Source organism: Spermophilus citellus (assembly GCF_964194105.1).
Source record: "Spermophilus citellus genome assembly, chromosome: 1".
NCBI classification, from domain to species: domain Eukaryota; kingdom Metazoa; phylum Chordata; class Mammalia; order Rodentia; family Sciuridae; genus Spermophilus; species Spermophilus citellus.
In genome coordinates, this window is record NC_138182.1 from 150,681,422 (window position 1) to 150,753,510 (window position 72,089).

At 37.6% G+C, this 72,089-nt stretch overlaps 2 protein-coding genes and 1 pseudogene across 3 annotated transcripts; 2 read left to right on the plus strand and 1 right to left on the minus strand.

The window, feature by feature from the left end:
- Positions 1 to 15,344: 15,344 nt before the first annotated feature.
- On the plus strand, positions 15,345 to 16,283 carry LOC308641053 (olfactory receptor 2Y1B-like; the record flags this gene model as incomplete). Its single annotated transcript, XM_081279244.1, has 1 exon — positions 15,345 to 16,283. One exon carries the CDS (start codon positions 15,345 to 15,347, stop codon positions 16,281 to 16,283), a length of 939 nt encoding a protein of 312 aa, XP_081135370.1.
- Positions 16,284 to 21,599: 5,316 nt separating this feature from the next.
- LOC308641057 (olfactory receptor 2Y1B-like) lies at positions 21,600 to 22,529 on the plus strand (annotated as a pseudogene). Its single transcript has one exon. The product of its transcript is annotated as an olfactory receptor 2Y1B-like (transcript).
- Positions 22,530 to 34,594: 12,065 nt separating this feature from the next.
- On the minus strand, positions 34,595 to 35,527 carry LOC308641064 (olfactory receptor 2Y1B-like; the record flags this gene model as incomplete). Its single annotated transcript, XM_081279260.1, has 1 exon — positions 34,595 to 35,527. One exon carries the CDS (start codon positions 35,525 to 35,527, stop codon positions 34,595 to 34,597), a length of 933 nt encoding a protein of 310 aa, XP_081135386.1.
- Between the last annotated feature and the right edge of the window lie 36,562 nt (positions 35,528 to 72,089).

Below are 72,089 nucleotides of genomic sequence, written 5' to 3' on the forward strand. Positions count from 1 at the left end.
CTCTCTCCTCTCTCTCTCTCTCTCTCTCTCTCTCTCTCTCTCTCTCTCTCTCTCTCTCTCTCTCCTCTCTCTCTCCTTTCAGATTATCCTGTGAGCCACCTCCTTCTGCCATACTTTTCTGCCATGATGGAGCTGGCTGTGTATGGATTAAGACATCTGAAATCACAAGCTCTTAAGTAAATTTTTACCCCTCCTCAGTTGTGTTGGTATGGGCATTTAGTCACAGCAGCAAAAAAGCTCACTAAAACAATCTCATAGGACACAGGGGCAAGGATACCCTGGGAATGGAGCCAACTGCGTCTTCCACAGCTCCCCACAAATATTCTCTGAGACGTGAAACTGAGAAATAAAAGACAATTTGGCACAGAGGCAAGCACATACACTCATTGCCTATACCTATACATTGCTTTTCTTTTTGTTTTTGTTTTGGAATGTGTCCTGATTGATATATAATCGACATTTATACACATACATGATTGATTCTGGTTTCTCATTTCAAGTCTTTCTTGAAGGTAGTTACTTTTCCTTACTCTGTATTTGGAGGGTTAGGGTTTTTTATTGGTATATTTTCGATTGATTTTCTATTGTCTGTTTCACAGCTCTGTTTCCCTTCATTATTTCTCTCTTTTCTCTTGCTAACAGCCAAACTCTATTGTTCTCTCTTTCATCTTCCTTCAGTTCTTTTACTTCTATTTTTCTCCTCATCCCTCATAAACAACACATCCTATACCACCTTTACTTTTGCCCTACTTACCTCCTGAATCTACAAACCCTATTTTACACCCATCTCTTCTTCTTTCCCAAAGGAAAAAAAATTCAGTAAAGAGCAACACCAATAGTATAGACCACTTGCAAGATAGATTTTCAGGCAACAAATATGAAGTGCATGATCTTGAAAATTGTTGAGAGCCACAGCTGAAGGGGCCCCAGCAAACTTCCAGCTGCCAGCAAACTTCCAGCTGCCGGCTGATGATTGGCTCACAGTGGCCCCAGCAACATCTAGCTGATTGGCTCCTCTGTGGTGATGCTCATTGGAGATGCTAATTGAGCTGTTTCCCTGCCCTTTCAGACTGCCAGCTGATGATTAGCTCACAGCAGCCCTAGCAACATCTAGCTGATTGGCTCCTCTGCGGTGATGCTCAGTGGGCTGTTTCCCTGCCCTTTCAGATCACGGAGCTGCTCATTGGGGGACTTTTTTGGCTCCGCCCATGCGACCCAGCCAATCGGCCTCAAGAGCAGGAGGATTGTGGGAGGTGGGGAGGCTTGTGTTTTTGTGAGAGGCTTGTGGGAAGCCGGTGGTAGCAGTTGGGCTCTGAGGGTTTTTCCTGAGGAGCTGTTTTCTTTGGCCTGTGTGGTTTTAAAAATAAAGTTCATTTCTTTTGACAAGTGGCTCCTGAATTGTACCCAGCCAGACTGTGGCATTTGGTGGCCCGTATGGGCCCGTATGAGGGTAAGTGATAAGGTAAACTGCTCGCCCCGAGGGCAGGGAGAGAGGATGGGTAGCCATTTTAAGATTCCTCTTTTGTTTTGCTTCACTTTTGTTTTAAGTTGCCTGTCCCTGGAGATGAGTGAGACGGAAGAAAAACTGCTCACATCTGAGGAAAAACTATTTACATCTGAGGAACAGATAGGGAGAAAGGACGGATGCACATGTCAGGAGGATAGAAAGTCTATAATGATTTTGTGTTGTTCCATTTTTATTTCATTCTGTCTCGGTTTTGTTTGGTGTTATCTTGTTGGGTTGTATTATAGTAGAAATATGGGATCAGAAATTAGTAAAAAACAAACCAAGAGAGTGTTAAGTAAATTGTTAGAGGAAGGAGGCATCCCAGTAAAATCAAGAGCAGTCAGGGCATACGTTGATACAATACAAAAATGTAGCCCATGGCTTTTTGAGGAGGAGTTGTTGAATATATCACAATGGAACCATCATGGTGAAGATTTAAAAAGAATAGAAAAGAACAGCCCAGGGACTCTGCCAGTTGGCACATTGCCATTGTGGACATTCATATCTGGTTTGCTTAGTCCAAAGCCTTCAGTTCAGACAAAGATAGAGGAACAAAGCTTAGAGCAGAAAAAGCCATCAGGGGGAAAGTTACAAAAGGAGACTGCTACGAACAACTTTCTATCACCAGAGGGTGTAAGTGTCCAACCAACAGTGCCACCTCTACAGGAGACTGTTACTAACACCTTTTTATCACCAGAGGACGTAAATGTCCAACTAACAAGGCCACCTCCATATGCTGGGGCCCCTTGGTCAGACTGCAGCAGAAAATAAAGTTAATCATGGAGAAAAGTGTTAAGAGACCATGAACAGAATTTTCAAGAAATATGGAATATCATTAAAAGGCCAAACTCAAGATTCATAGGGGTAGATGAAGCCTTGGAGATACAAACCAAAGGAATGCACAATCTTTTCAATGAAATAGTAACAGAAAATTTCCCAAATCTTAAGATACAAATGGAAAATCATATGCAGGAGGCATACAGGAATTCAAGTACACAAAATTACAACAATCCCACTTCTAGACACATTATTATGAAAATACAGTATAAGGGTAGAATTATAGAAATGTCTGGAGAACAGCAACTGGTCACATTTGGAGGTAAAAACAATCTAGACCTAAGCTTATTTTTCAACCCAAACCCTAATAGCTAGGAAGCCTTCAAATAATGTTTTCTAAGCTCTAAAAGAAAATGGATGCCAACCAAGTGCTTGCAAATACTTTTTCAGCAAAAATAAGCTTCAGATCTGAAGATGAGGTGAAAATGATGAACAAAAGTTATAAGAATTCACCACTAGAGAGCTAGCACTATAAAGTATACACAATAAAATGTTTCATGAAGAAAAAATGGAGAATACAAATGTAAACTGGCAGAACACACTAAACTAGAAGAATAGTATATCAAAGGAGAATTAATTTCCACTTAAAAACTAGAAGTAAATCAAAATGACAGGGAATAAAAATCATCTCTCAATAATAACAGTGAATGTTAATGGACTCAGCTCATCAATCAAAAGACATAAAGACATAGGCTAGCAGATTGGATTAAAAACAAGACCCAACAATATGTTATCTCCAAGAGACCCACCTTATAGGCAAAGATATCTACAAATTGAAAATGAAAGGGCACTAAAAAAACCTTATCATTGACATGGATCTTGTAAATAAGCAAGTCTTTCTAATCTCATATCTGATAAAGTGAACTTTAAGCCACAGCTAATCAGAAGAGATAAAGAAGGTCATTTCTTACTGCTTAAAGACGTCATACACCAGCAAGGAATAACAGTCGCAAATATCTGTGCCCCAAATATCTGATATATGGAGCATCTACACACCCTTCTCAATATGAAGAATCAAATAGACCACAACAAAATAATACTTTAGATTAGGTAGAGGGGAGTGAAGGGAAGGGAGTGCACCTGAACGTAGGAAGGACAATAGAATGAATCAAGCATTTTTGTCCTGTGTGCATACATGGCCTCATGACCAGTGTGATGCTGCATCCTGTACAACCAGAAGAATGAGAAATTGTACTCTATTTATGGAACTACATAACCAAAGGAAATACAATTAATAATCTAGATTGAATAGACATCTATAGAATATTTTATCCAGAATGACTGAATACAACTTTTTATCAGCAGCAACTGGAATATTTTCTAAAACATCAACATTTTAGGACACAAAGCAAATCTTAGCAAACACAAAAAACATATATAGGCCTGGGGATATAGTTCATTTGGTAGAGTGCTTGCCTTGCATGCAAGAGGCCCTGTGTTCAATCCCCACATAAATATAAAATATCCTATATTATATCAGATCCTAATGGAACAAAATTAGAAGTCAATTACAACACAAAATGCAAAAACTACTCTACATCTAGAGACTAAAAAATGCACTCTTGCAGGATGAAAGGAGAGCAAAAGAAATCAGGGATGAAATTAAACAATAACCTAGAAGTAAATGAGAATAGTGATGCAACATTCCAAAATCCCTCTCAGAAGACAGTTCTGAGAGGAAAGTTCTTAGCATTCATTAAAAGAATAAAATGTCACCAAATAAATAATCTAACATTACATCTCAAGGAAATAGAGAAAGAAGAGCAAGTCAACACCAAAATCAATGGAAGACATGGAATAATTAAAATCAGAGTCAAACTCACTGAAATTGAGGAATTTAAAAACTCAAAAAATTAAGGAATCAAAAGGTTGATTCCTCAACTCAAAGTGGATCAAAGACTTAGACACTAGAAGAGATACCTGCACCTACTAGAAGAAAATGTAGGCCCAAATATTCACCATGTTGGCTTAGGCCATGACTTCCTTAATATGACGGCTAAAGCGCAAGAGGTAAAATTAAGAATCAATGAATGGGATGGTATCAAACTAAAATGACTCTTCTCAGCAAGGCAAACAACCAAAACATAAAGAGAGAGCCTACAGTTGGCTATATGGGAGGATATACAAAGAACTCAAAAAATTTAACACCAACAAAACAAATAACCTAATCAATAAATGGACTAAGAAATTTAACAGACACTTCACAGAAGAAGAAATACAATTGATCAGTAAACATATAAAGGAAGTTTTTCATCTCTATCAATTAGAGAAATGCAAATCAAAATGACTCTAAGATTTCATCTCATGCAGTCAGAATGGCAATCATCAAGAATGCAAGAAATAAGCGTTGGCGAGGATGTGGGGGAAGAGGTATACTTATCCATTGCTGTTGGGACTACATATTGGTGCAACCACTAGGAAAGTTATATGAAGATACCTCAAAAACTTGACATGGAACCACCATTTGACCCAGCTATCCCACTTCTTGTTTTATACCCAAAGGACTTAAAATCAACATATTACAGTGATGAACACACATTAATGTTTACAGCACGTCAATTCACAATAACTAAAATATGGAACCAACCTAGAGGCCCTTCAACTAAAAAGTTTCCTCACAGCCGAGGAAACAACCAAGAACATTAAAAGAGAGCCTACAAAATGAGAAAAAAATCTTTACCACCTTCACATCAGGTAAAACATTAATTTCCAGGATATACAAAGAGCTTAAAAAACTTAACACCAAAGAAAACCCATATTACCCAATCAAATGGGCACAGGAACTAGGCAAACCCTTCTCAAAAGAAGAAATATAAATGGTCAACAAAAACATCAAAAAGAATTCTACATTTCTAACAATTAGAGAAATGCAAATTAAAACTGCACTGAGATTTCATCTCACTCCTGTCAAAGTGGCCCCTAAGAAAATTAGCAGTAAAAGGAGATTGTTGCATAGATGTGGGGGAAAAGGTACACTCCTACATTGTTTGTGAGACTACAAATTGGTGCAACCCCTCCAGAAGGCAGTATGGAGATTGCAAAAAAAAAAAAAAAAAAAACTAAGAAGAGAATCACAATTTACCCAGTGATCCCACTCCTCAGCATAACTCTAAAGGATTTAAAATCAGCATTCTACAGTGACACAACTATATCAATATTTATAGCAGCATAATTCACAATAGCTAAGCTATGGAGACCACCTAGCTGCACTTTGACAGATAAAGGGATAAAGAAATTGTGGTGAATATATATACAATGGAATATTACTCAGCCATAAAGAAGAAGGACTTTATGATATTTGCAAGAAAATAGATGGATCTGGAGAATATCATGTTATGTGAAATAAGCCCATTCCCCCAAAACAAAGGTCAAATGTTTTTGTTGACATGTTGAAGATAAACCACAATAAATGGGGAGGGGGAAAAGAGAAGTTCTGTAGATTCGACAAGGGAAATTAAATAAAGGGAGGGAGAATAGAAATAGGAAAGATAGTGGAATGATCTCACATATTTTCCTATGTACATATATGAAAATACCTAAGTTAATCCCACCATTATATACACCCACAACAAAGGAATCCTAATTAGAATAAGATATAATCTGTGTATGCATAATTTTATCAAAATAGATTCTACTGCCATGTATACCTAAAAAGAACCAAAAAAGCATGCCTCTTGTATTTGGATTTCCATGTCATTCCTAAGATTTGAATATTTTCCTCATATTTTTCATTGAAAACATTTTGCATTCCCTTAGGTGACTTCCTCTACAACAACAATTCTTAGATTTGATCTCTCAAAGTTATTTCAGACTTCTTGAATTTTCTGATCATGGTCTCTTAACATCTTTTCTATTTTTTTTGGCTTTATTTTAAATATTATATATTTTTTGAGGGAGGTTAATCTGTTTTCTATGTGGTCTAATCTATTAGCAATGCTTTCAACTGGATTTTTAATTTGTTTTATTGAGTCTTACATTCAGGATTTCTGTTTGGTTCTTTTTTCAGAATCTCTATGTCTTTATTGAAATGACATTTCACTTCTTGTGTTTTCTGTCTCAGATAATGTCTTATATCTTCTTTCAGTTAATTGAGTATTTGAACTGTCAACTATCTTTATGTTTTATATATTGTTTTCTCCACTGTGGTGTCAGTGGGATTAGCTATGGCATTTGGGGCTATTTAGTGTGGTTCTATCTCTTGCTTTTTCATATTATTTTGTGTGTCCACCCACCTTCCTGGATGATCATCTCTTCCACTTTTATGCAAGGAATGACTTAATAAGCTACTTTCTCTTAAATTCCCCAGGTGGGGAAAATATCCTAGTATTAATATTCCTAGTCAACCTGTGTCTGCTTCTATGCTCAGAATCTGTACCAATTTAAGAGAAGATACTAAACTCTATTAATTACAAAGCCATGTACTACTCATCAATTAGGACACACAACTTATTGAAAATGTCCTCCACAAGTCCTCTAATCCAAATATGAAATTGTAGTCATGTTCTTAAATATTGACAAAATAGTTATTAAAATTCTATTTCACTACATAGAGCTTGAAAAGGGGAGAAGAGAAAAATGTGCAAAGGAAAAAGAGAGATAATATTTTTAAAAATATAAACTAAGACAAAAAATAAGAAAAATGAGTGTATTTGAAGGAGGAGCAGGTAATGCCAAGGGAAAAGAAAGACTAATAAGAGCAAGTGTAAACCTGAATAAAGAAATAAAGATTCCAGTCAATGCTTTAAAACACCAGAAGAAATACAATCATTTGGATCAAGGGCTATAATATTTTAGGCATACCCAAGGTGGTTACAGTTAAGTTCTGTCACTGACACTTCCAGCAAGCAGTTTTTAGTATGTAGTTAAGATCACAAACACACTGATTCAGTATATGTACTGAAGGTCATAAACATCTGCCTGTGAACATGCACTGATTTATGTAACCTGTTGGCAATGTGCCTTCTTTGTTTGGCTTACTATTTTTAAAGGTCTATGCAAAGACTCAGGGGGCTCTACCATCTCTAAATAAAACATTTCTGCCATCCTAACTATTCCTTGCTCCTTCTTCTTTCTACTTCCAGAACATCAAACCTTCTTCCCAGGGCCTAAGCCTCATGTAGACAAATGTCAAATAGTCAGGGAACATCTATGAATTTAATATCAAAAATATATGTAAGAACAAAATTGACATTAGAGCTATTTAAGATATTCCATGCTGAGGTAAGGAAATTACTTATCAAGTATTATTGGTTTGGATTTTATCAGGATTTGAGGACTTTAGAAGATGCTGACCATTCCTCAGTTTTACCTCTGTATCCCTGGATGTGAGGATAGTCATCACACTACCTCCCAATCCTAGGAAGTACCTCTCCTTTTGGATGTGTCCAAATATCTTCTAGCTCTCTGATGAATCAGAAGAAATGCTCCCTAATTGTCTGTGATTTAGCAGCCAGGTTACTCCCTGTTAGGGGATGCAGTCCTGCATGTATCCATCACTGTCAAACTCAATGTGGGCTCTGTCATGTGTATTTCAGAGTGGGCAGGGTATCATGTTCTAGGATAGAGTTATTGTAGACAGGTTGATGTGTATTGTGTAACTCATGGGAGTTGGTTGACTCAGGCTCCTTCTGGAATGTACAGGTCACAGGTTAGTGGACTTGCAGCTGGGCATACCAGGCAGTGGCTGAGGTCTGTGGGACACTCCTCTGCAAGCCCCTTTGTGAGGTGTACTGCTGTTGTGCGTGCTCTGAGGCTTTCTGCTGGCTGCTAGAGGTTTCTTAAGCAAACACCATCAGTGGGTCCATGTGACTAAATGAGAATTGAGTTAGCTGACCATTCTGGGACTTGCAGCTGTGAACCCTCTTACAGGGAGGTGCTGGGGCATAGCAGATACTTACCTGGTTGCTATGATTTTCTTGCCAACTGGTACTTGTATGTCAGACCAGAGGGCTTAGTCTTCATGGTTGGAGGGTGCTTCATCTGATGCTTGTTTCAATGGGTGCAGGGGTGAAAGATGCTTGAGTGGACCAGGGTGTACAATGGCCCATCTTCTGTGCTGTGAGATCCCTGGGTTAGGGCTGCACTCCTGGGAGGGATTAGCTCCACTTCACTCCCCTTTTCCACAGTGAAGGGTAGGGCTTTCAATAGCCTACCCCTAGTAGCATTCTCTCTACAAGTTCCTTCTAGATGAATTCTGAGACAACCCATTTCTAAGGCATTTTCTTTGGTTTTATTTGTTACTGTCAGGAGGAGGTATTGATTTAAATGCTTTTAGGGGATGTGGATAGATGTGAACTCTACAAAATGGCTGCCCTGTCCAACACAGCTTTCAGGCCGCAATGTGGGCTGAAGTGTGTGATCTCCTTCACTGTCTTTGCTGCTCCTTTCCCATTTTAAATTGGTCTGCTTTTCTTTCCAACTGATAAGTCAGCCTATGTGGTTTTTCTCTCCCTCTTTCTTGCTACCCATCCCTCTAAACCACGCTGAGTGTTTAGGTTAAAGAAATTCTATTATTATTTCCTACTCTAGCATACAAATCTCCAAGTCCCTCCACATTTCAATCTGTCCAGTGCTAACTTTTGAAGTGCTTGCTCTATCACTCATCTCTCTGATCAGCTGCTCTTTCACTCCTTCATTTCTAGGCTATGGAGGAGTCAAGGGTTGCTTCATTATCTTCCATGTACCTCACATTGCCCTTTCTGTGGCATTTATAACAATGGAGTATTATTCAGCACTAAAAAATGACAAAATCATGGCATTTGCAGGGAAATGGATGGCATTAGAGCAGATTATGCTCAGTGAAGCTAGCCAATCTCTAAAAAACAAATGCCAAATGTCTTGTTTGTTATGTCAGGAGGATATAAGGAGGGCAACTAAGAACAGATCTTGGAGGAAGAGCATGAGAAGGAGATTACCATTAAACAGGGACAAGAGGTGGGAAGGAAAGAGAGAGAGAAGGGAAATTGCATGGAAATGGAAGGAGACCCTCATTGTTATACAAAATTACATACAAGGGGAAGTGAGGGGAAAGGGAAAAAACAAGAGAGAGAAATGAGTTACAATAGATGGGGTAGAGAGAGGGGAGGGGAGGGGAAGGGAGGGAAGGGGGTTAGGAAGGGGATAGGAAGGACATGAGAATACAACAGAAACTAGTATGACAGTATGTAAAATGTAGATGTGTAACCGATGTGATTCTGCAATCTGTATACGGGGTAAAAATGGGAGTTCATAATCCACTTGAATCAAATGTATGAAATATGATATGTCAAGAGCTTTGTAATGTTTTGAACAACCAATAATACAAAAAATTAGATAGACTATAAAAAATTCTATTCTTATTTCCTAGTGCAGTATACAAATCTCCAACTTCCTCCACATTTCAATCTGTCCAGTGCTAACTTTTGGGGTGTTTGCTCTATCACCTACTTCTCTGATCAGCTATTCTTTCACTCCTTCCTTTCTGGGCTATGGAGGAGTCAAGGGTTGCTACCTAGATGTGCTTCATTATCTTCCATGTACCTCACATTGACCTTTCTGGAGTTACATTTCCTCTCATGATTCAGCTTGTAATAATGTATACAATGTGTAGTGATCATATCAAGATAATTTGGATATTCATCACCTCAAACACCTATCATTTCTTTGTCTTAGGAACATTAAAAATCCTCTCTACTAGGGGGTGCAGTGGTCAACACCTATAATCCCAGCAGCTCCGGAAGCTGAGACAGGAGGATTGAGAGTTCAAAGCCAGCCTAAACAATGTCAAAGCACTAAGCAGCTCATGAGACCCTGTCTCTAAATGAAATGCAAATTAGGGCTGGGGATGTGGCTCAGTAGTTGAGTACCCCTGAATTCAATCCCTGGTACACACCCAAAAAAGTACTCTCTACTAACTATTTTGAAATAGTAAATTAAATGCTATCAACCTTAGTTGCTCTAGAACATAGAAATATTTCCTCCTATCCAAAAGATATGTACCTATTAACTATCTTCTCTCCATTCTCCTAGAGGTAGTCAAGACTCAGACTAAAAAGGGCACATATGTGAGCACACACGATTCATAAAATGAAAAATTAAGCTAGAAATCAGGAGATATTTTGCAATGTACTTCCTACAAATATTTTAGAAAAGTGAAAATACTACAATGAAATACAAATTATAGGAGCAAATAATCCTAAAAGAAAATGAAATGTACAATAAACCATAGGAAAAACTGTTCAGTCCTACTCATAATCAATGAAATGCAATGAATTTCAAGTTTGAATAATAGTGAGATACAATTTTATACTCATTAAAGTTATTTAAGGTAAATGTAGGAATGAGACAAAAGGTAACAGCTTCGAATATCTTTTTTTTCTTTTAACCTGTAACTATCCAGTATAGACACTATTAACATTTTTGGATGGTCTTTCAGTCTTTTTTCTATATCACCTTACATAGTATTAGGACTACCTTATATTAATTCAGTGTTTACTTGGTGCCAATCATTATACCATTTTCTTTTTAAAAATAGCAGGTAAATGGATGCAGTTGGAGAAGATAATGCTAAGTGAAGTTAGCCAATCCCAAAAAAACAAATGCTGAATATTTTCTCAGATATAAGGTGACTAACTCATAGTGGGGTAGGGAGGGAGAATGGGAGGAATAGACCAACTCTAGATAGAGTGGGTGGGTGGCAGGGGAAGGGAAGGGGCAGGGTTTAGCAATGATGGTGGAATATAATGGACATCACTATCCAAAGTACATGTATGAAAACATGAATTAGTGTGATCATACTTTATATACAAAGATATGAATAATTGTGCTCTATATGTGTAATACGAATTGTAATTCATTCTGCTGTCATGTATTTAAAAAATAAAAACAATTTAAGAAAAAACCAAAATGCTTATCTCCTCTTTTGAAGGTCAATACTATCTCCCCATCTTTCTGGCAAAAAAAGGAAATTAACAATTTAACTGCTCTCCAAAATAAGTAAGTAAGTAAGTAAGTAAGTAAAAAAATAAATAAATAAATTTTGTTTTATTTGTTATAATATGTACAAATTGTACACACTGATGAAGTTCCATTTAATGTTTTAGCACATCCATGCCACAAGCACAAACAGAATACAGCTACCCTGTACCCATCCCCTCACTTCCCTCCCAACTCTGGTAATCACTATTCTACATTCAATTAGACATTTAGATTCCATATATGAAAAAGAATTGGGACCAACATGTAAACTGTGAAGTTATTTAGTTCATTTATACCTAGGTTTAGAGTCCCGTGTTGGCACTGAATGTCTGTATAACTATGGAAAGTTCCGTGAACCCATGCATCTTAGTACTTTCTTCTGTAGGATAGAAATTATAATGGCAACTACCAAGAGCTTATCATGAGGATCAATAGGTTTAGTGTGTGTAGAGTTCTTAGAGGAGTGCCTGGTTCATCATAAGCACTATATAACATTTACCTCTCATTTTTCTTTCACAAAACAGCACATTCCAAACTTTCTCCATCCTCATGGAAGTTAACTCTCCTATAAAGGTACATATCATACAGTCCCACGTGCATTGATTGTAAACAAAGTTAGACTCAGTAAGGTAATTATGTTCTAAGTGTTTTTAATATTTTTTATTAATAGTTTTAGGTACTCTGAATGAAAAAGAATGCAGCACTTACCATTTTAAAGGCAATTATTTCAGTTTTAGCTGACTCTCCTTGCAGATTTCCTTGGAGTCCAAGATCATGTTTTCTGAAATTTTTCAGGCAAAGGAAAGGTACCAAATAAATGTTTGTATTATGTAACACCACATCTGAATACATGTGCACCACACATCAGTCACCTCCCATACAATGTGCCATTAATCATACTCAAACAGTGGTGCTAGACAGGACACATAAACAGTATCTTACTGATGGGGAGACTGAAGCTCAAGTATATCAGGAAACTTTTTAACAGTCTTACAGCTCACAATGGCAGAGCTATTTCCTTGTATTACATAATGATTCTTCAGTGAATGATGATAATTTTGAATATTTACTTTTTTATTTCTAGTGAACAGGTACTTTGTCATTCTATAGTGTGTAAAAAAGTCTCATTTGCTCAATATAAAATTTCAAGGGAGTAAATTCATTTTACATCTATTATAAATAAAAACAGGATATATTAACAAGAAATATTAATACATTGTAAAATAAAACCATCAAACTTCAAATCAAAGAAAAAATATTTGCTTGCATCACTGATACACATATTCCCTCTCTATATAAGCATTATATGAGGAGTCAAGGGAAGGAAGATTTGAGGTATGGCAAACATGGTGGCTTCAAGTGAAACATGAAGTCTGGTCCATTTTGAGTCAAAATAAGAGAAGTGAGAGGAATCCCAGGCTGCAGAGATACATGAGTCAAAAGAGAACATATATTCTGAAGACACTGCACAGAGAAGTGTGTTAGGAAGAGTATGGGGAATAGTGAGAGCTGAAGACTGCAAGGTAGATCTTGGAGGGCCAGTCAGTTGGCTATAATTATGACATTGGCGCCCAGAGGTCTCCAAGGCCACACACCTGGTGAGCAACACTCTCTCTGCTGTTCTTAAGAGTCTTTGGAAGTGCCCCCAGGGAAGAACTGTGTTCTTAGCTGTAGGGCCACGAGATAGTTTAATACTACACCAGCTCCTTCCCAGTGTCAGTTGGTTGGGGTGATCAACTGGGGTTCAGTGAGAAGGATGCTCCCACCTCCTATATTGGGAGTCTCAGCAGTCTCTTCTACTGAAGGAAGGAACCATAAGAAAGCAGGACTTCTCACCACAGATGAAATCAGGACCAAAGAGGAAAGAGTCTTTTTCAAACATCACTAGAGGCCACCAATCTGCAATGGGTTTCACATATCCTTTGAAACCAATTGAGTGGAGAGATGTAAATACAGTAGTTTTCATTTCTTGAATTTCAAGTGAGTGATGACTGAGTGGGCAAATCAACTTCCAGGTAAAATCTACAGGACAAGAATATTCTTGTTTTCAGATAGTAAATTATATATTATGGCTTTAAAATGTGGCTATAAAATTGGTAGAATAGACAGAAAGATGCAGTACCACGGGTGATTATAAAAAATTAAAAATAATTTCTGATCAGGAATTTTATTATTTATAGAGGTGATACATTGACACACATATGGACACACATTTGGACACTAACACAGAATTGAACACAAATAGTCATTGATTGTTGAATTACAGAAAACCAAATATGCAAATGTAAAATGCAGTTTGTGCACAAAAATAAAGATCAGGAGTAAGGATTAATTTTTTTAAAAAATTAAGGTTAGAATATTAAAGAAAATCATCCTACCTATCTTACATTTGATTCAAGAATATTTCTATAGCATTCTCATGGGTCAAATTTCAGTGTTTGAACAGGAAGCATTCATGGTACAAGAATATCAATTCCTTTCAGGTATTCTATTTTTAGACTGATCATTTTTCAAGTTCTCTCTTTATTGAGTCACAACTGTCCTCTCCTAAATTTCAGCACTTGTTCTGAGTTGGATCTTCTGAGAAAAACAAAGAAAATCTACAAATTTTCATATGACAGATCTTTAAAGAAGCATATAAACCATACTGTTTGTCTTTAACCATTTTCTTTTCTAATCTGAAAGCTGTCGGGAACACTTGTTTCTCATGCAGGGTGTTTAAAGATGTCTTATTAGCTTTGTTGACTTTTTAACCTATTTTTTTCAAGGTTATAATTCATGTCTATGGCAAACAACTTGAAAAATACCCTATGTTCTATCTGTAACTACAAACTGTGGGTTACTAATACTGTTGTTTGAATGTGAGTTACAGAAGGATAATTTGTGAAAACCCAGCCATGCCTGGGATGAAAGTGTCAACCAGCTGTACCAGCCTACCATCGTCTTTTACTGGGATGAAAGACTTAGGCAGTATGAAAGGAAGTAGATACTTTCAAGCTGTCACCTTTGGTTGAGGAATATGGAGGCCAGTGAAACTTGCATGTCATAATTATTTTCCTCAACTCGAAGTTAAGAGATGGATTCACCAGAAGCAAATGAAGTGGAAAGGATTTCAAAGTATCACATCTCATTCTAATGAACTGATGTGTTTATAATTTTTCTCCAAGAAGAATCTAGACTTTTCTCAGTTCTTGGAGTCAGTTGGCAGCTGGTCATGAGAGGGATTCCAGGGATTAATGTTGACTTGACCACATTCACTGAGCATAAAGAAATAGATGAGCACCTATTTTCAAACTTGAGCTCTCATCTCGGGTAAACCTTGATCCTAATCTAATGAAAGAGTCTACCTAATAAAGAAAGAGGGCAAAGGAGAACATTATAGAATACAACTGTTATATCCATCCTTCAACTCTCCAGAAAGAGTTGTTTGCTACTTGTAGCACAATCCTCTTTGCATAATTTTTATTTAGGATTTTTTACATTCATTGAATTATTTTAAACATGTCCTTTTCTCTGAATTATGAGCTTTTATGTCAGAAAATGTATTGGATGTAAAAATATTCAACATTTACAATTTTTATCTTTAGTTGAATGTGGACAAAGTATCTTTAGTTTATTTATTTCTATATATGTGCTGCTGGGGATCAAACCAAGTGTCTCACTTGTGCTATGCCAAGCACTCTACAACTGAGACACAACCCAAGCCCCATATTCTACATTTTAAAAGCATCTTGCACATAACTGCAGTAGGTCTTCAGTGCAGTGAGGGAGGAGATGCATCCTTGATATTTTCACACAAGAAACCTCAGACAAAAGGCCTTTGCTATAGGCATAGAAAAAACAAGCAGTAAAATTAGAGTTCAAATCAAGTTCTTATCACTCCTAATCCAGTGCTATCTTCTTTAGAGAAGAGCTATGAAAAGAAGACAGGACAAAAATGCATGCAATAGCAAAACAGTGTTAGGCAATATTGTGACACAAAAACTTAATATGTTTTTAACAAGAGCATTGAATTGTCTTCTGTTATTTGTGCAGGTAAAAGGCTATGGGAAGTTTCAATACCAGTTTGGGAGAGGGCTTCATTTTGGTGGGCTTCTCAGATTGGCCTCATCTGGAGCTCCCCTTTTTTACTCTCATTTCAGTATTCTACTCTCTGACTCTCTTTAGCAACACCACCATTATCACACTTTCACAACTGGACCCTCGGCTGCACACGCCCATGTACTTCTTCCTCTGCCACCTCTCCTTCCTGGACCTCTGCTATACCACCAGCACTGTGCCTCAGCTGCTGATCAATCTTTCTGGACTTGACAGGACCATCAGCTATGGAGGGTGTGTGGCCCAGTTCTTCATTGTCCTCGCTTTGGGTGGAACTGAGTGTGTGCTCCTGGTGGTGATGGCCTTTGACCGTTATGCTGCTGTGTGCTGTCCACTCCACTACATAACCATCATGCACCCCCTGCTCTGCCAGTCACTAGCTATCACCTCCTGGATGGGAGGCCTCCTGAATGCTCTTATTCAGACAGGCCTTGTAGCATCCCTACCACTCTGTGGCCTTCACTGCCTGAACCACTTCTTTTGTGAGATGCCTGTGTTACTGAAGTTGGCTTGTGAGGATACAGGAGGAACAGAGGCCAATCTGTTTGTGGCTGGAGCCATAATCTTAATTGTTCCTGTGGCACTAATTCTAGGATCCTATGCACACATTGCTCTGGCAGTGCTGAAGATCAAGTCAATGACTGGACGCAGAAAAGTTTTTGGGACATGTGGCTCCCATCTTCTGGTGGTTTGTCTGTTTTATGGCTCAGCCATGTACACATACCTCCAACCCATGGGCAGTTATTCTGAGAGTGAAGGAAAGTTTGTTGCCCTTTTTTATACTGTCATTAGTCCCATGCTTAATCCTCTGATCTATACCCTAAAGAACAAGGATGTTAAGAGGGCTCTGTGGAATGTACTAGGGAGAGAGAGCATTTCCAGGTAGGAGGGGTAATGAGGCCAAAGAACATTTTCTGTGACAACTTTTATTCCCTGAAACACTTTCTGTTATTTAGAGTTAGCTGGTCACTAGAAAACTGTGTTGGTGGGACTCAGGATTTTAGCTCCTTCCTTTGTGGAAAGTTGCAAGTGGGAATCTCATGAGTTGCTTTGTAGCTCGTATCTACATTGTTGTTCAGGAGGGAGTCACTGCTGATCTGTATCACAACATCCCACAAAAATAACCCTGAGAAATGGATGTGTTCTGGCCAGATGTAGAGATTAGAGTAGGGGAAGGATTCTACACATTTCTGAGAGTGAGGGGAAAATTAATTGTGAAAAAATGCCTTTTCCAAAGTTAATAACTCCCAATGTGGAGTTATGTAGATGGCACTGACCTTAAATGTGGAGGACTTGAGTTCACCACTTCATTTCTAATAAATGGCCCCTGGTCACTTCCTCAAACACCTTAGTACCTGTTCTAAGTTCTCCTACAATGATTAATCTTCTAGGATTCTAGTGGTTAGCATATATATGAGTGTCAATTATCTGAATGAAGAAAAAGTCAAATTCATTAGGATAGCATTGAGTAAAAGAGCCATCCAAATCTAGTCAGCTGAACCTAGTCTTAGTCCATGCAACTTGGAGTCATGGAGGAGATATTTTCATGCAAGAGAGAGGAGGATAAAAAGGAAATGAGCACCAAAACCACTAGCAATGTGTTCCAGGCTATAAAATGTACAAATTATTCATTCTATACAACTGCACATCTGTGCCTATTAACTATCTTCTCTCTAGTCCAAAGAGATTTTTTTTGTCCAAACTTAAATGATAAAACAAATAGATTTATAGTAAATTCACATATGTGAGCACCATGTAATGATACACAAATATTTCATTAGTAAAGTGAAACATCAGACTAGAGATTAGAATACGTTTGTATTGTATATAACAAATATCCTACAAATCTTTTAGAAAAAATAAAATAGTCCGATAGAATGTAAAAGTATATGAGCAGATAATTCATGAAGAAAATGAGATGAATAATAAAAAAGGAATTCAGAAAATAAAAGCTAAGAATATTTTAAAAAATTTAAAATGAGATGAACACTAAACCGTGTAAAAAGATGTTGAGTCCCACTCATAATGAATTAAATGCAAATTAGAGTAATAATGAGAAACAATTTTATGCCCATAACATACATTTAAAAGTATCTTCCAATAAAGATAGTAATGAGGAGGAGAAAAGTTGGAAGGTCAGAGCTAGGCTGCAATCCCTGAACCCTCCATAGCCCTGAGTGAAAGCAGGGAAAGAGCAAATGACCAGGGGTGGTGACAGTGTAAATATTCTGAAACTCAATATTGAATAATTTGACACTTGGAGGGACTGGTGTTTGGTTACTGGAGCAGAAAATAAGGACAACATTCCTTGATCCATAACCCTGACCAGGGTGGAGTTTTGGGAAAGGGAGAGGAAAAGCACATGTGCTTTCTTCCTTAATAACAGCTGGAAAGAAAAGCAGGCTGAATTAAAATGTGGCATAAATAACAAAGACAGTGAAAGGGATCAAGTAGCTTAGAACAAACTGTGGACTGAAAGCCATGCCAGGCCTGGCAGCCATTTTATAGAATTCATAGCTAGCCAACCTCCCTAAAAGAAATTAAATCAACACAGCACCACTCCACCTTCAGATAGCAACAAATAAAACTAGAGGGAATACCTCTGAAATGGGTTGCCCCAGTAATCTGTCTAGAAGAAACCTGTAGAGGAATCACTGCTGACTGAAAGATACTGAAACCCCCGTTCCCTCACCATGGACAAGAGGAGTGCACTGGAGCTGACCAAGAGCTAATTGCTCTCAGGGACTGCTAACTCTGACCCAGCACTCAACACAGCCTCTGTGGGAGATCAGACAAAGATGGGCCAACTGACACCCCACCCCATCATGGTGATGAGTAAAACCCAGTGGGCTGTACCCACCAGAACTGAGGCTTCTGTAGGACAGGGAGGCCAGAGACAGCTTGTACCTGCAGGCCTCATGGTTACAGAAGGGTTCAAGGTGCTTGGATAGCACCGTATCAAGGGTATCCCAGAAGAAGGAACCAGCACAGCAATTCAAAACTGTTAAGAGTAACAGACCAGGGGAAGGCTGTCCAACTGACTCTTTTTCCCATTCATCAGAGGGGAACAGAGCTCACTCTTCATACTCATAGGCATTAAGAGCTCTCTTGGGCCAAGTGTCTCTCTAGCCCAGTCAGGGTCAGTACCCCAGTAATCTAGGTCAGCTTGTAATACTGTAATACTTACCATTGTAATTTCGATCATTTCAGGTATGTCTATCTCTTGTTATACTGTGGAATTTCTTAGAATCAGAGATTATATTTTTTTGCATTTTTTTCAGACAAATGGAAGGCACCAAATCAATGTTTTTATCACAGTAACACTAACTACCACTGAATGGATGTCTACCATACACATGCATTTCCTATCCAATTTGTCATTAATCCACAAACAGTAGTACAGTTTAGGTAACATTGCATCATAATACTGGTGGAGAAACACTGAAGCTCAAGCATGTCAAAAAGTTTGTAGAGGTAAAGTTAGTAATAACAGACCTATTCTCTTACATTGCATTATAATTCCTTAACTGAAGGCACATAATTTTAAATATTGACTTTTTTATTTCATAGAGTATGTAGAAAGATTATTTTCTCAATGTATAATTTTTAGTGAATAAGTGCATTTTAAATATATTGGAAATAAAAGCAGAACATACAAACAAGAAATATTAAAACATTAAATTTTGTAACAGAGAAATCAAGCTTCAAACTTTTTCACATCAAGGAAATAAGTATTTAGTTGCATCAATTATTCATATATCTGAGGATATATGAATATTATATGAGAAATCAAGGGGGAAATAAGATATTTCGGATGTATGGTGAATATTGTAGGCTTAAAGTGGAATGTGGAATGTTTATAATCACCACACTGGGACTCAGAGTTCTCCAAGGCCACACTTGGTAAACAACTCCCTTCACCACTCTTAAGGAAGCCTTGGCAATGCCCCAGGGAAGATTGGGTGCTCTCAGTCCTACAGTCAGAAGATGGGTTAAAATATACCAGGTCATTGCTGGTCTCAGACAGTTAGGGTGAGCAACTGGGGTTTGTTGTGGGGGATGTACCCACCTCCTAGGTCATGAGCCCCAGCAATCTTTCCTATTGAGGGAGGGAACCATATCTAGTCATTACTTATCAAAGACAGGAATTCTAATCTGAGCACTCCCCACAACAAATGAAATCAGAACCAAAGAAGATGGTATTTCCAGATATCACCAAAAATATCCAGTGTTTCTCATATCTGCTTGGAAACTGATAAAATTGAGAAAAATAAATGCAGCAGTTTTCTTTCCTTGACCTTCAAGTGAGTAATGACCAAGTGGTCTACGCTGGCTACACAGGTAAATCTAGAATAAAAGAAATAGTCTCTTAAGCAATTATCACTGGTTTCCATTATACTAGGGCCCCAGTTTGAGGCAAAGAAATTTTAAATTCATACAAAACATTTTATCAATGATAGTCTTTTCTTCTCTATTATCTATCCATCCATCTACCTATTATGCATACAACATGTCAAAAAAAGTTAGCTACATCTCTTTATTTTCAACTGAGTGCACTTAGAAAAATAAGCTCTTTTTTAATGGGTACTGTGAGGGCTGACTTAAAATCCTTTTGCAGTCCCATCTGTAACTCAAATCCTATGATGCCAAGGCTTTCATTTCCAAAGTAAATTGAGGACATCAGGGGAATGGGCAGAGTTGCTGAAGTAAATCAAGGAGGGCTTCTTGAAGGACAAGATGATGGGATGAAATTCATCCTAGATGGAGACAATGTTCTGGGCAGGAAGTCAGAGTTAAAACAAGAAACTTACTAATTCAGTCTTTGAATATCAACTAAGCTCTCAGAATGCAAACCTTGTTTTTTAATTTTTTCAACTTACACTAGAAAATATTGGTGTATTATCTTTGGGAATTTGATAAAAGAATCTTGAAGATTACCTTAAATAGTTGTGGCATATTGTGGGATACTGTGTGATTTCCAACATGAAAGGGTAAGGGTCCAGACAGAGAATGATGGGAGCTATAGAAGAGCAGATGTTGATGAGGACAGGTAGAAGGTGTTACTGAACTAGATTTTTGATAGTGAAATTAATCTCTCAAACCCTAAAGAAAGAGCAGGTATAGTAAGAGAAATTAGATTCAAATTTTAAAATACATGACTGAACTATGAAGGTCATTGAGAAAAAATTTGTGGAACCTTCTCTTTTGCTTAGATAAATTGAATATTATGACTTGAATGTGGTTTCGTTATAGTCTGACAATATCATTAAGTTGATGGAATGGCATGAAGGATGTAACATTACATGCTCTTATAAATATATTCAAGAATGATTTCTGGTCAATAAGCTTATTACTTATAGAGGCCATGCATAGACACACAGATGTGCACACATTTAACCACAAACACATAGATTTTCACATACATAATTATTGATTTTAGTGTTGTAGGAAAACAAATCTGCAAAAATGCATTGTGTGTGCATAGGTGATTACCGGTAGAAATTAATTTTTTAACTTTCTGTAGTAAATATGTATGAGATATATAAGAAGTTTGGCGTTTAGTTCAGTGAGTAGAGCATTTGCCTACATGCATAAAACCCTGGTTAAATCCCTAACACAGCTAAATAAATTAATTAATTAAATATTCATATGTATTATACCATATACATAATAATATTAAATGTACCATTTAAGTATCTAATTCAGTGACATTAAGAATACTTACATTGTTGTGATGTTATGCAAACATCACTACTGTTCATCTCAGAAATTTTTGATCATTCTATACTACAACTGTTCCCAGAAAACAATAACTTTGTTCTTCCCTTTCCCCAGAACCCTGAGGGACTATCATTCTATATTTCTATCTTTATGATTTTGACTATTTTAGGTACCTTATGTAAGTGAACACATATAACAAATGTCCTTTTATATCTGACTTATTTCACTTAGCATAATGTCTGCAAAGTTCGGCCCATTGTGTTTTGGGGGTTTGGTTTTGGGTTTTTTGGTGCACATATTATACAAATTAGCAAAATGAATAAGATCAGGACTAGATAGGAGGCTCAAAACTATCTTACCCATCTTACAGTTAATGGAGGAACATTTTCACCATATCCTCAAATGTTGTGAAACACATTTTAATTCAAGTTCTTCAGAGGAAGCATTGAATTGTCTTCTGTTGTTTTGCAGATGCAAGGCTATGGGTAGCTTTAACACCAGTTTTGAAGAGGGCTTCGTTTTGGTGGGCTTCTCAGATTGGCCACAACTGGAACTTACCTTTTTTGTCTTCATTTCAATTTTCTACTCCTAACCCTCTTTGGCAACACCGCCATCATTGCTCTGTCAAGACTGGACCCTCGACTGCACACACCCATGTATTTCTTCCTCTGCCACCTCTCCTTCCTGGACCTCTGCTATACCACCAGCACTGTGCCCCGGCTGCTGATCAATCTTTCTGGATTTGACAGGACCATCAGCTATGGACGGTGTGTGGCTCAGCTCTTCATCTACCTCTCCCTGGAACTGAGTGTGTGCTCCTCTTTGTGATGGCCATTGACCACTATACTGCTGTGTGTCGTCCACTCCACTACACAACCAACATGCACCCCCTTCTCTGCCAGTCCCTGGCTATTGCTGCCTTGTGGGAGGTCATATGAACTCTCTGATTCAGACAAGCTTCATGATGGCCATGCCTCTCTGTGGCCTCCATTACCTGAACCACTTCTTCTGTGAGATGCCTGTATTCCAGAAGTTGGCTTGTGAAGACATTGGAGGAATAGAGGCCTATTTGTTTGTGGCTGGAGCCATAATTTTGGTCTTTCCTGTAGTCCTGATTCTAGGCTCCTATACACACATTGCTCGGGCAGTGCTGAGGATCAAGTCAATGGCTGGACTCAGAAAGGCTTTTCGAACATGTGGGTCCCATCTCTGGTGGTTTGCCTTTTTTATGGCTCAGCCATGTACACGTCTCCAACCCATGGGCAGTTACTCTGAGATTGAAGGAAAGTTTGTTGCCCTTTTTTATTCTGTCATTACTCCCATGCTCAATCCTCTGATCTATACCCTAAGGAACAAGACTGTGAAGGGGGCTCTGTGGAAGGTACTGAGGAGAGACAGAGATTCCAGGTAGGAAGAGAAATGAGGGCCAGTAAAATATCATATAATCTCTTTCATATTATGAATCCCACCTTGTTCCTTGGAAATCAATTGGTAGTTATCTAGAAAGTACTTTCAGTTGGAGTCAAGATTTTATTTAATTATTTCTCTGACAGTTAGAAATGGGGATCACTTGAGTTGCTTTTTAGGTTAGCATTTATGATCTTTGGCCAGCAAGAAGTAATTGTTATTTCTATCACAACCTTCCAAAAGAAGAGTGGGTATGTGGGTGTGTTATGTCCTCTTGTGGAAAATGGGGATGTGTTTTTGACAAGTCTGAGACTGAAAGAAGACTTAATTCAGAATTAAAGCACATTTCCAAAGCAATGATTGCCAATGTAGTACTCTGTGCTCAAAGGCAGAGAACAAGAGTTTACTTCTGCTTTATAAATTGATTGTGGATTAGGGAGGGATATAGATGAAAGGTAAAGCTTGATTAGCATGTGAGAGGTCCTGGGTTCAATCTCCAGCACTAAAAAAATAAATAAATAAATACCTAACCATGACCCTATTCATATCTCTTCACATCTCAGGGTCTGTTTCTAAGGTCTTTTACAGTAATTACCCTTCTATGAAATATGGCACAGTTAAGAAAAACATGAACAGAGTCACTGCGGAGAGCAAGTAGAGTTTCAGCTATGATGTCATTTCACCTACTAGAACAAAAAAGCAAAATGATTAGGGTGGTACTGGGCAAAGGAAAGCATAAATATCTTACAAGATACATTAAGAGTTTCAGTCAAGGGGCTGGGGATGTGGCTCAAGCGGTAGCACGCTCGCCTGGCATGCGTGGGGCCCGGGTTCGATCCTCAGCACCACATACCAACAAAGATGTTGTGTCCGCCGAGAACTAAAAAATAAATATTAAAATTCTCTCTCTCCTCTCTCCTCTCTCTCTCTTAAAAAAAAAGAGTTTCATTCAAGCTACTTGTTTTGACACAAAAGCTATTTTCTATTCAACTCCTGTGTTAATTACAGAACTCTTCATAATAGCCAAGATAAGGCATTAACCAGGATGTCCATCATTTGACTAGATAAATAAATAAATAAAATGTTGTGTATATACACAATGGAAAGTTATTCAGCTATAAAAAGAATGAAATCCTGTAATTTTCAATATCTGGAAGACATAATATTAAGTGAAATAAGCCAGGCACAAAAGGAAAAATATGTCAATTCCCACTCATATATGAAGCTTAAAAAGTTGGTGTCATAGAAAAAAGTGTAGATGGGTGGTCACTAGAGCCTAGTATGCATAAGGATGAGGGAGGATAGAGAAGGGTTGAACAATGAGTACCAAAACATAGGTAATAGGAGGAATATGTTCTCATGTTCTATAGCCCACTGGGCGAGTATGATTTATTACAATTCATTATGCTTCAAAATAATCAGAAAAGAGAGGTTTGAAGCTTCCCAACACATCAAAATGATAAACATTTGAGGAGAGAGAAATGCAAACATTATTTATTTGATCATTACTCATTGCATGCATGCATATATATATATATATATATATATGTGTGTGTGTGTGTGTGTGTGTGTGTATGTATGTATAACTGTAGATCATAATATATGTAATTATTATGTTAAATTAAAAATAAAAGTGAAATACAGAAAGTTACATCTTAAATCAATATTTTTCCATGTAAAAGAGAAGAAATGAACATTAAAATAGTGATTCAAGGTGAAGGGATATAAGAAAGAAAAAGACTAAAAGAGTTAACACAAAGGAGAAAGAGACAGAAATATCCATGGTAGGGAACAGTATAAAGTTAAGAAGTTCTAAGCTAAAGTATAAAGAAAATGGGTATTTGAAATTTCACCACTATCATTTTACCCCATGTATTTAAATAATGGTTATAAGTAAAAAATACAAGTGTTTGAGGTAAAGCAATATAGTAGCTAAGTAAGATCCACCAGAATCATCTCCCACAAACACAAATTAAAGAGTTATTCATGCACCAAACTAACTTCACAATAAATACAAAAGCCAGGTGAGAGGCTATGGTACCTGGTCTTAATATAACAATAAGAAAAGATGGATTGAAAAAGAGTCTCCCACATCACACTCTCCTAAAACCAAACCATAAATAGAGACCCCTACTTGGGGAAAAATATGAAGTCCAGGCATTAGACTTGGGACCCAGCCTAAGAATCACCAAGGTGAAACCTAATGCTGGCAGAGCCCCATGAGCTATATCTGTGGACCAAACCACTGGAATTTCATTAGCCAGGCCACTAAGGATGCTTCCACAAACAATCTCCCAATCTTGAACATCACAACTATCCCTAGGCCAGCACTTGAAGATGGAGTTCTAGACCTACCCTTGCACCAGACAGAAACTTGTGCCTATGTGGAACAGATTTTTGTTTTGACCTGTATCACCACCAGCTGAGGCATGGGCCTGTATACATCCCTGACATTGTGCATGTCACTGAGAATGCAAAATTCAAGAGTGACCCAGCTCAGCATCAGCCCCATTGGTGAAGAGACTGCATTTACCAAAGCTGCCCCAACTTTGTGCAGCATAGTATTGGGCAAGGTCCCATTTGCTCGGGATAGGTACAGTAGGCACAAGACTTTGCCTTGGGACTTGGTGCTGGGTTTGTGGAACCTAACACTGAGAAGATACCAATGGCTTCCACTCCCAGAATAGTACACATGTCCAGAGCCTCTAAACAACCCTGATGTCAGGTGGAGACATGTGAATCAGTCAATTGGATTTCTATTCTGGCCAGCATCACCTTTGGCTGATTGCAATGGTCCATCTCAGCAGTGGACAACTCAAAGCAGTGCAAGTCGTGGTTCTACCCAGAGCTGCAGTGGTTTCAGTGGGCTTTGGGCTCAGGGTATGACACTGCATTGCAGAATTTGTGGCCTCAGATATGATATAAGAGACTGAGGCCAGAGCTGGGCAGAATTTTCCAATTCCTGAATGACCCAATATGAGATTTTGGGACTACTCTCGTCCCCAGAGAAAGGCTTCTGGTGACAAATCATTATTTTTAGGCACTATTCCCATTCTTACTGAATAATACCCTCTAGTTCTGAGACAGCAACAGCACACCAATGAACCTGAACTTAGATACCTCTAGTGCCTTAGAGAGCAAACTTAAATTTAGGGCACCTCTGATGGAGAGAGAGTGAGAGAGAGAGAGAGAGAGAGAGAGAACGTAACTATAGCCTCCAAGAAAATAAACAGCCTGCTTGAATATCTGGAAATATGAGCATGAACAAATGAACAATGCATATTAGGAAGATTGGAATAAATACCTACAATAAATAGTCCTACAAAACACAGATGATATTTCATACAAAGAGCATTAAGAACTTTCAGGGAAACGTGACCTCACCTAATAGTCAAAATAAGATGTCAGAAGCCAACTAGATAATAACCAGGATGGGCAAACACTTAGATGAAGAATATGAAATAGCTGTTTTTAAAAAACTCATTGAGCTTAAAGAGAGCACAAAGAAACAATTTGATACTTTAACAGAGAAACTTGACAGAAAAATGAGAGAAATTCAAACAAATCAAACAGAAATTCTTGAGCAAAAAAACACAGTAAGTGAAATTAAAATGTGCCAAACACATCAATAGGAAAGAAGATCAAACAGAAAAAAAGAAGTAGAGAGCTCAAAAACAGGTTATTTTTCAAAAAAGCATTAGAAGAGAAATGAAGAAAACTTACTGAATTTTGTGCCAACAAAAAAAAATATTCAGGTGATTGGAATTCAAGAGAGATCCAAGAATAACAAAGGGTTAGAAATATTATTCCAGGAGATTATAATAGAAAATTTCCAGAACATGAAGAAGGCTATAAATATCCAGGTACAGAAAGGTTTGAGGTCACCGGATTTTTGTTTTGTTTTGTTTTGTTTTTACTTAACCAACTCTGCCCCAAGACACATTATATGCAAGCTTTCAAAGATGAAAGATAAGGAGAAGATTCACAAGGCTACAAGAGAAAAACAAATAGCACATAAAAGTTTCCCAATTTGCCTAAAATCATACTTCAAAACAGAAATCTTACAGGCCAGGAGAGAGTGGCATTAGATATTAACAGTACTACAAGAAAAAAACTGCCAACCAATACTGTACCCACCAGTGCCCTGTATAAAGAAGAAGAGATAAAAGGTACTCCTAGGCAAACAAAAGCTATTGAAATGCTAAACTTCTTCAAACTTGAAAAAAAAAAGAAACATTAATAACTAAGAAGAGGCAGATGTGATTCCACATACCTGTAATACCTGTCAAGCAGGAGGCTGAGGCAGTAAGATCACAAGTTTTAAGCCAGCCTCAGCAATTTAGAAAGGCCCTAAGCAACTTAGTGAGACCCTGTCTCAAAAAAAAAAAAAATGGCAGGGGTTGTAGGTTGGTGGTAAAGTGCCCCTGGGTTCAATTTCTAGTACTAAGGGTATAAAAGAGAGTATGTGTGCAAGAAGAAAACTTTGAAAAGTATAGGACTCACTGGCAAAATCAACTTTACAGACAGATTCAGAAATAATCCAATCCCAGAAAACAAAGGCTGACCATTCTCTCTGATATATGGATGCTAACCCACATTAAGTGTGGGGCGGGGAGTGTGGGGAGCAGGGAATAGAGGTTCATTGGATTAGACAAAGGAGAATGAAGGGAAAGGATGGAAATAGGAATAGGAAAGACAGTAGAATGAATTGAACAGAACTTTCCTATATTCATATAAGAATACAACCATTGTAACTCTACATCATGCACACAAGAATGGGATCCTAATTATTAGAATTAAGTTATACTCCATGTAGGTAGAATATGTCAAAATATACTCTACTGTCACATACATCTAAAAGAACAACTAAACAAAATAAGAAAAGTACCTGGGGGAGGGAAGGGGAAATGGAGAAAGAAACATTGAGGATTGATATTGCATATTGTTAGATTGTATGTATGTATGTAACAATGAATCTTATCATTATGTAAAACTATAATGTACTTATAAAGTATGGAAAACAGTAACTGAGGTGGATAGAGCAAAGAATAATGTAAAGTTCATAACAACAATTAACTATTTAAACAAAAATGTATAATTAATAAAAATAAATTGAGATACAATCAAAATACTGTTTTAAAAGTCAGAAAAATAGGACAAAATGTAGCAAAAACAGACAACTATTAGCTGATTTTGAAAGACTTACTTTTAGTATAAATATAGCAGGAGACTGAATATAAAAAGAAAAAATATATAGTATACAAATGCTAAAATTAATAAACCTGGTGTGGATACACAGACATCAGGAAGGATGTGTGTGGACATTAATAATCTCATTGTGATTAAGTGGTGAAATGCATAATAGTGAAGAATACAAATCACTTAGGTCTAACATTCCAGAAAATATGTGTGCCTAATATGAGAATTTAAAAACACATAAATAAAAATGATTAAAACAAGAAAAATATTTTTAAAAGAAAAAAAACTTGGAATGGAATCACCATTTGACTCAGTTATTCCACTCCTCAATATATACCCAAAGGACTAAAAATTAACATACTGCAGTGACGCAGCCACATCAATGTTTATAGCAGTTCAATTCACAATAGCTAAGATATAGAACCAAAAGATGAATGGATAAAGAAAATGTAGTATATATACAGAATACTACTTATTCATAAAAATGAATGACTTTATGACATTTGCAGGTAAATGGATGGATCTGGAGACTATCATGTTAAGTGAAATAAGCCAATTCCCAAAAACCAAAGGCCAAATATTCTCTTTGAAAAATGTGGATGTTAACACACAACAAGGGGGTAATGATAAGAATAAAAGTTAATTGGAATAGATAAAGGGACCAAAAGGAATGTGGGGGTTGGGAGTATGAAATCGAGTGGAATGAATCTACTATGACCTTCCTATGTTCATATATGAATACACAACCAGTGAAAATACACATCATGTACAACCACAAGAATTAGAATAAATTATACTCCATGTATATATGTCAAAATACATTCTACTGTCAGGTGTATTTAAAAAGAACATTTTTTAAATAAAAAGATTTTTAAAGTATCTTATAAAAAAACAGAATAGGTGGCTTCACTGCCAAGTTCTACCAAACAATTAAAGAACTAATACCAATTATTCTAAACTTATTCCAAAAAAATTGAAAAGGAGGGAATTCTTGTGCTCATTCTATGAGGCCAGCATTATCTTGACGCCAAAACCTGACAGGGACACAACAACAAAATAAGGAAACTAATGCCAATTTCTTGATGAATATAGATGCAAAAATCCTCAACAAAATGCTAACAAACCAAATCCAACAGCACATTAAAAGATTATTCAACATAATCAAGTAGGATTCATCCCAGAGATGTAAGGATGGTTCAAACTACACAAATCAATAAACATGATACACTACACCAAAAGAATAAAGGATAAAAACTCAATCTCAATAGATATGGAAAAAAATTGATAAAATTCAATATTCCTTCACAATAAAAATTCTGAAGAAATTAGGCATAGAATAAAAAATACTTCAATATAATAAAGGCCATACATAGTAAGCCAACAGCTAACATAATACTTAATGGGGAAAGGCCAAATGCTTTCTTCCTAGAATCAGGAACAAGACATGAATGGCTACTTTCACTACTTTTATTCAATATAATACTAAAAGTCTTAGCCAAAGCAATAAGACACAATAAAAATAAGGCACGGTGGGGGGGGCCACACTGGAAAAAAAGGAAGGTAAGTTTCTTATATTTGATGTAATTGCATATACAGAAGTCCTAAAGACTAATAAAAATATATACAGAAAGTCCTAATGACTACATTGAAAAACTTTAATAATTTTCCTCCTCTAGTACACCTATACCTGCCTTTTCTATAGTTCATTTCTCTTTCTCTGGCTGCCTGAAATGTTGGAGTTCCTCAAGATTCAGTACAAGCACTTTATGTCTCTTCCTGTAATCTGATTTCTCTCCCTTCACTAGTTCAACTTCAACCATTGTTGAAAAAGTGAAGAAAGAGAATTATCCACAGCAAGTCCAGCTCTGCCACTTGAGATTTAAGAACTTGCTGATCTGTCAAATGTTTCAAGGATTCTGGGTAGACCCTCTGGAAAGGTTCAATGAATGCATCATGTAGATTCCTGGGGAATTAGTGTAAAGCCACATTCACTTCTACTGATAAATATTTTGCTTTTGAGAAACAAAACCAAGATTGCTAATGGACTCTGGAAAAGACTAGATGTATAATCAAGGGACACTGATTGTCACCTAATTACCTGACAGTCTATGAGATGGCACTATCTTATCCAACAACCCATAAAGTTGAATGAGAGAAAAATAATTCTTTATCAACTTGAATATATATATATATATATATATATATATATATATATATATATATGGGATTAAACTCTAGTAGATATAGAATCACAAATAATTTGTAAGTGAATGATATGATGGCTCTCACAACACCTACTCCTGCTTCATTGTTTCCTCTTCTGCAAGATATCTACCTCAAAGGCCTATAAGAATTGCCCAAGACTAGATGGTGAAGAAGAAAAAAATCTTTGCCTTGAATTGTAGATGGGATTGCATGAAATGTTGGCACCAGCTAAAATGAAACTATATTAAGTCCAAGTGGACAGAACTTGGGGCAGTGTATCTAAATGTATACTTTGTGTGAAAATACCCATGTCCAGATATATGACTCTATTGTGACTCATGAGATGTGGTTGATGGTTTCTCCAGTGTTCAGAGACTTACAAAGGTCTGGGAAGTACATAGAGAGAAACCTCTCAGAATGGACACAGAAGGCCATCCATTTCAAGAAAGGTTCTCAATATTTACATACACATCAAAAAAAAATCTTATGGATGTCTGTCAACCTCTTTCCTCAGCTACCCCAGAGATTACTCAATGGGCCTGTGTATAAATTTGCAATGATGCAAGCAAAGGAAGCTAAGCATAGTTTTGATGACAAGGATTTTTTTCATTAGGTTAATCTACCTACTTTTAGAACTAGTGTCCTGACTGGCAAAACTAAAGGCCAGTATGGAGCCCCTCCTATCCATTATTCCTTGGGGAGGCAAGCTAGCTTTGGGGGGAAGGTTTATAACCTTGAGCACTTTCTAGCTACCTTTCTATTCTGTAATAGAATTTATTCTGCATACAGATTAGCCTTCCCCTTCCGCAATGCCTCAGCACTATTTTCTGTGGACGTATGGGATGGTTATTGACCATCAAGACACCTCACACAGTACTCTCCCAAACAAAACTCATCAGAGCATAAGAAAAAAATGTGACCATGAATTCCATGTTCATAAAAGGCATTATTTTTTTCCATGAATCTCAATGACTAGGAGAGCACTGCATTATAAACTATTTGGATGACCTACTGAAAAATAAGTTTTCTTACTAGCTTGAAGACAACATTCTATTGGGTTTGAAGTATTGTATACAAGGCAACATGTGCTTTATATATCTGATGTACATTTTTCCTAAAGCCCAAACTAAGAAGTGAAAATAGTATGAATCTCTCACTATCTAATAACCTGCTCAAGTTTTCCTTCTTATCTTCAAAACCTTGGGCTAAGGCTTCGGGCTGGGCTTGGGACTCAGTAGTACAGCACTTGCCTACCGTGTGTGAGACACTGGGTTCCATCATCAGCACCACATAAAAATAAAATAAAGGTATTATGTCCACCTACAACTAAAAAATAAATATTTTTTTAATTTTAAAAACACCTTGGACTTAGCTGATTTTGTGATCTCTGCTTCCAAAAGTGCCCACCAGAGGATAAACAATGGGGCTTCACATGGTGAATTCTTGCCATGATGTTACTGAACTGGCAGTTAAGAGTATTAATTCCTTGTCTGAGGTGAATAACCTCAAATATCAAGGGAAATATGATTGTTGCTACATCAGGGAGGCAATAAAGGCATATTTGGGATTAATAGAATTTGGGCTGGGGATGTGGCTCAAGCGGTAGCGCGCTAGCCTGGCATGCGTGCGGCCCGGGTTCGATCCTCAGCACCACATACCAACAAAGATGTTGTGTCCGCCGAGAACTAAAAAATAAATATTGAAAATTCTCTCTCTCTCTCTCTCTCTCTCTCTCTCTCTCTCTCTCTCTCTCTCTCCCTCCTCTCTCACTCTCTCTTTAAAAAAAAAATAGAATTCTCTGGGGTAATTCTTAACATTGCTACATTTGATAGTTATCATCTTGGAAAATTATAACTACCCAACAAAGACAGTATCATTAAGTCCTAATAACCTGTAAATACAGAAGTTTAGTTCCTCTAATCAGGTAGTGGTTGAAAGCGAAGATAATATGAACTGGGTCACAGGAGAATTGTGTGATTAAAATGAATGCCCACTGTGACCTTGAAACCCATTACAGAAATGAAAACTGTGTCTGTTATGGATACTTTTATGTATATATTAACCAATTATTTTTATTTTATTTATAGGTCATCAGATTCCAAGAAGTTTCTTTTAGACCAAGTGAAAAGAACAGAACATTAGCCAGAGTTCATGGACTCAAGACAAGATAGACACCATGGCTGGAAGGACTTATAACCCCTGTGGAAAGAAGTGGAGTGTGTTGCCTTCTGTAAAGTGAAAGCCTGAATTTGTATGAAATGTAAATATTCATATAGCGTGCACGCTGAGTGAAATAAGAATCACTGGTGCCAATCCTACTTAACTCTATTTGCTTCCAGATACATTTTTATCCTTGTCCTGGTCTGCTCGGTTTTGCAGTGGGGTGGAATGAGGAACAAGGGTGGGAGGCTTTGAGGACCCTACAGGCTGCATTTCCTTGTCTCTAACATCCACAGAAATTAGAGGACAGAATTCAGGGTATGTCTACCTTTCAGTCTGCTTCAAGTGGTACTTTGGGCAATAGCACCCTCCTTTCTGCAGCTCTAGCTTCTACTGGACTGGTTTACCATGCTGGCTAGTTTCTTCCAAGTGATCCTACCATTGGATGCCTAGTAACACCACTTCCTCTGTTAATTACTCAAACCTAGAGATATTACTGACTTCAAATATTGAAGTTTATTCAACATCCCCAGTTAGGATTCTTAGCCCTTTCATTGCTTAGTTTACCAAATTTCTGAATTAAATAGTTTATGCCAAAAATACTTAAAAGTTGTTCTGTTTTCCTAGTTAGACCATTGCTAACACAGACTGCTCACTGTTTTCATAAAAATGCATATGTCATCAACTCATTCATGAACAGGTTGCCTTTGCAAATTTTTTCTTTGATAAAAGCATCCATAATATTTATTCCTGTAATTCAAGATTTCTCAGCCAAAAAATAAATGTCTTGTTGTAGGAGATTATCTTGCACATTGTGCTATAGTTAGTGGAACCCCTGGATTCCACTTAGTAGAAGGTGGTATCACCTCATTCCCAGATTGTAATAACTGAGAATGTCCCCAGAAATTGCCAAGTGCCCCCTGTGAGTAGGAATAATATGCAATTGCCCCTAGTTGAGAACCTCTGCTCTAATTGAAAACCTGATTTTTTTAAAAACACAGTTATTTCTTTTTCTTCTTTTAAGCAAGGATTTACATTTGAACTAATCCTTGCCTGTTATACTTTGATGTGGTTATTAGAGTCTAGTTAAATACAGATGGCTGCAGACAGTCATATATATGATAATTTTATTTTTTCATTCTATACCTTCAGTCACTTGTCAATACAAAAGGTCCATCCTATATGAATGAAATATTGCATACAACACCAGAAAGATGTTTCAAAAGCATTCCAACCCATATGATGCCATTATATATGAACATCTTGCCACATCCCTTCATTAAACCCACATTTACTGTACATTTATAGAGCACTAGGCTCCTTGAGAAACACATGGACCAACTCAAAAAGGAGAAAGCCAATAGCGGTGTTCCCATTCCATCATAACTGTGTATAAACATTCATAGCCACACAGGAAGAAGTGTGCTTCTCAGGGAATGAGAAGAGATGCTTTGCTCAAGTCCGACATTAATCAGTGAAGGCTCTTCCTTAAAAGATATGTCATTATAGGCTTTGGGCCATATCTCAAGAAATTATGATGGACTTTGATCCCATTTTGAACCATAGAATGACAAGAAACCAATCAATGCCAAAGGGAATTTGGAACCATGGGATCATGTCATAAGAAAACTACCTAAATGTAGACATAGGGGTCAAGATATCTGACTCCCTTTACCTTCATTTCCTACTCAAAACATAGTTTTTATTTTCAATTTCTTTACTTTATGGAGTGAATGGGAAGCTCTGAATCATTGAAATCAGTTACTTTTTCTCTATTTAACATACAGTTGTCTTTTCTTAGTTATAATTTTTGTGACTTTGAAATTTATAAACTGTCTTATGTTCCCAAAAAATAAATGTTTATTCTTGTTTAAATATCTCCTCTAGAATTATGTTCTAGAAATTTGACATCTTCTCCAGCCTTGCCCTGAATGTTCAGGGGATTCCTTTCAATTCTAAAAATCATAAATCTTTGATATAGTGCCTAGTCACTGCGTATTTATCCTTGCTTTTTGTTTTACATATACTTATCCATAGTGGACAAATATTCCATAGTGTGCTACTGACTAGATTATCTGCCATTTGTATGCCTGCCTGATGATAAAGTGAAAATGATGAATGAGATGGTAAAGATGCAGCTATGGCCTTGAAGCTGCTTAAAAAAACATAGTAAAATTTTTATCAGTGTTACTATAGCACGCGAGTGTGTATTTGATGGTATTTGAATAAGTAAGTAACTATTCATTGAGACTAGAAGGACATTAACTATAGAAGACAGATTTACTTGCCTGTGAGAAATTATTTGACTAGAGAAGTTCTTTAAGGGATGATTAATTTTCCTTCTGGCAAGTTTCAATCCTAAAAGGGTCCAGGGACAGCCACAGGGTATTACACATTAAATAATCCACTCTGCCCCAAAGAAAATGAAAGAAGTTCAATTAAAGCAAGTGCATACCAAATCCTGTCTCCTGTGTTGGCCTCACCTAATTCTAGCTCTGGATCTCCCTATGCCTGCTCCTTCCCCATAATTTTCCTAACTGCTTTCTTCACATCCTTATTCCTCAATGTGTAGATCATCGGGTTGAGAGTGGGAGCAAGAATCATGTAGAACACTGCAAGTGCTTTGCTCTGGTCCTGGGAGTAGTTGTCCTTTGGTTGCAGATACAAAAACATAATGGTCCCATAGAAGAGTGAGACTACCATAAGGTGGGAAGCACAAGTCCCAAAAGCCTTTTTCCTTCCCTCTGCTGAGCGCATTTTCACGACTGCCCTGGCAATACACACATAGGAGGTCAAGATGATGGAGACAGGCACAGCTAGAATGATTAGCCGGGCAATAAACATTTTGGACTCTGTTGGGCCAGTATCCACACAGGAGAGTTTAACAATGATCAGCAGCTCACAGAAGAAATGGTCCACACGCCGGTTTCCACATCGAGGTAGCACAATGGCCATTGAGGACTGTAGAAAGGAGTTGGCAAAGCCAGAGGACCAGGAAGCTGCTGCCAGGAGGTGACACAATTTGGGGTGCATAATGGTGGTGTAGCGGAGGGGCCAACAAACTGCAACATAGCGATCAACCGCCATCACGGCAAGGAGCACGCACTCAGTGGAGCCAAGTGCCAAGGCCACCCAGTACTGGACCATGCAACCAGCATAACTGATCTTCTTGTTGCCTCCCCACATGTTCACCAGCATCTGGGGCACAATGCTAGTGGTAAAAGAGAGGTCGAGCACAGAAAGGTTTCTGAGAAAGAAGTACATGGGTGTATGGAGCCGAGCATCCAGAATCGAGAGTGAGATGATGGCCACATTACCCACAAGGGTTATGCTGTAGAGTATCAGGACAAAAAGGGAGAGGATCAGCTCCAACTCAGGATGCTCAGAGAAGCCCACTAAGATGAAATCCCCACCTGAGCTGTCATTGGTTGTTTCCATCTCCTCTTCAAAGTTATCATTGAGGGAAATCTCACGCCATCTAGAGTGGGATTTAAGGGCAATAGTTGGGTAATTTATATATGTAATGGATATTGGAAAAGCAGAGCCCCTAGACAGGAACTAAATTATATTTTATTTTTATTTCCTCTTGTCTTTTCCAACTCGTTTCATACTTGCTGGTGTGAACTCCAGCAAACTCATGGCCTCCATGGTAAAAAAAAAAAAAAAAAAAAAGTATAACAACAATTTTCAGTTATAGACAGAATCTAAATTCACTAATTTTAAATCCCAGTCTCATGAATACTAAAAACTCAGAATCTAATTCAACATCCAGTCTTGACCTCTTTCCAGCTACAGCCCCTTTCAAGTGAACTCTTATGTTTTGGGGAGGGGGTATAGGCAGCCTCTCACTTTTCCTGCCCTTCTCTACCAGTGTGTCAACAGTGCCCCTAGGTTTTCCCTATTTGGGTCATGCAAAGGGGAAGGGAAGGGATTGCCAGAGAATCTTACGCTCCCAAGACATTGTTATGCTCTCAGAGCCTGACAGGTGTTTAACAATTGACTCTTCTCGTGGGGAATATGTGCATTCTTTAGACACTACTTTGCTAGGCCAGTGGACCTGCCTATCCCCAGAATAGGTGGAGGCATCTCTTTCTGAGGCAGTGTACACCACCTTTTGTAAACTCTGGGGCTCAGGGTCTTATCCACAACGCTTGGTCCCTTTGTTCCTGTTGTGGTCCTACAGAATAAGACTCAGGACAACAGCTCAACACAAGCTGTCCCTTCATAGTGACCCTCTTCTGCCACACAGGAAACCATTTTACATCTTTTGGTTCAAACCCATTGCAAGCAGCCACGACTAACTTGACTCCACCATGGTAGCAGTTGTTAGCACTTTTCTCATCCCTAGACTTTCTATGTAAGAATTGAGCCTGGTTCATTCTGCCCCCTCCCAACTATTTTATATATATAAATTTTTTTAAGTCTCCAGCTAACTCTGTTGAAGTCCCCAACCTGGAGGCCTTTTTCCTGTTGGTGGGGATAGTTTTGTACTCATATCAATACTTACTCTAAATGAATTTTTATATTTTTCTTCTCCTCTCCGTTCTCTTAATCCAGTTTAATTTTTCAAATGGGCAAAGCTCTCTGAGTTGTCCAAGAACTAATATTTATTAAAATCATTTTTGTATAAGTTCTACATATGACTGTTCTTTCACATTCACTTACAACATAAGGTTATACAAAGCAGAAAATGGATTCATTTTAAAATACAATTCTTATGTATCAATCACAACAGAGGAGGGGGACGCTCAATAACAACATTTTTAGGGTAGTTTCTGTGCATGCCTCTGAATAGAAATAAGTCATAGTAAGGTAGAAGATTTCAAATAAATGAGCAAAAGTTTAAAGGAATTTAGATTTATTTTCAATGGGATTTGCAAATAAAGACACCAAGAAGGAAATCAAAAAGTCAGTAATAAATTCACTCTATTTAAATAGAAGTTGAATAAGAAACCAGGCAGCAAGGCAAAAGATTACTTCTATACTTTTCACTAATATTCTCTCCTTGAATCTTTCTGTGTTTTCCCTCTGCTGATAAACAGCAATTCTCTATAGTACTGCTTTCAAGATAGTCATTGCCTTCAAGAAGCTTCAGAATATCCAAGTTTCTCCAAATTTTATTTAATCCCCCACTAATCATATTGAGTTTAAGAATGACTCTGTCAGACCTGGAGATGTATGATCATGGTAAAGTAGTTGTCTAACTTGAATGAGGCCCTGGGTTTAACCCCCAACATGGAGCATGGGGGAATCTCCTCATGGTACTCTAAAAACTATCCCTTTTTTAAAAAAACAGCATCTTATCTCTTCACAGTACATAGCTTATTAGATACACTTTTTCCAGGTCTTCAGACTGAGCATATTTGAGATAGTAAGAGTGAGGTACTGGTATATATTCAGCCTTTCAGTATTCTCCTTTATGATTGGTCTGTTTCATTAGAATGAATGGTTAAACAAATTTGGCATACTATATAGTTGTTTTCCATCCTATAAAATTGAATAATTTTGTATTAATCTATACCTAAATTTTAAAATCACAAATATATTTAAAGTAAGGGGAAAAATAAATGGAAGGGAAACTGATCAGGTATAGTTTGCCATTTCACATAAGCAAAAGAGGCCCATGTGATATAAAGGAAGAATCCATTTATAAGTATGGGTTTCCATACATGCTGGGTTGGAGCTCAGAGATACAACATGGGGAAGAAGGAGGCAGAGAAACCTGAGATGGCATTTAATTTGCTCATTATTAAATATATGTTCAGCAATTGCCAAATGTGTAGCAAGTAACATGTGTGTATTCAGTTAACATCTCTCCAAAGATCCCAAGTATGTGAACTTTGAATCAAATCTGGAATCACCATATTTGGTTTGAATCACATAAAATTTTTTAAATTGGGAATTTTTTTAATGAAAAGCTCTAATATCTCAATTAAAAAGCCAGTGTTCACCCACGACACAAAATTCACTTCCAGTGAATTTAAAATGTTTAAGGAGACAGAAATGTTAACTACCTTGATTTTATCATTACATTACTATATAGATCTATCAAATTTTCACATCAAACTCCATAAGTTTGTACCACTGAAATAATAATTAATTTTTAGAATAAAATAAGCAGGCATTCCTCTCCAATTCCCTGTCCTCACACTACTTATCCCTTACCCATCCACCTCACATGTCCATAAGTCCATCTTACCTATTTTCTACCAAAAGTAGAGATTGATCCCCATCTGTCTGCTAACTGAACTGAGTCTTGTTATCATGAAATTCTGTGGCTTCATCAGTTCTAGCCAGGTCCATGAAGACTCTGCAGATTTCTATGCTTTCTATTTCGAGTTTTTCCTGAAAGTAAGCTTAGTATACATCTGAACAATGTGGACTGGTAAAGACAGTATGATCCCATAAATCTGTAGGAAAAAAAATTCAGTATTTTCTTTCACAACTAATAAGTTCTTAAATAGTATAAGAGCCCATTGTCATAAAATTACCTGATAGTTGCTTTTTATGTAATGATAACTGAATATGAACTTCACAATGACACTAGAAGCTAGTTAGATATCAACAGTCTCACTTTGTAACTGATTAATTAGCATTTATTAGGTCACACAGTATATAATAAGTGGTAAAAAAAACCCAGGGCAACTAATTATAATTCTTCTTCATTTTTCTACATTAAAGAAAAATGAAATAAAAGTGGCAATGGTGAAGAAAAAGGAATTAATTGGAATAAAAAGAGTTAATTCATCAGGGAGTTGGGGAAGTTTGCTAAAATAGGATAAAGCAAAGATTCCATGATGATATTAAACTTACTATAATTGATAAATAGAAAAGTCTTTTGAATCATTCTTATTTGGCTTAACTAATTTAGTAAGAGAACCTTGATAATTCCATCATAGGCAGCCCAACGTATTAAACATGAAATCAAGAGACCTCTGTTTAAATCCTAGCTTCTGTTTAAATCACTTACTACATGTGTCAACTTAGGAAACTCTTTAACATTTCTGGGTCTTAGTTCAGTCACCTGTAATATTAGAATAACAATATCATAAAATTATTTTTTATGAATCATCTTTAAATTTAATTAAAAGTAAATTTAAACTGTTATTCACTAGATTAGCAGCAGTAGTAGTAGCAATAAGAATAAGGGTAACTTTTCTCAAGTGCACACTACACTCTTAGCAAAGTAGAGAGTGTTCTGCCTGCATTGCTCCACTTTACATTCATCCGTAATCTGTGGGTACTTCTCTACATTGTCCCATTTTATATACATATATAACTTTATTAACATCAAAGCCTCCTTTAAAGCTTATAGTGACTTAGACCTAAAGTTAATGTCACATGCCCAGGGTCTGATAGAACTAGGACTTTAAGTCAGAACTCACTGGTTCCAAAGTTTTTAATCATTACCCTGCCAAACAATACTGACTACACTATTTTAGGTGGCTATGCATATAATCCCTTTGTAGTGGATTTCTTCCACCTGGCACATAACAGGCATTCAGTAAGCGTCAGCTGAGTAAAGGGAAGAGGTGGAACCACCAGAGTATAAAGCATTCAAAAAAAAAAAAAAAAAACCTCTCAATCCCATTTGCTCAGGATTATAGAAAGAGGGGGAAAATGATCGGGTGTTCCTCCCTAGAGTCATCTATATATAGTGACCTGTCTTTTTAATAATTAAAAATCATCTTAAGAAAGCACTAATGATCTAATTTTATACTGATGTAGGATCTGAGGTGGGCATCATAATGAGAACTATATCTTGGCTTTTGAGACCTGCCCAGCTAAAATATAGCATCCAGAGAGATTGAAAACCAAGGAAAATACTTACCTTCACAACATTTGTCAGTCTAACATGCTAAAAACCACTTTCTTGTCATGTCCTTTATCATTCATTTAAAGTCCCAATATAAGGTGAGAGAGATGAATTCTTGGGGAAAAGAGAGGTCATGCTAGGACTCTGCAAGACACCAGGGTTTCACTGACCTATTAGAAGTAAAATCACTGTCAAAGCAGCCAAGACACAAAGCTGTGTTTTCTCTTGGCCAACATTGTTTATGGAGCCAAAGAGTGTGTAGAACTTATTTACCAAAATACAAAGTTAGGGCCAAGAAAACAAATTGGGATTTGCAAAACTGCCAGTGTCTTCCTTTGCTTACTCTTTATATTGCTCTTTCTTCTTCAGCCTAAAAACTATTTTCAAAAATGCTGTTGAGCACCCAATTCATACCTTTATCTGCTTCTCTCCTTTTCCCCTCAGGGGGACAAAAATGCTATCCTGAATCGGTAATGGATAACAGGACAATATATGTCTAGTGCACCAAGCATTTCTATTTCAGCTAAGTTGATTTCAGGCACCTCACAGGTAAAAGCCTGTCTGCTGTACCAAAAGACCCAGGAGACATCAATCTGAGTGTCTGGGAGTTCTTTCTTCCTATCCCAAATAGTTTATCATTGCAGGCAGCTTTTATATTAAGTGCCTGGGGAATTGCAACAAATCCACAAGCAACCCTACTTATTAATCCTGAAATAACAAGTAACTTTCAGTAACTCTGAAGTGTCCCCTGAAGGATGTGCCCCAAAGTGACCAATTACTGTAGAGTAGTAGGAGACCCTTGGGAGAAGGGAAATAAATTAGCTGAGGCATTCTTCATTCTTCTGCTTCTCCATTCTTCCTCTCAACTTTCACAATTTCTAAGTGAATAAATGTTTTGTTACATGCTGTAATATTTAAGTGGTCTCTAGAATTTTATTAATTAAAATAGGGAAAGAATCATATACTGGACACTGTTGGGGAAAATAAGAAGAAAATAACCTAAGTTTTTAAAAAATCGTACTTCCTAGTTATAATATCTTGAAGGGTTGTTGGTGGGGGGTGTTTGTTCATTTGCATTTAATAAAAATGTATGTGGTATGTAATGAATCTTGACTGAATTTACACAAATTATATAATTTGGAAAATACTAAAATAAAGGTAGGTTGCAAGAATATATACATTTTCTGGTACATTTTTTAATTTTCCCATTAAAAATTATCATATTTTTCAAAAAGGTGGGGGGGGGAATCCCATAAAAGCAGAATGAAGACCAGAGGGAAGAGGAAGAGAATTAATGGGGAGAGAGCAGAGGGATGGGAAAAGAGAGAAACTGAAGAATAAAATTGACCAAATTATGCTATGTACATATATGAACATACACAGTGAATTGTATATTTGTGTATATTTATAAAGCATCAATTTTAAAAACGATACATGAATAGAAGGAAAACCAGTAGAGAAAGAGGAATATGTGAGGGAGGATGGGAGGAAAAGAGAAAGTACAGGGGACTGAAATTATATCCCATGTACATATGATTATGTCAAAATGAACTCCACTATTATGTATAACATAATACACTAATGAAAACTTTTTTTAATTACCATAGTTTTCATCTCCTTACAACCAGTCCCTCTGAATTAAGGCTAGGGAAATAATATTCATGAACCATGTGCATGCCTAGTTGTTTAGAAATAAATCGAATTCAGTCAAGTAATATTTATCATTTTAGAATGCCAAGCTACCAAGGAGGGCAAGATAGAGGATTAGAGTGAGGCAGGATTTCCCTAGCTCGACTACCCAGAACTCAGGCAGCAGGAAAACTGTTCCTCCCTGAGACTTAAAGTAAAAAATCCTTAGCCAAACCAGAGACTGTTGGACTCATTAAACAGATCTGAAAATATAAGTTGCCCTGAATTTCTCAATCGTCCACGGAGAGAGCCAATCCAGGAACCATCTTGGGACAATGTCTAGTGCCAAGAGGGACTAGAAACCCAGATCCGTGAGTTCGCAGCTAGGTCCCTGGTAAACATATCTGAGCCTAGCAAAAACAACTGACTCTAACAAGCTCGTGGGAAATTAGAAGCTGACAGCTTTTCACCAAGGGGACCTGAGATGGAGAGGCTAGACAGAACCCAGCTCTCCCCAGCCCTGAGTCCTACCATCAGGAAGTTCAAAGTGTGGGTGTAAGGGCACTTGGCTCTCAACTTGCCTGGTCCACCAGTCCCGGAAACCAGCTAGTCTGGCACCCAGTGGGTCCCGGGCACCATCCCCAATCTAGCACCCACCAGGACCCTGGATCCCCAGCTCCTACTGAAGTGGGCACCAGTCTACCAACCAAACACTAGCCACCAGTCCCCCAATTCCCTGGCCCCCAACCTGGCCCACCACGCTGCCTACTGGGCCCACAGCTCTACCACTGGCCCATATCCCAGCCTGTCGGTCCTCCACTTTGCCTCAAGGACTGCCAGGCCCAGCTTCACCACTAGGATGCAAGGCCCTGATCCACCTGGCCCAGGCCAGCTAGGCCCACCAGACATAACCAGTCACTTCACTACCCAGCTGCAGCCCAGCATCCTTGACCCACCACTTTGCAGCCAAGCCTGCCTGACCCAGCTGGCCTGGCCTGCTGCTTTGTCACCTGGCTGCAGCCCAGCTTGCCTTAGCCATGTCACTGCCAGGCCCACCTGCCCCAGCCAGAGGCTTCAAAACCCTGCCCTTAGCCCACCAGCCCACACCAATCTCCCAAGAATGTAAGTTGAGAAATCTTAAAACCCAACCTTCAACTCAGTGAAGAACACAATTTAAAAAAAACAGGACTCAACAGCCCACAGCCCAATCTTCTTCATAACTCAAAAAGAAATGAAACAAAAATCAGCTGAGCACGAACAGGGAACACATATGCTTACTGACTGTTTTGTGCACCATAGTGGAAATTGTTAACATTTCAGACTCCTATACATATGCATATTTGTTTCTCTCTCCTTATTTCTAGCCTTTGTTTTTTATTTGTTTGTTTGTTTTTTACCTTTATTTTATTTCTTTATTTTTTAATTGATTTTTTTAAGAATAAATGACAGCAGAGTACATTACAATTCTTACTACATGTATACAGCACAGTTTTTCATCTCTGATTGTATATAAGGTATGTTATCACCAATTCGTGTCTTCATATATGTACTTTAGATAATGATGTTTATCACATTCTACCATCCTTGCTAATCCCCTGGCCGCTCCCTTTCCCTCCCACCCCTCTGTCCTATCTAGAATTCATCAATTCCTCCCATGCTCCCTGTCCCTACCCCCCTATGAGTCAGCCTCTTTATATCAGAAAAAAAAATTGGCATTTGTTTTTTGGGGATTGGTTAATTTCACTCAGCATTATCTTCTCCAACGCCATCCATTTGCCTACAAATGCCATGATTTTGTTCTCTTTTATTGCTGAGTAAAATTCCATTGTGTATATATGGCACATTTTTTTATCCACTGAAGGGCATCTAGGTTGGCTCCACAGTTTAGCTATTGTGAATTGTGCTGCTATAAACATTGATGTGGCTGTGTCCCTGTAGTATGTTATTTTTAAGTTTTTTGGGTATAGACCGAGGAGAGGGATAGCTGGGTCAAATAATGGTTGGGATAGATATACTTAGCACTTATCAAAAACCCCACTTTGGTTCCCATATTTCCAAGGAATTGCCATACTGCTTTCCATATTGGCTGCACCAATTTGCAGTTCCACCATCAATGTATGAGTGTGCCTTTTTCCCCACATCCTCACCAACACTTATTATTGTTTGTCTTCATAATAGCTGCCATTCTGACTGGAGTGAGATGATACCTTAGAGTAGTTTTGACTTGCATTTCTCTAATTGCTAGAGATAATGAACATTTTTTCATATATTTGTTGATTGATTGTATATCAATCAGATATAGATTCTCAGAATAGATATCCTATTCTGAGAAGTGTCTTTTCAGATTTTTAGCCCATTTGTTGATTGGGTTATTTGTTTTTTTGGTGCTTAGCTTTTTGAGTTCTTTTTTTTTAATTTTTTTAATATTTATTTTTTAGTTTTCGGCGGACACAACATCTTTGTTTGTATGTGGTGCTGAGGATCGAACCCGGGCCGCACGCATGCCAGGCGAGCACGCTACCACTTGAGCCACATCCCCAGCCCCTTGAGTTCTTTATATATCCTAGAGATTAGTGCTCTATCTGATGTATGAGGGGTAAAAATTTGCTCCCAGGATGTAGGCTCTCTGTTCACTCCACAGATTGTTTCTTTTGCTGAGAAGAAATTTTTAGTTTGATTCCATCCCATTTATTGATTTTTGGTTTTAATTCTTGCACTATAAGAGTCTTATTAAGGAAGTTGGGGCCTAATCCCACATGATGAAGATTAGGGCCTTCTTTTTCTTTTATTAGATACAGAGTCTCTGGTTTAATTCCTAGGTCCTTGATCTACTTTGAGTTGTGTTTTATGCATGGTGAGAGATAGGGGTTCAGGATATACATGGTTAAAATATTCTGTGAACTCAAGGAAGATATAAGAGAGCAAATACAAGCAGTGAAAGATCACTTCGACAAGGAGCTACATAAACAAATCCAAGAAGCAAAAGATCACCTCAACAGCAAGATAGAGGTTGTTTGTTTGTTTTCGAGGTGTTGTTTTCCCATGCTCTGTATTTTGAGTGTTAGGGTTCTTGGTTAGCACATTTTGATTTTGTTTTGTACAGTCTTTGCCACTGCACAATCTCCATTGTCTCCTTTTGCTAACAGCAAGATTCCATTCTCTCTCTCCACTTTTATATTCTTCTATTTTTCCCCTTTCTCATCAACAACATATCCTGTTACCACTGCATCTTCTCTATTCATGCTTTGAAATTACAATTTTCTACACTCCTATCTCTTCTTTCCTCAGACTCAACTGTATCCTTAAAACCTCTTAATACTAATTGATGTATATAACATCTGCTCCTACTACCAGTGTCAAAGCAATAATTAATATGGCAGAAGTCATAGACAACACCTATTGTTTGATTTTAAGACCAGACATAATTCATGATTCTTTACTGTTTTTACTGATAGAAATTGCTAATCCTACTATTTCTGAATTTTGTACGAACTAACACTGTGTGTACCCAAATAGGAACTAAGTACCTAGTCTATTGCTATATATTGTTTGCATAGATTGTTGCTATCATTGGGGTCCCCTCCCCCAATCTGTGAGGTACTAGTAACTTAGAGGTATACTCACAAGCTCACCACTCACTTCTTCCTCTAGGCCTATAATTAGAAGCCAATCTAAGCAGACCCCTAGAGATGAGATACAATGTGACCCACATGAAGGTGCATTACTTTCCAAGGGAACTTCTTGAGTTTTCTAATTCACACAAACAGAGGTCTGAGGAACATGTGTGGGAACTGATTTTAAGGGCTTGGGATAATGATGAATGGAACATAAAATTTGACATGGCTAAATTTATTTGGCCGCTTAAGCAGAGATTCTAGATTTACTGTAGCTGTTCACACAATACTAATTGTTTAGATGGTTGGTTGAGTATGGGTCAAAAGATGGCCTACTCTGGGTAAGCTGGAAATACCTGACCTCCCTTGGCTTACTGTTGATGAAGGGATTCAAAGCTCAGAGAAATTGGAATGCTGGAGTGGATATGCCATGTCTGACCTTCACCTCTACACTGAGAGGATCCAGAAGATACACCCTTCACCAAGACTATTCGAAACTTGTAAGGGGGACACCAGCATTTTGAAGAGCTTTTTCATTGTTCTTTTTTGTATACCAGACCTCATTATAAGAACTGCGGTTGATCAATTGGGAGACTTAAATGCAATGGGAATAATTGAATCCCAGGGAGGGAGAGGCCTAGTGACAGCACTCAACCTCCAAAAAGCTTTGATGTTAATCATTCTCCCATCCTTCCTCAAAGGAACCTAGGCCTTTTACACCCACTGTGCATTGGGAGAAACACACTAATCACACCTTTTGGATATTATTGGACACTCTCTTTGAATTGATGATGGCTCTGGGAGATGCAAAACTTCATTGGGGTCCTCCAGTAAAAGTAAGGGATTAAGGGACTGAGGTGATCCATAGAGTTTTAGCCAAGGTCTGACTCATAGTTGGTCTCCAATCTCATCCTGTGGTTATTTACCTAGACCCAGAATGCATAATTGGGATAGATATACTTAGCACTTTTCAAAAACCCCACATTGGTTCCCTAAGCTGTGAAATGAGGGCTATTATGGTGGAAAAGACAAAATGGAAGCCACTATAGTCGCCTATACCTGGGAAAATAATAAATCAAAAACAAAATACGGTAACCCTGCAGGAATTGCAGAAATTAGTGCCACCCTCAGGAGTTGAATTATGCAGGGGTGGTAATTCCTGCCACATCCCCATTTCATTCTACTATTTGACCAGTACAGAAAATGGATGGGTCTTAGAGAGTGATGGTTGACTATCATAAGCTTGATCAGGTTATTACTTCAATTGTAGTTGCTATACCAGATGTAAAACCACATCTTGCTTGAACAGATTAGCACATTTCCTGGTAGCTGGTATACAGCTATTGATGTAGCAAATGCTTTCTTCTCCATCCCTCTTAGTAAAGACCACCAGAAACAATCTGTTTTCAGCTGTCAAAGCCAGCAATATACCTTCACTTGTCCTTCCTCAGGGGTATATCAACTCTCCATCCCTGTATCATAACTTAGTTTATGGAGATCTTGACTTTCTCTTTCACAAGGTATCAAATTGGTCCATCATATTGATGACTTTATGTTGACTGAAATAACTGAACCAGAAGTAGCAACCATTTTGGACTTGCTAGTGAAGCATTTGCACATAAAGGATGGGAAATAAACCCACTAAACTTCAAGGTCCTTCAACCTCAGTAAAATTTCTATGAGTCCAGTGGTGTGGGGCCTGACAAGATGACCCTTCTAAGGTAAAGGATAAGTTGTTGCATCTGGCCCCTCCTACAAACAAGAAAGAAGCACAGTGCCTAGTGGGCTCACTTGAATTTTGGAGGCATCACATTCCTCACTTGAGTGTCTTACTGTGGCCTATCTACTGAATAAGTTGAAAAGCTATTTGTTTTGAGTCAGGCCCAGAAGAAGGTAAGGCTGCGCAACAGGTCTGGGCTGTTGTTCAGACTGTTCTGCCCCTTGGGCCATATGACCTGCAGACCCAGTGGTACTGGGGTGTCAATGGCAGAATAGAGCTGCTGGAGCCTTTGGCAGGGCCCTACAGATGAATCACAGAGGAGGCCATTGGGATTTCCAAGCAAGGTCCTTTCATTATTTGCATAAAACTAATCTCCCTTTGAGAAATAGGTCTTGGCCTGCACTGGACCCTAGTGGAAGCTGAATGCTTAAACATGGGCCACCAAGTTACTAGGTGACCACCAGAAACTGGGTTTTATCTGACCCACCAAAGTGGTACATATGTAATTGGGCCTAGGTAGGTCCTGAAGGCATGGGTAGATTGCATAAAGAAGTGATCCAAATTGCCCAGGGTTCCTGCTCCTGCTACAGAGCATGAACATACGACCTCATGTGATATACCTTAATGATCAGTTGACAAAGGAAAAGAAGACTAGGGCCTGGTTTACAGTGATTCTGCACAATACATATCACACAAAAGTGGACAGTTGCAAAACTACAGCCCCATTATGACACAACACTGAAGGACAGTTGTGGCAGGAAGTCTTCACAATGGGCAGAACTTCAGGCAGTAGACCTGATTGTGCATTTTGCTTGGTAGGAAAAATTGGAAGATTCATGGGCTGAAGACAATGGTTTAGATGAATGGTTAGGAACCTTAAAAGAACAAATTTAAAAAAGACATCCATGGAAGAAATATGTAGATAGACCTCTCTGAATGAGGTGTCCCGTGTTAATGTTCACCAAAAGATGACATTAAACTGATGCCTCAACTCGGATCAACAACCATCTACAGAACAAGTATTTAAACTCCACATTATTCATCTCCCAGCTTTGGTTGAGCTGATGCTAACTTAGCCTCCAATATCTTACCTTTTGCTTTAGACTTCTCTGTGTACACTTTGCTTTAGCAAAGGCTCTTCAGTATTTCACACCCATTTTCTGTTTTATCTCATGTCTTCTCTTTGCTCAGCTTTTCATGCAGTCAAAAGCCACAGTGACACTTTGTCTTTTCCAGCTGGCATATAAATTTACATTCTCTCTTGCTTTTTGTGACATCTTTTTAATTTTGAATAAGACCACTACAGAGACAAAGAGACTATCTCCACTGTTGTGGATGTTATCTTATGGTATATACCTGATTCTCTTCAGGAATGGGCATTATACCACCTTCTTTTAATGGCTATCTCCAGAATTTGAAGGGTAATTAGTTCACCTGATTACAAATTGCCTCACTGGCACTGGGTAGTTTAAGATATCTCATAATTAATAAGGAGTCCTTCCCATACATCCTATTTTAAATCTGAAACCAGGAGAAGTCTCTGTTGTTTCTGTGATCTTTGTGTAGCAGTGGCTCTATCTACAAGTTTCACAACTCATAGCTTATTTGTTGAACCTTGTGTTTCTCAGCCTTGTAAAAAACATCGGTAACAACTTTATGCCAATTAGTTGATATTCCTTTCTTCTTCTTTGTAGGTATATGTGACAGCGGAGTGTATTTTAAAATATACTAAAGTTAATTAAACTGGTTAATTTAAGATATCTCATAGCTAATAAGACTTTTCTGAGCTGGTATTCTTCTCTTCACCAAAACTGTTGTTTTTGTCCTTGCTATATATATAGTGACTGTAGAGTGACTCTCCATGGATACTATGTCCCCTCACATTTATTATTCAAAGGGAAGGTGAACAATACTATGATCCTGTTCTTTCCAACACTTGCTATGTTTTCAACATAGTGATACAAAAACTACTCCCTTTCACTTTTTAACATCAGGCCTATGCTACTCTTAAAATGTTATGCACGATGTATATATACAATGGAATATTAATCAACTGTAAAAAAAAGTCTTACTTTATAACTTTTGCCAGAAAATGGATGGATCTGGAGACTATCATCCTAACTGAAATAAGTCAATCCCCCCCAAAAAAAAAACAAAAAAACATTGAATGTGAAATCATGCTGATGCTAACACACAACAAGGGGGAGGAAAGAATAGAAGTTTAGTAGATTAGACAAAAGGGAATGAAGAGAAAGGAGGGAGGATAGGAATAGGAAAGACAGTGTAATGAGTCAGACATAAATTTCCTATGTTCATACATGAATACATCACCAGTGAAACTTCACATCATATACAACCACAAGAATGGGATGCTAATTAGAGTAAATTATGCTCAATGTATGTATAATATGTCAAAATACACTCCCCTGTCACATATATCTACAAAGAAGAAGAAAAGAATATAAAGTAATTGGCATAAAGTTGTTAAAGATGTATCTGACAAGGCTGAGAAACACAAGGTTCAACAAATAAGCTATGAGTTGTGAAACTTGTAGACAGAGGCATGCTGCACAAAGATCACAGGAACCACTTCTGCTGGTTCCAGATTTAAAATAGGATCTATGGGAAGGACACTTTCATATATTTATCTCTTGGATGCCAGCTCTACTGAGGAATGCCTATGGTATTGACAGTCTCTTGCCTTTTTTGTTTTACATTTGGGAAATCAACTGTTGATATCTGCCATCACCTGCTTGGAGTGCATCCTGAGAAAGTGGGACTATTTTGGCCCAAACACCCTTAAGAAGAATAGATTAATTTTCTTTTGTAATGTTGCATGGCCTCAATGTGAATTAGGAGAGAGAGATATGTCCCACCAATGGGAGTCTAAACTATAATAATCTTTTCCAACTAGACTCATTTTTCAAAAGGGAAGGGAAATGGTGAAAAGTGTCCTACGTATAAGAATTTTGCCTCTCATTCTCAAAACAGCAGCTTTCCTTGCTCATTAGCTGCCTGCCTGATATCCGACAGCAATGTAAGCTGCATGAGCAAGGGCTCAATGAGTTTGAGACCAGAAATGGAAAAAAAGTTGCACTGTTAAATTCAAGACTGTTTTCTCCTTTCTTGTACCCTGGAATTCTGCTCTTTCAGTCAGTTTCTCCCTAAATGGTTTTCTCTTGTCTCCAAAGTACACAGGAAATAAAAATGAAAAGATCCCATATGTACAAATTTTCTTTTTCTTGAAAACCTTTTTCTGAGGACTTCATAGGCTCTCACATTCTCTAAATGTGAAAGTTGGGTTGACTCTAGTCTAATCAAAAAGTGCACTCTTGTTCTAATAAAAGTGTTCCATGTGCTTCATGTGCTTCATTACTGGAATAATTAGAGCTATGCCATCTTTTTTCCAAGTCTGGTTTTTTTCTATGCTTAAGCTTTTTCTGGGGAATTCACCTTTGGTCCTGCACCAGTTTTATTTTGTCTAACTGAAGTTTCTAGCCTTCTGTTTTTCTTTCTGCTGTTTTTATTCAGAGGTTATTCAAGGGTTAACTCTCAAATATACTGGAAAAGGAATGACATCTTCTCCTTTGAAGAGTTCTAAGTGGGTAGAAAAATCAATGGCCTTCCCCCATAGAGTGGGCAGCTCAACCTTAGATTTCAGCATCCACCATGGCTGACAGATTTTACTCTAAATGTTCCCAACTGTATGGGACCTTCCTATGTCTAAGTCATACTGCAGCTCTGTTTTAATTTTTAAAGGATTAAATATGACTGTACAATAAACATCTGCAGCTATTTTGTTTCCTATCTGTGGGAGTCTAATACGTGGAAAAAAGCTATAAAGTATTTGTTTCCTGGTGATTTTTATGTTTATGTGTGCACACCTGTGTGTTGTATGTTGTGTCTACATATGTGCTTTTGTCTATATATCATGTACATAGTACCAAATTGGCATATAAATAAATAAATAAATCACCATCATATATTCATTTGAATGAATCCAAATGCCTTTTAGTTTATGCAACTTAAAATGGTTAAATACATAACAAAGATGTCTCTAAAACTATTAACATACACAGTTTTTCTTTCCAGGTGATCAGTCAATTAAAAGATTGCTTTCTATAATTTTATAGAAATTTAATTTAGTAGAAATGTAAATATAAAATGTAATGCCCATTTCTGTTAGAATTTTTCTTCAACAGAAAAAAATATTATTTAAAATGTTATCTAGAATAGGTTTTCATGGGTAACCTAAGTTAAAAATGGGTAAATTAAATTTAACATAAATTGGACAAACATTTATAAATGTGTTTGTAGAGAAGACATCTGATTAATTTTCAAAGTTAAAATATTCAATTATCAACAGCTAAATACAAATTCAAGTACTTTTTGAATTCTATAAGACAGAGTATACTTTGGCTTATTAAATATGTTTTATAAATTGTTCATAAATGGAAAGATATTTTAAGATTGATTTGTTTCTGGGTATTCACTAAAAGCAAGATGATTAAGGATAAAATCCTACTAACATATGCTTTTCTACGTGAAAGAAACAAAAAGAAACCAAGATAGCTTTGATGAGAAAATTATAAGAAAAACATAAAATATTTTATTTCATTGAGAAATTTGAGTAATTTTATATATATATATATATATATATATATATATATATATATATTCATAAATTTTTAAGGATTCTTTCAAAATGTGAACTTAAAAATTCAGCAACTTAGAAAGAGATGTAAAAAATGTATAGGTATGGAAATATTTGGGGGAAGGAAAAGGGAAAGGGAATGTTTCTGGATAAGGAAGTTTCTTTCAGGGTAAAGTTAAAGATGAAAGAGAGGACAAAATGAAGGATGTCAGTGATTCTTAGAATACCTAAGTTATTTACAAAAGTTTTGTGAAAGGCAAATCTCAAGAGTTTATGTGTGGGTAAGTTGGCTATAACCAGAACAATTAAAGTTATTTAAGAGTTTTTCTAGTATCAACTTTTAATGCACTAATATGATATACAATTTAATTCTCTATGTTTAAAAACAACAATCATTCCTTAAAACATTGTTCTGCTCTTATTCTTTTTTTTATCTTTAAAAAGTCCAATTTTATTTTATTGTTTTATTGTTATTAGTTGTTCAAAACATTACAAAGTTCTTGACATATCATATTTCATACATTTGATTCAAGCGGATTATGAACTCCCATTTTTACCCTATATACATATTGCAGATTCACATGGGTTACACATCCACTTTTTTACTACTGCCATACTAGTGTATGTTGTATTCTGCTGCCTTTCCTATCCTCTATTATCTCCCTCCCCTCCCCTTCCCTCCCCTCCCCTCCCCTCTAACAGGGGTTCACTTTATGTTTTCAATGTAACACTTGGTTCTCTGCCCCTGTGACTTATTTCAAAACTGTCTTGTTTTCTTTTCTTCTCTCTTCAACTCTACTTCCCTAACCTTGTCAGAAGATCAAAAAATAAAAAGCAGCTATCTCATAAACTTACAAATAAATTACAACCCTGGACAGGGAACAACTGAAATGTAGCCATTGAGCCATGTTTATAAGGGGCTACTGTTGCCCTGATAGTTAATCACCTTTGTTTCTTCTTTGCTGACAAGGAAAAAACTTCTTTTTCCTTATTCTCAAAATCTTGTCTTCATTATTGGATTGCTATCAGGGACAAAGCAAAGACCAAATTTTTAGTAACATTACCTATTAAGATCATTTCTGTGGCTATTACATTTACAAATCAATTATGTTTTTGCTCTTACTAATTTCATTTGATAACTATTACCTGTTAGTGTTTTATAGAAGTACTACTTCTAACAAACTAACCTGAGTTAGGACAATAAGAGATCACCTCCAGGACAGATGGGATACAATGCTGACTTCCAGTAAAGATGTTAACCCATTACTTCCATTTCAAGAATGGTGGAACTGGCCTGCTAAATGTTTAAAACCAAAACTTCAAGACTAAAGCCAAGGAAGTAAAAAGGTAAAGGGAAAAAAAAAAACAGTCGATATTTTGGCCCTTGCCCTCTAAAGTCAGCCAGAACTCAGGGAATAACTGGAAATCTCTAAGCATCCTCCAACACTGGTAAGTCACCTGACCACCCAATCAGAGTGATCATGAAAATCCAAGAGAACAGGAAGAAAAGCAGTTCACATTCTGCAAAGAAGAGAGTCACTGGAGAAGCAAATGTCCCTGATGCTTCCAGGGGAACCCAAATGTGGTCAGAAAGATGCTGACCCATCCTGGCAGATGGCACAATTGGTAGGAGAAAATTAAAGGAGCCAAGAGGCTTCTTGCAAGTTCCTGAGAATAATTCCTGATAAATCTTAACTGTCTAGCAGGTAGAAAAATTTTGATTTTAACCAAATTGGTCTTAAGCACCTGGCAGGAGAGTATAACAAAAACACAATCAGACATAAACATTTAAAATGAAAATGATTCTTTTAATTTAACTTGAGTTGTACACTTGTGTCAGTCCTTCAGAATAAAACTGGTAGGCTATAAAGATAGGGTTCTTATATAGGATTGCCTAATAATTATCACAAGAGACCCTGCCAAAGTCATAAGTATTTTCTGAGTCAATATAAGACAGACAAATTTTCCCAAACTTCTACTTAGGTAACTCAAACTGTTTTTTGCTGGCATGGTCATTTAGCTTCACTTTTTATCCCACAAATTAGTCTAGAGCATGTAATCTGGCATGTGGAAGATTTGACCAATTATAACCCAAAAGCTTTCCATGGCACTGAGAAAGGTGTTTCTCTCCTTAACCCAGAGGTACACTCATAAGAAAAGCTGTTTTAGAAAACTGAATGTCCTTGAGCCAGGCATGGTAGTGCACACCTGTAATCCCAGCAGCTCCAGAGGCTGAGGTAGGAAGATCACGAGTTCAAAGCCAGCCTCAGCAATGGCTAGGTGCTAAGCAACTCAGTGAGACCCTGTTTCTAAATAAAGTACAAAATAGGGCTGGGGATATAGCTCAGTGGTGGAGTGCCCCTCAGTTCAATCCCTGGTACCAAAAAAAAAAAAAGAAAAAGAAAATAAAGAAAAAATTGAATGGCCTTGGGTACTCTAAATGCAATGGGCTCAATGACATGGACTTCTACTCACCAAGGATGACCTGGCTATAGCCACTGCTGAGTGCCTGATTTGCTAGCAACAGAGACCAACCCTAAGCCCTCAGGAGATCAGCCAGTAACCTAGTGGCAGGTTTATTATATTAGACCACTTCCATCATGGAAGGGGCAGCATGTTGTCCTTACTGAAAGAGACACTTATACCTGGGTATAGATTTGCCTTCCATGCACATAATGCTTCATCCAAAACCACCATCCATGGTTACAGAATGCCTTATCCTAAAGTACATGTATTCTTTTATCCTAAATTTGTCTGTTTACTTATTTTTGTATTCATCTATCTATATATTTTACATGTTATCTATATTTCTTTGTGCAAAAAATAAATTTCTCTTTATTTGTGCTTGTGTTTGTGTGTGTGTGTGTGTGTGTGTGTATTAAAGTCTTTTCTTACACATTAGTGAAGCACCCCACACTGGAAGTAGTCTCTACACATTTATGTGAATAAATTTATATTATGTGTATGTGTGTGTATGTGTGTATGTGTGTGTGTGTGTGTGTGCACGCGTGCATGCGCATATAAATGTGTTTTACATCTTAAACATCAGGTCCTCACGAGAGGGGGCCTAATTTGGCTGCACTCATCCAATAACCTGGGGAAAGAGGGCTCAATACTCCATCTCTGGCATGCTTCTTTTTTTCTGCGACCTCTTTCCCTGGTCACAAGGCATCATTGAAACATTCTCATCTTGGATTTTCCTCCAAGTAGAAAGGTCTCAGGCACCTGGCTCCCCAGGCATGCAGACATTACTCACACCTGACCATTTAGGATATGGATCCAGTTAGAGCTGACAAAACCTGACATGCTCAGGTATGTGTGGCCTTCTGTTTCTGGAGTCATTTCCTTAGTCTTTGGAATTCTCCAAGGACTCTCAGTTCAGTCCTTCTTGAAAATGCCCAGGGCCATATTACCCCAACTGTATTACTATTTCTGCAGATGTCAATTTATCTTCATCTCCTGGGAGATCCCCACTCCAAAAACAAATACCTGGATTTTACTGTATGTGCCCCTATTGCATGTTCTTTAAGAAGTGATCTCACTTCTTCCACAGTTGTAAGAAAAGAACCAGTTTCCAATTAGGGTGATGGCATTTTGCCTAGGTTTGTGAAAAGGGCAGTTCCCTGCTGTTTCCCATAAGCCAAAGGCTGGAAAGAACTGGCAGCCAGGAAATTCCTTGGCTGTTATGTCTCATAGCACTACAAGCAGATGAGAATGGTGCCCATTAGCCCAGGCATAAATGCAAGTTTGTGTGTGTGTATGAAATAATATGTGTTTCATTTTATTATGTTTATATTTATCATATATTTAGGTATGTGTATTCTTATGTATACACCTATATATATTATCAGATCACCGTATTTAATTATAGATATTATATGTATTCCTATATGCATATGTACATATGAGCATTTGTCTTCAACAATGCTGAAGCACATCACACTGTAAGCCTACATATTTACATGAATAAACTTCAATATTTTACTGTTAAACACATTAATATTTCTGTGTATGTGTATGTATTTATATGTTACATATTCCTAGAAATATATTTATGAGTATATTTTTAGCGCATGTGTATACATATACAAATATTTTTCAAACTAGGCTCTTACTACCTGCGCTGACCACTTATTCCTATAATTGAGTGTCCAAGAGTTGTTTTAAAATCTTACCACACTCCTGGTCCAAGAACCCTACCTTGACCTATTGCTTCTGGCATTCCCTTTCCTCTACTGAGGGCCAACTTATCCCAATCACATTGCTATCATAGCCACAGAAAAATAAGGGCTAAAACAGAGCTAATCTGGGAGAGAGGCCCTTACCTGGGAGAGAGGCCCATTCCAACCACCAAAACCTGGATTCTATTGCATGCACTTCCACAGGGTTTCAAAACAAGTGCCCTCATCCTGTTTAAATGTTTTAAGAAAACAAGTTCCACTGAAGATAATAGTACTTCAGGTAGATTTGTCCAAAGGATACTTCCCAGCTGCTTCCCCTCAGCTAACATCCACAAGGAATTGGCAGTCAGTAAATTCATTGGCTTTGCAGCTTCCAGCATTGCCAGTAGATTAGAAGAGTGCTATTAGCCCAAGCATACTTGCAAGTTTGTGCATAATACCATTTGTTTCATTGCACTGGGTTTGTTTATTTATTTAGAGATAAGGTATTGCTCTGTTGTCCAGACTGGCCCCAAACTCCTAGGCTCAAGTGATCCTCCTATCTCAGTCTCTCTAATAGTTGGAACTATAAACACACACATTGCACCTGGATACGTGTGAATTTTTTACAAGTATATTTATGTATATTCTATCTATATTTATCTATGTAAATTATCTTTATGTAAATTAAAATTTACATAGATAAATATAGATAGAATATACATAATATACATAATATGCATTTTGTTTGTGTGTGCATATATATCCTTTCTTCATCAATGTCTGGTATGACTCCCAAATCTGCCATATGCAGGTACAAAATAAATATAGATATTATTAAATTCCTGTATTATATATATATATATATATATATATATATATATACATTGATATGTTTCTGTATATATTTAAGTATGCTATGTATTTTTCTCAATGTATTTATGAATGGTTTCTGTGTGTGCACTTATACAAATGCTTATCAAACAGGGCTATTACTGGCTTAGGTAGCCATCTAAGACTGAGTCTAACACTAACTAAAACAGATGACTCAAAATCTCCCACAGCTGCTAATCCAAAATCTCCAAACAATTTCATTGCCTCTTTGTGCTCTCTTTGCTCCTAATTTGGACATGTGCATTTCAAATCCACAATTGACTGGGTCTTTCAGAGAAGATTTCCTCCGCAACCTAGTCCCTAGTTTGACTACACACTATCCATCGACCATCCACTGTATCTCTAATCTGCTTCTTTTTCTCTGATACATGATTACCTGGTCCAATTGGGTTATTAAGCTAGTTCTCTCTCCTGGGTTTCCTCCTCAAGTAGATGGTCCTCATATACCTTGTCCCCCAGGTGTTTTCTATGCAGGTATTATTCCTGTCCAGGAGGCTTCTAGATTTCATTAGAACTGAACAAAATTGGCTTGTGCCAAAATATGTAGACTTCAGCTTCTGAGGTCATTTCTTTAGTTCTCAGAATTCTCCAACAGCTCTCAGTTCAATCCAATCCTTCTTAGCCAATCCCTTTAGCTGAGGCCATCCAGTTCCAAGCATATTACCACTGCTTCCACAGCAAAATGAGTGCTGATGCAAAGCCACTCTTCCTCACTTGGGAGAGACTCATTCCAACCATTGCTTCAGTGTAAATGCAGTTTTGTGTGTATGTGCATATGAGATAGGATATTTTTGGTTTTTCAGGATTTTTTAAATATATTTATCTCTATATATTCTTATTTGTCTATGTATAATCTTATTTTTATGTCTATAAATTTTGTTTATTTGTGATTGTGTATGTGTGTGTGTGTGTGTGTGTGTGTGCGTGTATAATTTGTTAAGGTTTGGAAGTGAGGAGTCCCTCAAAAGCTCATGTGTGAGACAATGCAAGAGGTTTAGAGGAGAAATGATTAGGTTATGGGGGTCTTAACCCAATCAGTAAATTAATCCCCCGATGGGATTAACTGAGTGATAATTTGAGGTGGGTAGGGTGGGTAGGGTGTAGATGGAGAAGGTGGGTCATTGGGCGCATACGTTTGAGGTATATATTTTACATTTGGGGGTAGAGTCTCTCTCTGCTTTCTGATCATCATGTAAGCTTCTTCCTTCTGCCACACTCTTCCACCATGATGTTCTGCTTCACCTCAAGCCCTGAGGGCTAGAGCTGGCCATGGACTGAGACTTCTGAAACGGTAAGCCCTCAAATAAACTTTTCCTCCTTAAAATTGTTCTTGTCAGTTCTTTTAGTCACAGAGTGAAAAAGCTGAAAGTATTCCTTTCAGTGTCTAGGGAAAAACCCCACACGGTCAGGGACAGCTACATATTTATATGAATAAATATCCTACATGTTAATATGTTTATGTGTATATTTAACTGTGTTACAAATTCCTCCCTATATATTCATGAATATATTTTTGTGTGCAATATATATATATATATATATATTTTTTTTTTTTCAATGAAGAAAACTACTATCTGAGGTGGCCATTTATTCCTCAGAGTACAATTGACTCCCTACCCAACAGGTGTTTAAGATCAGGTTTGCCCTGCAAGGTTGCCCCTAAGTTAGATTATGTATATCATCAAACCCACAAAGTAGAATCTTTTCACTGATTCTGACTTTCCAACATTTGTCAGCAACCTCTGTGGTTGTCAGAAGAGGTTATCAAAACATTGCCCTGCCTTGGGTTCTCCAACAGGCAGAAGGGCCTTAGGAGCTGGCTCCCTGGGTATTTCCAGTCCAAGCATTAATCAGAACTGACTAGAAGGGCTGTAAATCCAATCAGAGTGGGCCTAAAGAGGCTTGCTTTGAACTGTATGAACTGAAGGAAATAGCACTCAGGTCCTAAGGTTATTCTCACTACAGTCCTGGCTTCAGTCTGTTTCTATTTTGCAAATTCCTTTAAGGAGGGCCAGAATGTACTAACATATTGCTGTCACGGCTATAGTCACCAGAAGGGTGACGCCTAGCAGATCTTCCTTACCTGTGATAAGAGAAATGGAGTAAACTAAAAGACCAGAGAACAGAGGGAGGGAAGAGATAAGAGAAGGCCGATTTAACTCAGCATTTCAAGCTAAGTCAACAAAGAAAAAAACTGCTCCACATTCCTTGCATGTATGCTGAAGATTACCCAACAAGGCCACATCACATTCTGCTTTTGGAACCAACAAACCAAGAAGTAGCAAAACCTTCTCTTTATGGACTAACCTCCTATCCCAGCACTCTCCTGCTTTGTCGTCCCACCCCTCTTATCTATAGCCAATGTAAGCTCAGTGTAAATGATTTATTTCTTCTCCCTGGATTTTCATGATAAAACACCCTGGCCCCTTAAGTCTGGTAGACATTTTTCCCCTGGCTCTCTGGCCATGCTGCTGGTGGCTTAGGGAATTTGTCCCAGGATCAGTTCTTCATCTTCCGGAGCATCTATACAGCTCAACAAACACTTTATTTTCAGAGACCTCTTAGTCTCAATAACCTTACTGGTGCAGCATTGGGATCCAGCCTTCTGAAGAATCAGGAAGAAAGATATTTTTCCTTGGGGTCAAATACGACATCAAGAATCACTTTGAGACTACCAGAGGTAAGGTGAGTGCCTTTCCAGGAGGCTTTTGAAGTCCTAGAACTAAGGTTCCTCATTTGAAATATCCCACTTTAATAGGCTGTCCCTGGGTTTCTGCTGTTGAGGTCTTCAGTGGCAGTGGGAACTTTGCAACAGAGTTGTCATCTGTGTGGAGTTGCCAAACTGGAGCTGGTGAGTTATTGGAGAATGCTCCTCTATCTGGTATTATAATTTGTTGAGTTATTCTCAAATTATATCTGATATTATGATTTGTTGAATTTGTTTAACAATTTGCTTGACCTGTTTCTTTCCAGCTATGTAGTGTCTGCTTTAAATACTTTTAGCTCATAGTGACATCTTCTGGCCATTCATGTAATTACAATTTGGTTTGGATTTGGCGTTATTCTGACTGATCAAAGCCATTAGCTATTTTACTATTAAATGAGGATGAATGAAAAGTCCCATCCCAAAGAAAAGAGATATTTCTCCTTCCAATATCCATTAGGAAATTTCCAGGTGACTGTAAATCTTTCAAAAAGTGTCAGGACTAATTTTCCCTAATGTGTAGCACTCTCCCAGGGACCCCAATGAAAGAACATACCCCCTCCCTGGGTTAGAGGGAATACTCCTGATCAGCAAAATAATGGATTGATATTTCCATAATCTGGAACACCCTGACATACCTGACGTATAGAGCATCTGAGACACATAAAAGAGTAACCAACCGCCCAGTGGTGACACCATGGGGAGCGGTTCTCATAAGCAGTACATCTCTGCAAGACACACCCATTCCCAGGTTTTGATTGACTAAGAGAAACTCTTATAAAGTACAAAGAAAGATAATATTTTTGCAATTGCCTGCATGTGTCACTTCTGATCTGAGAATAACTTTTGTGGGGTTTTTTTGTAGCAAATTAGAAAACAAACAAAGAAAGCCATTAGTTGGGAAGTTAAACTGGTGCTAAACCTAGTCGTAATCTCCAGACTCTAAATTTGCTCCTCACAAAATTCTCCTTCTTAAATAACTGAGACTTGTAATAAATTAAAACAGTGGTGGGAAGGATGGAAAACTCAAGAGATTCTGCCAGGTACTCTCCCACCCACCCACCAAACCTATTTATCCAACTTTTCTGTCTACGTTGGAGCACCTTCCCTCCCCTTCTTTTCCCTTACCTTCCCAGTCCCCCTGCCAGCCCCTCAGAACCTATTTTAATGAATCTATTTAAAATCAAAATACAAATATCAGTGGTAACTTCTTCAGAACCCCTCCCAATGGGAGAAAAAAAAAACAGCTGCTGGAGCAATTGGTGAACATGAAAGAAAAAATAGCTGTTAGGCCTAAAAAGACTCAGAAGACCAGAAACATGTGGGTGCTGCTAATACTTGAGCACCCACTGTTCTCAATCATGATCCATCCCAGGGTTAACAGAAAATAGATTATGAACCAGCCCAGGTTGAACATGGGACTGGTCACCCCCAACCCAAAATAAACAGAAAAAAATCCACAACTTATATTGTCTGGTCGAAAGCAGAATTAAAGGTTAAGGCCAAAAAAAAACATCCCAGATACTTATAAAGATCCCCATGAATTTCTATGAGAATTTAATGCTATTATATGCTCCCTATAAGCCAAAGTAGCATGATTTATAACAGTTGATGTCTAGTACAGATAGGAGAGGGACAGCTTTGGATGCAACTTGCAGACTGGCAAAACCCTGAAGTTTTCCTAGGGACACAAATAATATGGTTCCTTCTTTTGACAAAGCTAAATGGATTGCCAAACTGCTTTGGGAATATTTCTCAAGATTTTATCAAACCTGTAGTTTGGTCCAGAATTTAAGATTCTCTAAAAAAAATCTATTTATAATGACTTCAAACAATTCTGTCACTTTTTCCAGAAGACTTCTGGTTTGCCTTAGTAATTCCAAAACAACTAAAACTGTCTTCAATTCAGTTTCTCTTAATGGACTAAACAAGGAACTATCTACTGTATCTAAAAGGGCCAAAATTGAAGGAAATTATATCCCCCTGTCCAACTAGTGGCCCAGGTTGATTATTTAACCAAAACTTTTAATGAAGTCAGAGAGAAGAAGGCTAATCACAATTGAATTTACAGCTGCAGCAATTATAGGCAAAAGCCAATTATTAATCTGAAAACAAACCTGAATAGTCTGTCATTACTATAAGAAACCTGGATATTGAGAAATGGACTAAAATTAAAAATAATTCAAAAGAGACATCCTAAACACATTGGCACCAAAATCCTCAAAGGTGAAATCTGACAGGACTCAAGAAACATAACAACTGAATCCTTTTCTTCCTTTAAATTCGTTGGGGAAAACATCTATTCAAATGGAACCTGACCTTTATCCCATCTTAACAGACAGTGGGGCACCACCCTCTCTACCTTAAGGCCTGGTCAGATCCAGCAGTCCCTCCTTCCAGAGTACTAAAGAAATTAAAGTAAAATGGACTTAAATTTTCTCTCATTATTTCTTTCCAAGCCTGTAAATTTTTCTTAGAGATGTTGACCCATTCATTGCTTTCTGATCTATCCCTCTTCTATACATAATATAGGCAGATATTTTCTCCAAAAGCATAATTCTGTAATTTTTTATTTTCCTAAGAAGGAACTATCACATTAGATTATATCTCCTCTGGTGTAAACAATAGGGAACATAATGAGAATGGTAACTTTCTCTTTTCTCTTGAAATTAATACAAAGTATCTAGCTGATAACCAATCTTTCCTATAGCTTAGAGACCTTCCTGAAGCTTTATGGACTTTTTGCAGGATTAACATCAGAAGAATTTATAGTGACACCCACATAAAAATCACCATTGATATATCTAAACCTTAACATCAAATTAATCAATATTCTTTCAGTAAGCATGCAATGGAAGGAATACAACTAATTAAAGAATGTATTAGGAAGAGATTAATCATTCCTTTATGAATCCTTAGAGCGTTCTAATATTGCCTGTTCAGAAAACCACATAATAGTTGGGTGTCATGGTGCACACCTGTAATCCCAAGGAGGCTGTGGCAAGAGGGTTACAAATTCAAAGCCAGCCTTAGCAATTTAGCAAGGATCTGTCTCAAAAAAATAAAAAGGATTGGAGATGTAGCTCAATGGTTTAGTGACCGTGGTTCAGTCCCCAGTACCAAACACACACACATAATAGAGTTCTGTTCAAGACTGCAAGCTATAAATCAAGTAGCAACCCCAAGGCATTCAGTCCACATACTGAATGTGGATATTCATGCAGGTATTCCACCAGAAAGTAGATTCTTTACAGTAACTGATTGATGCAGTGCATTATTTAATATCCCTGTAGATCTAGAAAGCCAGTTTTTATTTGCTTTTACTTGAAATAGTCTTCAATTCACCTGGACTATAATGACTTGGGGATATACTGAAAGCTCAACATATTCACAGACTTTAAAATGAGATTTGAGCAATTTAGCTTTCTCTGAGGAGACAGCTTTATTACCATATGCTGATGACCTACTACTCTATGCTCCTTCCTTTTCAGTCCTTCAAGACAGACGGCTAAGAAACTGCTCCAAACTCTGGGCAGCAAAGGAGACATAAAGGTATCTAAGGAAAAACTGCAGTTTGTTGGTGAGTCTATTAAATATCTAGAACACATCATATCTTCTGAAGACTCAAATTGAATGATAATAGTTTGGCACACATACAAAAATATCCTAGACCAACTACTCAAAGATGATAGATTTGGCAGACTGACAGAATACTGTCAAAATTAAACTCCTAATTTTTCTTTGATTACTCAGCCATTACATGAAGTGATACATGCTTATATACCAGAACCTTTACTGTGATCAATAGAACATCTTTGGGTTAAAAGATTTCTTTGAGCAACCCATCAGCCTTAGGCCATCCAAACTATGATTTGTCTTTTCATTTATTTGGGCACAAATGGAAAGGCATTGCTTTCAGAGTGCTTACACAGAAACATGGAGAAATTCATATGCTTTGGGATATTACAGTCCACTGTAGGCTGTGTAGTGCAGGGAATGCCTCTTTGCTTATGAGCAATTCCTGCTACTGTTCTTTTAGTAGGTCGCTGAAGACAAAGATGCAGACACCCCTTTATTTATGTTTCCCAAGCAGTAGAAGCCTTGCTTGCTTCACATCACAGCCTCTATCTGCCAGAAAGTTGACTTTGTATGAGATAACCCTTCTTTTAGCAGCCTACTTCGTCATGATGAGATGTCATATACTCAATCCAGTAACTTTATTACCCACAGAACTAGACAAAACCCTCATGACTGCATCTTATTAACTTTGTCACTCTTTCACCTCCTAGGAAAGATTTAAAGGAAACTCTAATACCTAATTCTGATGGGTTTTGGCACAATTTAAATTCATATTTTAAATGTGAAAATCAGAAATACACTACTGGTTATGCAATAACTATTCCATTTAAAATTCTTGAGGCCATTTATCACATTTCACCTCAGCCCAACAATCCAGAACTTCATGCCTTAACACAGGACTATACATGAGCTAAAGAACTGGTAGCCAATATTTATGCAGATTCTCATTATCCATTTGACATGGCCCTTGATTTTGGAATGTTATAGAAACAAAGAGGACTTATCACTGCTTAAGGAGGTTGAGAACAGTACTTTTGTATTGGAACTACTGGATGTTATTTTGTTTCCCAATAACTTGACTATCATCAAGCTCCATAGATATTCTAAATTAGAAATGAATATGCTGAAGGAAATCAATTAGCTGATGTTGCCATACAAAGCGAAGCTCAAAATACTGACACTGTTGAGATTAAAATCCTTGCCCTTACACTACTCCCCAGGAGCATTAGAAACCACTGTATATAATGAAGATTTCCTGGAGTTTATACCTAGGCTTTAGTTTAGTGCCTCTGATGATGAGAGAATTTTTGGAAAACCTTGGAGGTTTTATGGACTCCAAAAAACCTTTGGTATGCACCTTAAAAACTTCCTATATTACCCGGTTCCATGATGAAAAGAATATGATGCCAAACTATATATGACCCAGCTCTTTGGTCCACAAAGAAGATGTTCAAATTTGCCTAACTTTCCAATATACATATGTGAATTTACTACAGTAGACCTCACCATTATGTATATCCACAAACACTTTAGTTTTAAAAAATGTAAATTAATAGAAATACCTGTAGAGTAGAGGAAAGGGAACAGCAGAGTATAGAAAGGGAAGTAAGTAAGCATTGGGGACTTAATTGGAGCAGACAATACTCCATGTATTTATAATTATGTCAAAATAAATTCTAATGTCATGTACAACTATTGTGGACCAATAAATTTTTAAAAAATTTTTTAAAAAGAATTTGCCAAACAATATTTGGTGAAGCCAACAACATTCTGCTATCTCTGAATGTCCTAGATGCCCCACATTTACAAAGTACAATTCAAACCTACCAAAACCCAGCTAAAGAGATTTAAATTACCAACAAATCCTTTTTAAGTATAGCAAATAGGTTTCATACAGCTGCCTCCCTGTATAGCTGTCGGTCTGGTTTGCAGGTTTTTTCCCTGGGTGGAAACTTTCCCTGTCCACCATGCTACTGCCACCTCTCTGGCTAAAGTACTAAGAGAAAAGACCATGCCAACCTGGGGAACTTCCTCTGCCCCACACACTGACAGCTCTTTGTGAGACAAATTGTCCAATAACTGTGTGCTATGTGGTCAATATTACAATATTTTCATTCTGCATACCACCCCCAGTCCTCTGAACTGGTACAAAGGTTAAACAAAATTATTAAAACTCAGCTAAATTTATGGAAATCTTTTTAAAAAGCCTGTCCTACAGTTTTTTTGAATTGAAGATCTACCCCCTTTGGGAAGCATAGACTTTGCCTTTGGCGAATGATAACAGGAAAGCCTATACTTCTTTTCTTTGTGCCCCTAGACTCTTTAGCTACTAAAGGGAGAATTCTTACATATTGTCGAGAGCTTATTAAGGTTGTTAATGAAAATTACTCTGTAGTAAAATAATCTTTTTTTACAGCAGCAAGAGGAGTGACTTTCTACCTCAGAAACCAGCCTGCTGATTTTGTATACTGGAAAAGACATCTTTGTCAAAATTCTTTACCATCCTGCTGGCAAGGTCCTTTCTAGGCACATTCTGTGAATCCCTGTGCAGCCAGACTCAAGGGAATTACTCCTAGATCCACGTTTCCACTTAAGAAGATCTGAACCCACTTGAGTGGTCTAGCACCCCATTGCCAACATCAAGCTTCGTCTGACCAGGAAAAAAAATAATAATAACTAACATTTTGAGGTTGACTACTTCTGCCTAAGCATCTGGAACAGGCCTGTGCAAACCTTAAACTACTAAAATCTTCCTATACATCCTTATGCTTTTTTAATAGTTGCTGTAGTAATTTTGTTCCTGGGAATACTTTTAATTTTGATTGTGTTACACAAAGCTGAACAGATTGCTTGTGTTTTAAATTATCTATTTCAAGCTTTTATTCTCACTATAGTCTCTAAAAATGATAATGAAAACATTTATATATATAGTTATGTTTGTCACCTTTACCCGGGCATGGAAAGACAATGCCTTAGTCAGAATTTCACAGTCTCTAGCAACTTCTGGAAATTTAACAAAATGTTGGATATGCTACCCCAACCCTCGTACCACTCGTGAACATAACAGTCTACTCGTACAACCTGTTCTAAACTTTAGCTCAATTCCTGAGTGCATTGTCAATCAAACCCATCATAGCTATGTTGGATATAACCCCATAATCAGCTATCCAGTTCGTCTAGCACATTCCAGTCAACCTTTACCATGCTTTTATATTTACACTCGTATCCTTCCTCCAAAGTTTACCCATAAGACTACAGAAGAGGCCGAAGCTGCAATAATAAAACTTTTAGAAAAATACCATCAAGGATCCCTCAAAGGTGAAGGTCCAGATTTACCTGGGTGTGCTACTACTGACCCATGGCTTAATAACCTACGAGAACAAATTAGGCAAAACTTTGAGAAGTTTGTATGTGCACCCCCTGGCTTTATTTTTGTCTGTGGAGGAGATCACCACCCATGGGCCCGTAGATGCATTAAAGGGTGGATTATGAGGGGGCAATGCCTCCTAGGATATCTATTTACACCTGTATCCATATTCGATGCAGAGGAAACCCAACACTGGTCTAGTTCCCTCAAACCTCCCTCTGGATTCAAACAAGCCACTTTAGATGGTAGCTCCATCTACTCCTTTGGAAGAGCATTTTTGGCACAGTGGGAAGTTACTAATCATGAGCAGATGATTAGAAACCTTTCTGTTACCTTAGGCAACCTTGCTGAAGAGAATGCTGCTTCCATTATAGCACAGCAAAAAGCTATTGACTCTTCACCCAATCTTAAATTAGACAGCCGAATTGCTCTAGACTACATATTAGCAGAAAAAAGAGGCATATGTATGGCAATGAATGCATCTTGCTGTGTCTATATAAATATGTCTCGTGAAGTAGAAACCCATTTAGAAACTATTAGAAAAGAAGCCACCTGGATCCAATAGATCTCCAACATGGAACCTGAATTTAATATGTTTATTGATCTTTCTGGTTGGTTATTAGTAGAAATCAACTGATTGTTTAGAAAAATATTATATATGGTTTGATACTTCTACTTTTGATTGTTATAATCTCTAAATGCTATACTTTTAATTTTTCCCAACTATGTAAATCAATAGAATGAATTTTAGGCTAACATTATGCTAGCTCAAAAGATTGAATTACCTACCTATAACTTTCCTGAAGAAGCTATTTCTGAAAACATGTAAGAATTCTGTGGGTGAATGGTTAGATGCTTGCTCTCTCTTCCTCTGTACCACTCATATTTGGACCAAAAAAAACTCACTGTTTTTATCTACAAATTTCCCTCCTCCCTTGGATATAACTTCCTAGGAATGAACCTTCCTAGCCATGTGAGATATGACCTGGAACATAAAATGGCTACATAAGAAGCAATAAAATTAATACAGCATCCATCAGCAATGCTTACTCTGAAAGACCTCAATAAAAGGGGGAATGATAAGAATTCTAGGATGTGTTAAGTTACAGGCTAGAGAATACAAGGAAGAAAGAGAAGTCCATTGAACTCATAGTTTCAACTTCAAGTTCAGTCAAGAAAGAAAAAAGAAGAAGGAAACATTCTAAATTTCTTGTCTGTATGCTGAAGACCACATTGTATTCTGCTTTTGGAAACAACCAACCAAAAAAGTAGCAAAACCTTCTCTTTATGGACTACCCTCCCAGTACTTTGCCTGCTTTGTGATGTCCTGCCCCTCTTATCTGTAGCCAATGTAAGTTCAGTGCAAATTATTTGTGTTTCCTCATCCCAAAATTTTATTATAAAACACTTTGCCCTAACCTTATGTCTGGTGGACATTTTTTCACTGGCTATCTGGCCAGGCTGCTGGTGGCTTAGGGAACTTGTCCCAGAACCAGTCCTTTACCTTCTGGCTAGCACCTATAAAACTCAATAAACCCTTTATGTCCAGAGACCTCTTAGTTTTAAGAGTTTGATTTAACACCTGTAAGATGCTCTGACCATTAAATATAAATATATGCTATAAGAGCTCCAAGATGGGTACGTTGATGGCACTTGGGCCAAGTTTGTAACAAAAGCACTGTGGTGCTGTTTCCCTTCTAAAAACCACGAGTAATTGGCAGGCAGGATATTTCTTGCTCTTTTGGCCCCCAGCATTGCAAGGAAATCAGGATACTGCCCACAGCCCTGGGGAATAAGTGCAATTGTGTGTATGTGTGTGTGTGTGTGTGTGTGTGTGTGTGTGTGTGAGAGAGAGAGAGAGAGAGAGAGAGAGAGAGTCTTTTGTTTTTTTGTGTTAATTTTATTTTAATATATATACACTTTTATTTAAACATTTATTGTTTTATATGTTTAAATAAAGCATATATGCTTATAAAAACATATGTATTTACACAAAAGTAGTCAGTTTTAGTGTTACTTCAGTATACAATTATGTTTTTCCTTCATCATTGAAGAGACAACCCACACACTTACAGGAACATCTACGTATTTTTATGAATAAATATACAAATTATAGATATATGTACACACACATTAATATGTTTATATATTTACCTCTGTTACATATTTCTCTCAATATGAGTATATTTTTATGAGTGTGAATGCATCTATTTTTTTCAAACAAGGATATTACTTGCTGAAGAGGTTTTTAGGGTTTTGTGGTTGTTGTTTGGTGTTTTTGTTTTTGTTTGGTTGGTTGGTTTTGGTACTGGGCATTGAACCCAGGGGACTTACTCACTGAGATACATTTCCCAACCCTTTTTTATTATGAGACATGGCCTCATTAAGTTATTGAGAATCTCACTGAGTTTCTGAGGCTGGCCTCAAACTTATGATCCTCATGCCACAGCTTACTGAGTGGCTGGGATTACAGGCATTTACCACCACACCAGACTGAGGTCATTTATTCTTTTAGCCTAGAGTTTGACTACTCAAGAGATATCTTAAAATTTCACAGAGTTCCTGGTCCATGGCCCTTAATCAAAGCTCACTGCCTCTTATTTCTCTAAATTCCTACTATGAACATGTCTTTTATACCAGATTTTTTTTCAGTACAGGGATTGAACCCAGGGGAGGTTAACCATTGAACCACATCCCCATCCCTTTTTATTTTTTTATTTAGAGACAGGGACCTATTAAGTTGCTCAGAGCCTTTGCTAATCAGCTGGCCTCAAACTTGCAATCCTCCTGCTTCAGCCTCCTGAGCTCCTTGCATTACAAGCATGTGTCAACCATGCCTGGCTTTCATACCAATTTATGTCACAAACTGGGTAGGTTGGCTACATTCATCATCCAATCACTTTAGGAGATAGGGTCCAATACTCTGCCTGTGCCCTTTTAACTTTTATCTACAACCTCATTGGTGGGTCAGAACGGGTTGTCAAACCAGTTCCTTGCCTTGCGATCTTAGACAAGTTGAAGGGCCTCAAGAAACTGGTTCCAATCCAGGCATAATTCAGGCCCGACCATTAGGACTATAGAAAAATTAAATTGGCCAAAAGTGGCTTTCTCAGGAACATGTAGACTTAAGCTTCTGAGATCATTTTCTTAACCCTCAGAATTCCCCACATCTCTCAGTTCAGTCCATTCCTGATTCATCAGTCCATGGAAGAGTCATCTTACCCCAAGCACATCCCCATTCCTTACCTCAAAGAACCTCTCTCTCATCACAACATCTGGATTCTTCTGTATGCTTCCCCAAAGGGGGGATTTCCTATTCTCATCATGTTTGAAAGTTTTAATAAAAGAGCCAGCTACAGCCAACTTGGGCCTGCCCTCACACAGCCAGTACTCTGCCACTGACCAGCTTATTTTGTCCACAATATGTTTTGGGGTTATGGGGCAGGTGGCTGTAGTTGGGCTCCTTCACCCCATGTTACCAAATATATTATATACCAGCCATACACCCCAGCAGAATTAGTGGACCTGGGCAAGCAACTTCACAAGGAGATGGAACACTTAGCATCTATCACTACCCATCCCTCTCTGAGATAACAACTGCAGAGCAGACATCGCAGTGGAAAAGGTAATCATTCCCTGATGCATTGGATTTATGCAACTGCATGGACCACGTGGACTTATGTGAGCTTCCAGAAACCATGAATAAAGGGCAATTGTATGCTGCTCTGGTGCAGATTTTGTGAGAGCTTGGCATGTATCAGCTGGTATTCAATTTGAATACACAGGGGCCAGATGATGATTTACTAGTGGTGTGAAGGACTTGGTTTTACAAATGCATGATCTGCCACATTTGGGTCTTTGATGGCTATCTTAACCTCCTATGTCAGGTGCCCTATTAATGAAGTCACTACCATGGTGGCCAGCCTAGGAGAAGCTGAAAGCAGATGGCAGGCGAAGGGTGTGTATAATGTGAAAGGGGCCCAGAAGCAAAACAAAGCAGGGAAGAAAGGGTCCATGCTTTATATAACATTTTTTACCACAATGACTGAGATGCAGATACCTACCTTGGAGGCCTCATCCCCAGTAAATGAAGAAATGTATCAGATATATAAGGTTGTGTTACAAAATTGCATGGCACTTGACCTGTTAATAGCAGCACAGGAAAGAGTATGTTCCATGCTTGGCACTGAGTGTTGTGTACAAAACCACCACCAGAAGAATATTAGTGTGGTTTTAGCACATAAGGCTTCTGAAGTTGCAGCTATACAACAGCTAACTGGTGACCCTTTGCAGGAATGGTGGGCTAGTCTTGGCACCACCTGGCAATGACTTTTAGTTTTCCTAGGCAGTGGTACTTGTTTTCTGGTTGTATGTCACTACAGCTTATACTGCTCTTGGGGCCTGTGGATACAGGGCTCTGTCCTCCTCACTAAGGGATCAATGCAAAAGACATCAGCTACGTGAATTATATGGTGAGGAACCCTAAAGGGGTAGAATGTGGGGCAGACCTACCTGGGAGAGCTCCTACTTCACTCATACACACCTGGATTATAATATATGTGCCCCTCTTTGATGTTCAAAATGTCTCTTTTCACCTTGTTTCAAGAAATGAAGCCAGTACCTCTCCTGAGAGTGACACTACTTTGACCATGTCTGGTAAAGGGTGCTTGTCATCAGTCATGAGCAACACCAGCTGGTGTCTAGGATGTCCTTAGTATTTTGGGCTTTCAACCTTGCCAATAAATGAAGACAGGGTTCACTGGCTTTTGGCCAGAATTAATATTGGTGTGAGTATATAAGAAATTATGTGTTTCACTGGATTCTTTTGGTTTTCTACATATATATTTACATATTTATATATTTATACTCGTTTAGTTTATATAGTTATATTCTTTTTATATATCTGTGTATTTTGTATATTTTGATATTTAAATATTTTTATTTTGGATTTTCATTTGTGCATATATGTATGTACTCTTGAACTTTTCTTCCACATTGCTGGTTGAAACACCTCACTCTGGGAGTAATAGTTACATATTTATTATATTAATAAATTTCCACTTTATATATAAATATATTTGTATTTATTTAACTAAGTTACATATTTTTCTTCATATGTTTATGTATCTTTTATCATGTGTGTATATATATTTATCAAACAGGGCTACTATTAGCTGAGATGACCATTTATGATTCTACCTAACACTAATAACCCAAGAGATGTCTTAAAATTTTACAAAATTCCTGATCCAAAGTCCCCACCAAGCCCACTGATTCTGGGTTTTCTGTTATTAGTAGATATCAGATAACCATGAGTGGTAGAAACATGAAGTTAAGGGGATAATTTTATAACTGGGCCTACATGCTGGCCCTCCACATATTTTCTTTTAAGAAGCAATTTGCCAGGCAGGCATAGTAGTGCATGCCTGTAATCCCAGTAACTTGGGAGGTTGAGGCAGGAGGACTGCAAGTTTAATACCAGCCCCAGCAACTGAGCAAGGCCCTAAGCAATTTATAGAGACCCTGTCTCAAAAAAAAAAAAAAAAAAGACTGGGGATGTAGCTCAGTGGTAAAACACCCCTGGGTTCAATCCCTAATACCATGAAAGAAAAAAAAAGAGAAGCAATTTACCCAAGACCAAGTCACTATGATATATTACAGTCCTTGTTATCCTCAGGGTTATTCTCAAGGCTGAGAATGCACATTCAAAGACTCTTCTGCTGATAAGAACACAAGTTACCATGAAAGAGGGCTTTTGTGACTTTATACACAGTCCAAATATTCCAAGAATCAGGAAAACAAGATAATTAGAAGCAAAGTCCACCAACCATAAAATATGTAAAAATGAGTTCCAGTTAGAACC